At 44.2% G+C, this 71,441-nt stretch overlaps 2 protein-coding genes across 2 annotated transcripts; both read right to left on the minus strand.

Moving 5' to 3' along the window:
- Positions 1–28,253: 28,253 nt before the first annotated feature.
- On the minus strand, positions 28,254–31,158 carry LOC138847070 (protein FRG2-like). Its single transcript, XM_070064705.2, has 4 exons — positions 31,038–31,158; positions 29,809–29,883; positions 28,883–29,238; positions 28,254–28,373 (listed from the first exon to the last, which is right to left on the minus strand). Exons 1-4 carry the CDS (start codon positions 31,156–31,158, stop codon positions 28,254–28,256), a joined length of 672 nt encoding a protein of 223 aa, XP_069920806.2.
- A 125-nt stretch (positions 31,159–31,283) lies between these two features.
- Positions 31,284–55,025, minus strand: LOC149120495 (protein FRG2-like). The gene is made up of 4 exons (XM_089320802.1): positions 54,905–55,025; positions 53,689–53,763; positions 52,850–53,135; positions 31,284–31,392 (listed from the first exon to the last, which is right to left on the minus strand). Exons 1-4 carry the CDS (start codon positions 55,023–55,025, stop codon positions 31,284–31,286), a joined length of 591 nt encoding a protein of 196 aa, XP_089176928.1.
- Between the last annotated feature and the right edge of the window lie 16,416 nt (positions 55,026–71,441).

The following is a 71,441-nucleotide window of genomic DNA, read 5'->3' on the forward strand; positions in this document are numbered from 1 at the left end:
ATGCGGGCTCCCCAGCACAAGATTAGTCTGATGCCCTGTGTGCCTCAGGTTCTTCCTGCTCAGCAGAGGGCTGGCCTTCCCCCTCCTGGGAGGAGCTCTGAGCAGGTGCCCGCGACTGGACAGCAGGCATGTGCTCCGGGGCCGGGGCCGGGGCCGGGGCCGGGACGGAGGAAGGGGCCTGGGCCGGGAGGAGCCAGCCCTGGGCAGGGAAGGCCCAGGCTGCCTGCGAGGCCAGCGCATAGCAGCTCTGCATGGCGCTGCATAGAGGCCCGCGGAGCTGTGCCAGCGCAAACAGCTGCTCCTGGGTCAGCGGGAACTGCGCCTGCTGCGCCTGCACCCGGGCTAAATCTTCATAAATGGCCTCAGACAGAGAGCGCAGGGAGGTCACCAGGCTCTTCCGAAGGGGCGGTGGGTGGTCTGCTGGGGACCTGGACCTGCGCCTCCTCTTGTGCCCAGAGCGGGCCCTGGAGGATCCCCTGCGAGGTTCCGCATGCGCCTCCTGAATTCCTCTGTCATTTCCATCGTCCGAAGGTTTTGCTTTCTTTTGCAAAGTCACGCTGAGCTCTTGCACACAGCTGCCTGCAGAGACACACGGGAGACACTCAGCACAGCTCCTTGGGCCTAAAACCTAAGTCCTGCCCCCTTCACGTGAACCCCACCGAATCCTGCACTTTCTTCCCCACAATGGACTCCAGCAGGAACCCAGGCAGCACCCACCCTCCCCCTCACATGCTCTTGGGATCTCGAAACTGCTCTCAATCTCTGACAACCCCTCCCTTCCCAACCTTGGATAAGCTCCCTGGTCCTGACCCTCTAGGTAGAGAAAGCACGATGCTACCTGTCCCTGTGTGGCTGCTTTCCTCGGAACTGATTGTCCTCTTCCTGGAGCTCACCCCGTCACAGCTGGACTCTGATTCTGCAAAACACAGGGAGTTGGAGTGCCTGCCTCCAAAGGCACAGCCACAGCCCAGGTCTACCCAGGACACAGGGAGCAGCGCCTCCCACCAGCGCTCCCTTCCCCCCTGGTCCCCGTACCCCAGCATCTCTGAGGTGCTGCTGACCCATCTGGTCTCAGGGCCCCTGTCTCCCAGAGAAGACTGTGCCACAGCACCCTATGACCTTCTCGCTCCGGGTGAGTCTGAACTGACCTGCTCTGGAAACGCTGCTTCTGCCTCTGAGCTTCCTTTCCTGGGACTTCTCCTCATGTGGACTGGGCTTGGATCCTACATCAAAAGAGAGTACGTATGCCTGAGTTTCCCCACGAAAGAAAATAAAAATTCCCCACGTGTATAAATTTGTGTCCTCCAAAGGTTGTTTTTGAATCTCTTTGTCTACAAAATCGAACTTAATGCTTCAAGTATTAAGGGGAAGGGGCCAGCTCTGTGGCATAGTAGGAAAACCCATGGTCTGCAGTGCTGCCATCCCATTACAGAACTGGTTTGAGTCCCAGCTGCTCCACGTCCAATCCAGCTCTCTGCCATGGTTCAAAAGCAGTAGAATATAGCTTGAGTTCTTGAGCCCCTGCACCCTTGAAGGAGATTTGGAAGAAGCTCCTGGCTCCTGATTACAGACCAGTCCATCTCTGGCTGTTGCTGCCATTTGGGGAGTGAACCAGCAGATGGAAGATATCTCTCAAACTCTGCTTCTCCTGCTCTTTCTGTGTACCTCTTTCAGATAAATGAATAAATCTCTTTAAGAAAAAGTATTAAGGGGGAAACTAATGAAAATAGAAATGGATCAAGAGTGGGGAATAATCTGAGACATGGACAATGTTTAGACTGGGTGATGTTGGGAAGGAGGAGCCCGGCTGTTGGAATCTTGGTATCTGAATAAGGAGAGGTCACGTGCACAGCAAGCTCCCTGACAGATTGGATTGTCATGTGAGTTTTCCTCCATACTCCTTCTGAATCCTCCCCTACCCTCATAAAATGCCAGAGCATTTGGGTCATGAACTATTAGGGACATGAAGACTTTTCTTGTGAATTTCCAAAATGTGGTTTGAAAGAAACGTTCCTGTTTTAGTGACATGTCTCAGATATTGGTAATGAGAATGAAAAACTAATACCATGTATGCATTTTATCACCCCAGCCCCTGTTCTGTCTCAGATTTCATGTTTCTGGCATCCTGTTGGCTGAGCCAGTTAAGCCAGGATCAAAGGAAAATGAGCACATTAGAGTTCCATAGGTTCATTCCTGCACATTTCTCAATAGGTCCCTGGATCTACCAGCTATTTCCCATTTCCAACTTCAAAATGAAACCCTCCATCACACACACAGACCAGTTGCAAGGTTCCAAACCACCTTCCACACTCACCCTGACATCCCAAGGACCTACCTTGCCTTTGCAGGCAGTTCTCAGGGAAATCAGAAAACAGTGTCTCACCTTGTCCTTGTGGTGGTTGCTTCTCTTCATCTGTGCACCCATCTTTAAAAGACCGTTGTGGGGAAGAGGGCAGCTCAACTGACAGCCCAAGAGCTTCCTGGTCTGCACTTTCCTGTGCCATCCTGAAGTTCAAGGTTCCAGGCTCAAGTGTCCAGAGAGGGAGGATAGCCCTGCTCCATCTGCCTTTTAAAGCCCCTCCGGAGGGCGGGGCTCATGCCTATTGGAGGGAGGAATTCCTTTATCCTGTCAATCACCAGTGCAAGCATCAGTTTTCACCTGTGGTGGTGGTGGTGGTGTGACGCGGATGTAAGGTCCATTTTAGTGTCCAATGCAGAAATACAGTGTGAGAGGACACTGGGACAAAATGCAGGGGACTGGACCCAATTACCACCCAAATGTGTCAATAAGTCCCTGCCTAGATTTCCAGCTGCAGAATCAAACAAGCTGCATGTTGACATTTCTAGAACAGTTTTCCACTTGGATCCGGTGCTGTGGCATAGCCAGTAAAGCTGCCACCTGAAGTGCTGGCATGCCATATGGATGCCGGTTCCTGTCCCAGCTACTCCACTTCCTATCCAGCTCTCCGCTGTGGTCTGGCAGAGAAGTGGAGGATGTCCGAGATTCTTGGGCCCCTGCACCCAAGTGTGAGACCAGGAGGAGGCTCCTGGCTCCTGGCTTCGGATTGGCTCAGCTCCTGCCATTGTAGCCATATGGGGAGTGCACCATCAGATGGAAGAACTTTCTCTCTCTGCCTCTGCCTCCACGTACGTCTGTCTTTCAATTGAGTAAAGAAATCAGTAAAATAGACAAAAGGAAATGTTGACCATATGAAGAGAATAATCAATAGGATTCAATTTTATAGAAACAACCAAGAAGTTCTAGCCATTCAGCAATGACAATATCAAAATAATCAATTGTGTCAGGTTCACAACATAAATGTTAATATTCAAAGGTATGTGAGATGTGAAAAAAGGCATTCCATTGTGCCAAATTAGATTAAGTGAGATCACCTGAGGGTGTCTGTTACATTTTCATCAGTCACTGCCTGAAGGTGTTTGTTTCACACCTTATCAGTCTAGGCCTGGCACTGTGGCTTAGCAGGTTAGCACCCTGGCCTGAAGCACCAGCATCCCATATGCGTGCTGGTTCGAGACTTGGCTGCTCCAATACTTTTCCAGCTCTCTGCTGTGACTGGGAAAGCATTAGTAAATGGCCCAAGCTCTTGGACCCAAGCACCCACATGGGAGCCCCAGAAGAATCTTCTTACTCCTGGAAATATATTATTTCTTGTGGATAGCACATTCACTCATCAGGTTACAATGTCTGGTTACAATCTCATCAGTCACCACCTGAAGGTGTGTTTAAAACCTAATTAGGGCTGGAGCCCTGGCTTACTTGGCTAATCCTCAGCCTGTGGTACCAGCACCCCAGATTCTAGTCCAAGGTGGGCTCTGGATTCTGTCCCAGTTGCTCCTCTTCCAGTCCAGCACTCTGCTGTGGACTGGGAAGGCAGTGGAGGATGGCCTAAGTCTCAGGGCCCTACACCTGCATGGGACCAGGAGGAAGCTCCTTGCTCTGGATCAGCTCAGGGTCTGACCCCAGCACGCTGGCATAGCGGCCATTTGGGGGGTGAACCAATGGAAAAGGAAGAACTTTATGGCTCTCTCTGTCTCTCACTGTCTAACTCTGCCTGTCAAAAAAAAAAAAAAAAAAAACCTAATCAGTGCCGGCCTGGCACTGTGGCTCAGCAGGTTAACACCTGGCCTGAAGGTCCAGCATCCCATTTGGGTGCTGGTTCAAGACCTGGATGCTCCAATTCTTATCCAGCTCTATGCTGTGACCTGGGAAAGCAGCAGAAGATGGTACAAGTCCTTGGTCCCCTGTACCCTCGTGGGAGACCCAGAAGAATCTCTCAACCTATGGATTCCAATAGGCCCAGCTCCAACCCTTAAGGACAATTGAGGCATAAACTATTCGATGGAAGGCCTCTCTCTCTCTCTCTCTCTCTGCCTTTCCTCTCTCTATGTAACTCTGACTTGTAAATATTAAAGAAATCCATGATGAACAAAAATAAAACCTTGTCGGCCGCCGCCGCGGCTCACTAGGCTAATCCTCCGCCTTGCAGCGCCAGCACACTGGGTTCTAGTCCTGGTCAGGGTGCTGGATTCTGTCCCGGTTGACACCTCTTCCAGGCCAGCTCCCTGCTGTGGCCAGGGAGTACAGTGGAGGATGGCCCAAGTGCTTGGGCCCTGCACCCCATGGGAGAACAGGATAAGTACCGGGCTCCTGCCATCAGATCAGCGCGGTGCACCAGCCGCAGCGTGCCGGCCGCGGCGGCCATTGCAGGGTGAACCAATGGCAAAGGAAGACCTTTCTCTCTGTCTCTCTCTCTCTCACTGTCCACTCTGCCTGTCAAAAAAAAAATTAAAAAAAAATAAAAAAAATAAAAAACCTTGTCAGTCATTAATTCCTGGACACCTGGGCAGCAGAATGTCCACCTGGATAAGATGGGTAGATAACCACACACTTGCTCTCCCCAGTCACCCTGGGAGCCCACGATGCTCTGCAGTGGTGTTCAGCACCCACAGTCTGGCTGAGGAGGAAACCTGGGCCATGATCTCACCTTATTGCTCTGTGACTTGCTACTGTGTCCTTCCAGTGTGTGTATCTGTAAAATCAATGGAACTTCAAAGCCTATATGGGGTTTATATCTCACTAAAAAGTTAAACAAGGAGATTAGAAACCTGCAACTCATTTCAGGGTGCCTGGTTTCTAGTCCAATCAGACCCCTGATTATAACTTCCTGCTAATGCATGTCCTGGCATACAAAAGTGTCAACTCCATTTCAGCACTGTGGCATAGCAGGTATAGCCACTGCCTGAGTCCCAGCTGCTCCACTTCTGAACCAGCTCCCTGCTTGTTCACCTGGGAAAGTAGCAGAGGATGGCCCAAGGACTTGGGCCTCTGAACCCTCATGGGAGACCCAGAAGAAGCTCCTGTCTCCCAGCTTTGGATCAGCCAAGCTGTGGCCATTATGGCCATTTGGGAGGTGAACCAGCTGATGGTTGATCTTTCTTTCTCTTTCTCTCTCTCTCTCTCTCTCTCTCTCTGTCTCTGCCTTTGTCTCTCTGTAAATCTGCCTTCCAAATAAAATAAAAAATTCTTCAAAGAAATGAACACTCAGGTAATTGAAACACTGCCACTCTCATGAGAAACCTAGATTGAAATTTCAGCTCCTGGAGTCAGTGTCCTAACTCTAACTAAAGAGGTTTTTGACAATGAACCAGCAGATATGACCTCTCTGTCCCTCTGTCTCTGTGTGCATTCTTGATCTCCCTCTCCTTCTCTCTCTCTCCCCCATCTCTAAATTAGTTAATTAATTTGAGATAAAATGAGTCTGTGGAACACATGCATTATGCAAAATATCTGCATAGATTCAAAAATTGTAACAGGGCAGGCCACATTGCGGCATTGTGATTTAAGCCCCATTTTGGAACAGCATCATTGAGTAAAGGGATGTGCATTCAAGTTCTGGCTGCTTTGCTTCTGATTCAGCTCCCTTCTACTGGGCCTGCCAAAGCATCCGATGATGATTCAAGTTCATGCACCCGTATTAATCATGTAATCACCCTCCATGGAATTCCAGGCTCCTGACTTTTGTCTTGACAAGCTCCAGCCATTCAGCCATTTGGGAGGGAAACCAGCATATGGAAAACTCTCTCTTTCTCTCTCTCTCTCTCTCTCTCTGTCTCTCTCTCTCTCTTTCTCACCATCCTATGTGTCCATAAATTAAATAAATAAATGAAATTCCATATATGAAATTAATTTGTGTAACTTGTTTTTCCATAAACTTATGAGGAAGCCTCATGTACACATAGCAACCTAGAAATATAATACTTCACATGGAGAGCACATACTCACTCATCTGTCTGCCTATGGGTACTTACACTGTTTCCATACATTGGCACTATGAGTCAGCATCGCTGTACAATTATTCATGGGTGCCTTCTCTCTCTACACAGAGATTTCATTCATTTTGATTTATACCCAGGATAGGGATTGCAGGATCTATAGCAGTTTTAATTTAAAATGGCTTTATTCCTTTGATAATTATTTGTTATACTATTCTGAGGAAAGCTAAATTTTTAGTTGGGGTAAAACCTCTCCATTGCTTTCCGTAATGGATGTAGTAACACATATTCCAGCAACACTGGATAAGTGTCCTCCTCTACCCATATTGTAATCTATAAGTCTTATTCTTTTTTTAGAACAACTCAGCAAAATAAAATTCTGGTTTCTTGTTGGATAACATGTTTCACAAGTCCATCAAACACCAAAAGCAAAAAGTAAACAGAAACTTCATAGACAAAAAAAGAAAAATAGAACAATCCTTTGACTTGTGGTGGGGGAATTTTTTTTTATTTGAGAGAGAGAGTTACAGACAGAGGGAGAGACAGAGAGAAAGGTCTTCATTCTGCTGGTTCCTCTGGAAATAGCCTAACCAGCTGTAGCTGAGAGCCAGGAGTTTCTCCCATCTCTCCCATGCAGGTGCAAGGGTCTGAGCTTTGGGGCCTCTTTCTAATGCTTTACCAGGCTATAGCAGAGAACTGGCTTAGAAGAGGAGTATGTGGGACTCGAACCTGGCGTGCAGATGGGATTCTGGCACCACAAGCAGATGCTTAGCCCACTCTACCAAACAAACCAAAAACTTACTGTACTGCTAAGTACAAAAAAAACAAACAAAAAAAAGAGGAACGCTTGATGCAAGATTTGCTGTTGTTGTTGATTTTGCTCTTTTACAGTTTTTTTCTCCTCTGAAATGTAAATGAACATGGTCACAACACAAGTACAGTCAGAAGCATACAGAGAACACCCTGCATGCTGGTTTTCATCCCAAGATCATTAAAAATGGCTCCTCCCTACCAATATGTACACAAATACAAATCGAAAAAAATGTAAAAATACAAAGGAACTTTCCCTCCTGAAGTACTTTTCAGATAAAAGCAGAGCTGAATTTTTATTCCCTCCCCTGTTGCAAACACACTTGATCTTGGTTGGGAGGTGCAGAGAGCGCGTCGTCGGCAGGGGGCGCTGCCGCGGGCGGCGGCGGCCTCTGCTCCAAAGTGATCACGTTGAGATTCTGAGACCAGAAGTGGAAGAGGACTAGGTCACTGCTGCCTTTTATTTACTTATTTTTTTTATGTTTTATTTTTCCTTTTCTGCTGTCAAGTCATCTTTAGGATCTTCAGGTGCCCGTTTCTTTGAGCTGCCTCGGCCTCCTCCCCTTCGTCTCCATCCTCTTCCTTTCCATGGCCCTCTTCCTCCACGCCCTCCTCCTCTCCACCTTCTTCCCCTACCTCTTGTGCGCCTCCTACTCCCCATTGTCCTCATGAACGCTCCCATTTGGTAGGGGGCTCTTTTCGGTTCCCAGCCTCATCCAGGATGCCCTTGTTCTCTGTAAGTCCTTGTGGTGATCCGGAAGCGGGTGTCAGGCCAGGGTGGTCAGTTTGACATGGCGAGAGTGCAGAGACTGGGGCCCAAGCTACTGGATTCCATGTTAGCAGAGGCGGTGGATGAGTGGGGAGCTGGACCCCACAACAATGCAAAGATGGCGATTTATAGCAGTCTTTGACATTTTAAAATAACACCTGGGGTGGGATTCATGATGCAGCAGGTGAGGCTGTGGATTGCAATGCCCCAATCCACTGCAGTGGGCCCCTTGGAGTCCCGGACACTCCCCTTCCAATCAAGCTTCCTGGGAATGCATCTGCAAGGCAGCAGACGCTGGTCAAATCTTGGATCCCTGCCCTGCATGCATCCCTGAAGAATCCCTGGCTCCCACTTCTGCCCAACCCAGCCACAGCTGGGGCAGGAACTTGGAGGAATGAGTGATTATGTGGAAGACCTCCAGCTGTCTCTCTCTGACTTGCTCATTCTGTCTGCTCTATTTCTCTCGCTCGCTCGCTCTCTCTTTCTCTTGCCGACTCTTAAATAAACTAATGTGTCTTTTAATAAAGAGGCATCCATTTTGAGAAGTGTGACAAACTCTGTATATAGTTCTAATTTGCCTCTCCCAGATGATGAGTGATGTTAATCCCTTTTCAGATACTGGTTAGACATTCATAAGTCTTATCAGGAAAAACACATGTGAGGGCACTTCACTGATGCCAAATAGGGAAATTTTTTCTTTTGAATTTTGTCAGTCCTTAAGTCTGGCAGCTATTACTCCTTAACAGTTATGAGGTTTAATATATTTGTACTGAGATACATTTCTCAGCTACGTGAGTGTTTATAAAAATTACTTCACAATTTCATATTTGTCTAGTCAGCTTATTTTGATGATTTTTGATGGAGACTACATTTAAGTCTGTAAAATGTAAAAACGCTTCTGTGTTTTGTTGTTGTTGTTGTTGTTCGTTTGTTTTTGTTTTTAAGGCCACTGCTCTCTATGTTTGTGTTCAGTAAAGGATATTTATTGCCCTCAAGATATGGTTACAGTTGTTTAAATCCATCAGGGCAGGCGCCTTAGCTCACTTGGCCCATCCTCCACCTGCAACACAGGCACCCCGGGTTCTAGTACCAGTTGGGGCTCCAGATCCTTCCCATTGTGCCTCTTCCAGTCCAGCTCTCCTCTGTGGTCTGGTAAGGCAGTGGAGGATGGCCCAAAGGCTTGGGCTCTGCACCTGCATGGGAGTCCAGGAGGAAGAACCAGGCTCCTGGCTTCAGATCAGCGTAGCACGCCGGCCGCATCGTGCCGGTCATAGCGGCCATTTGGGGGGTGAACCAATGTTAAAGGAAGACCTTTTTCTCTGTCTCTCTCTCACTGTCTAACTCTACCTGTTAAAAAAAAAAAAACCTATTCAGTGCAGGCTTGGTGCAGTGGCTCAGCTGGTTCAAACCCTGGCCTGAAGCCCCAGCATCCCATATGGGCACTGTTTGAAGACCTGGCTGCTCCATTTCTTATCCAGCTCTCTGCTGTGACCTGGGAAAGCAGCAGAAGATGGCCAAAGTCCTTGGGCCCCTATACCCACGTGGGAGCCCCAGAAGAAACTCCTGGCTCCTGGCTTCAGATAGTCCCATATCGGCCAAGTGGCCAATTGGGGAGTAAACCATTGGATGGATGACCTCACTTGCTCTCTGCCTCTCCTCTCTCTGTGTAACTCTGACTTGCAAATATTAAAGTAATCTCTAGAGGAAAAAAAACCTTCTCAGCCATTAATTCAAGGTCACCTGGGCAGCAGAATGTCCAGCTGTATGGGATGGGTATCTACCCACAAGCTTACTCTCCCCAGTCACCCTGGGAGCCCACGATGCTCTGCAGTGGTGTTCAGCACCCACAGTATGGCTGAGGAGGAAACCTGGCCATGATCTCACCTTATTGCTCTGTGACTTCCTACTGTGTTTTCCTGTGTGTGTGTTTATCTGTAAACTCAAGGAACTTCAAAGCCATTATGGGGCTGATATCTTACCTAGAAGTTAAACCAGGAGATTAGAAACCTGCAACTCATTTCAGGGTGCCTGGTTTTTAGTCCAATCAGACCCCTGATTATAACTTCCTGCTGATGCATGTCCTGGGATACAAAAGTGTCAACTCCATTTCAGCGCTGTGGCATAGCACGTGTAGCCACTGCCTGAGTCCCAGCTGCTCCACTTCTGAACCAGCTCCCTGCTTGTTCACCTGGGAAAGTAGCAGAGGATGGCCCAAGGACTTGGGCCTCTGAACCCTCATGGGAGACCCAGAAGAAGCTCCTATCTCCTGGCTTTGGATCAGCCTAGCTGTGGCATTTATGGCCATTTGGTGAGTGAGCCAGCTGATAGTTGATCCCCCTCCCTCTCTCTCTCTCTATTTCTGTCTGTCTCTGTCTGTCTCTCTCTCTGTCTCTACTTTTGTCTCCCTGCAACTCTGCATTTCAAAGAAAATAAATAATTCTTCAAAGAAATGAACACTCAGGTAGTTGAAACCCTGCCACAATCAAGAGAAACCTAGATTGAGATTTCAGCTCCTGGAGTCAATGTCCCAACTCTAACTGAAGAGGCTTAAGACAATGAACCAGCAGATATGACCTCTCTGTCCCTCTGTCTCTGTGTGAATCCCTTGCTTTCTCCCACCTCTCTCTCTCCCCTGGTCTCTAAGTTAGTTAATTAGTGAGGGTTAAAACGTGTCTGTTGAACACATGCATTCTGCAAAATATCTGCATAGATTCAAAAATTGTGACAGTGCAGGCCACATTGCGGCACTGTGATTTAAGCCGCCCCCCCCCCTTTTTAACTTTTATTTAATGAATATAGATTTCCAAAGTACAGCTTATGGACTACATTGGCATCCCCCTCCCCCCTGATGACTTCCCTTTCACCCGCAACCCTCCCCTTTCCCGCTCTCTCTCCGCTTCCATTCAATCAAGATTCATTTTCAATTTTCTATATATATATATATATATACAGATCATTTTAGTATGTATAAAGTAAAGATTTCAACAGTTTGCACCCACATGGAAACACAAAGTGAAATATAGTTTGAGTTCTTGTTATAGCATTAAATCTCAATGTACAGCACATTAAGGACAGAGATCCTACATGAGGAGTAAGTGCACAGTGACTCCTGTTGTTGACTTTACAAATTGACACTCCTATTTATGGCATCAGTGATCTCCCTATGCTCCAGTCATGAGTTTCCAAGGCTATGGAAGCCTTTTGAGTTCTCCGACTCTTATCTTGTTTAGACAAGGTCATAGTCAAAGTGGAGGTTCTCTCCTCCCTTCAGAGAAAGGTACCTCCTTCTTTGAAGACCTGTTCTTTCCACTGGGATCTCACTCACAGAGATCTTTCATTTAGGTCTTTTTTTTGCCAGAGTGTCTTGGCTTTCCATGCTTGAAATACTCTCGTGGGCTTTTCAGTCAGATCGGAATACCTTTAGGGCTGATTCTGAGGCCAGAGTGCTGTTTAGGACATCTGCCATTCTATGAGTCTGCTGAGTATCTTGCTTCCCATGTTGGATCACTCTCCCCTTTATTTATTCTATCGGTTAGTATTAGCAGGTACTAGACTTGTTTATGTGATCCCTTTGACTCTTAGTCCTTTCATTATGATCAATTGTGAACTGAAATTGATCACTTGGACTAGTGAGATGGCATTGGCACATGCCACCTTGATGGGATTGAATTGGAATCCCCTGGTATGTTTCTAACTCTACCATTTGGGGCAAGTCAGCTTGAGCATGTCCCAAATTGTACATTTCTTCCCTCTCTTATTCCCACTATATGTTTAACAGGGATCATATTTCAGTTAAATTTCAACACTTAAGAATAACTCTGTATTAATTACAGTAGTATTAAGTAGTATTAAGTAGAACATACCAATAGTATTAAGTGTTAAATTTGAACACTTAAGAATAACTCTTTATTAATTATAGTAGTATTAAGTAGAACAGACAAAAAATACTAAGAGGGATAATGTATTAAGTTGTTCATTAACAGTCAAGACTATGCTGATCAAGTCACCATTTCTTATAGTGTCCATTTCACTTCAACAGGTTTCCTTTTTGGTGTTCAGTCAGTTGTCACCGATCAGGGAGAACATATGATATTTGTCCCTATGGGACTGGATTATTTCATTCAGCATGATGTGTTCCAGATTCCTCCATTTTGTTACAAATTCTGGATTTCATTTTTTTTTAACTGCGGTATAGTATTCTAAAGAGTACATATCCCGCTGGCGCCGCGGTTCACTAGGCTAATCCTCCGCCTTGTGGTGCCGGCACACCGGGTTCTAGTCCCGGTTGTGGCGCTGGATTCTGTCCCGGTTGCCCCTCTTCCAAGCCAGCTCTCTGCTGTGGCCAGGGAGTGCAGTGGAGGATGGACCAGGTTCTTGGGCCCTGCACCCCATGGGAGACCAGGAAAAGCACCTGGCTCCTGGCTCCTGCCATCGGATCAGCGGGGTGCGCCGGCCACAGCGCGCCGGCCGCGGCGGCCATTGGAGGGTGAACCAACGACAAAGGAAGACCTTTCTCTCTGTCTCTCTCTCTCACTGTCCACTCTGCCTGTCAAAAAATAAAAAAATAAAAAAAAATTAAAAGAAGAGTACATATCCCATAATTTCTTTATCCAGTCTACCATTGATGGGCATTTAGGTTGGTTCCAGGTCTTGGCTATTGTGAATTGTGCTGCAATAAACATTAGGGTGCAGACCGCTTTTTTGTTTGCCAATTTAAATTCCTTTGGGTCAATTCCAAGGAGTGGGATGGCTGGGTCGAACGGAAGGGTTATATTCAGGTTTCTGAGGAATCTCCAGACTGACTTCCACAGTGGCTTGACCAGTTTGCATTCCCACCAACAGTGGGTTAGTGTCCCTTTTTCCCCCACATCCTCTCCAGCATCTGTTGTTGGTAGATTTCTGTATGTGAGCCATTCTAACCGGGGTGAGGTGAAACCTCATTGTGATTTTGATTTGTGTTTCCCTGATTACTAATGATCTTGAACATTTTTTCATATGTCTGTTGGCCATTTGGATTTCCTCTTTTGAAAAATGTCTATTGAGGTCCTTGGCCCATCTCTTAAGTGGGTTGTTGGTTTTGTTTTTGTGGAGTTTCTTGATCTCTTTGTAGATTCTGGTTATTAACCCTTTATCTGTTGCATAGTTTGCAAATATTTTTTTCCCATTCTGTCAGTTGTCTCTTCACTCTCCTGACTGTTTCTTGTGCAGTACAGAAACTTTTCAATTTGTTGCAATCCCAATAGTTGATTTTGGCTTTGACTGCCTGTACCTCCCGGGTCTTTTCCAGAAACTCTTTGCCTGTGCCAATATCTTGAAGGGTTTCTCCAATGTTCTCTAATAACTTAATGGTGTCAGGTCATAGATTTAGGTCTTTAATCCATGTTGAGTGGATTTTTGTGTAAGGTGTAATGTAGGGGTCTTGCTTCATGCTTCTGCACGTAGAAATCCAGTTTTCCCAGCACCATTTATTGAATAGACTGTCCTTGATCCAGGAATTGGTTTTAGATCCTTGATCAAATATAAGTTGGCTGTAGATTTTTGGATTGATTTCTGGTGTTTCAATTCTGTTCCATTGGAATATCCATGTGTTTCTGTACCAGTACCATGCTGTTTTGATTACAACTGCCCTGTAGTATGTCCTGAAATCTGGTATTGTGAGGCCTCTGGCTTTGTTTTTGTTGTACAAGATTGGTTTAGCTATTCGAGGTCTCTTGTGCCTCCATATGAATTTCAGCATCATTTTTTCTAGATCTGAAAAGAATGTCTTTGGTATCCTGATTGGAATTGCATTGAATCTATAAATTGCTTTTGGGAGAATGGACATTTTGATGATGTTGATTCTTCCAATCCATGAGCATGGAAGATTTTTCCATTTTTTGGTATCCTCTTCTATTTCTTTCTTTAAGATTTTGTAATTCTCATCGTAGAGATCTTTAACGTCCTTGGTTAAGTTTATTCCAAGGTATTTGATCATTTTTGTAGCTATTATGAATGGGATTGATATTAGCAGTTCTTTCTCCACTGTGGCACTGCTTGTGTATACAAAGGCTGTTGATTTTTGTGCATTGATTTTATATCCTGCCACTTTGCCAAACTCCTCTATGAGTTCCAATAGTCTCTTAGTAGAGTTCTTTGGATCCTCTAAGTAAAGAATCATATCATCTGCAAAGAGGGATAGTTTGAGTTCTTCCATCTCAATTTGTATCCCTTTAATGTCTTTTTCTTGTCTGACGGCTCTGGCTAAAACTTCCAGAACTATGTTAAATAGCAGTGGTGAGAGTGGGCATCCCTGCCTGGTGCCAAATCTCAGTGGAAATGCTTCTAACTTTTCCCCATTCAATAGGATGCTGGCCGTGGGTTTTTCATAAATTTCTTTGATTATATTGAGGAATGTTCCTTCTATACCCAATTTGCTTAGAGTTTTCATCGTGAAAGGGTGTTGAATTTTATCGAATGCTTTCTCTGCATCAATTGAGATAATCATATGGTTTTTCTTCTGCAGTCTGTTAATGTGGTGAATCACATTGATTGATTTGCAAATGTTGAACCATCCCTGCATACCAGGGATGAATCCCACTTGGTCTGGGTGGATGATTTTCCTGATGTGTTGTTGTATTCTATTGGCAAGAATTTTATTGAGGATTTTTGCATTTATGTTTATCAGGGATATTGGTCTGTAATTTTCTTTCAGTGTTGCATCTTTCTCTGGCTTCATAGAAAGAATTTGGGGGGATTCCCTCTTTTTCGATTGTTCTGAATAGTTTGAGAAGAATTGTAGTCAGTTCTTCTTTAAATGTCTGGTAGAATTCAGCAGTGAATCCATCTGGTCCTGGGCTTTTCTTTGTTGGGAGGGCCTTTGTTACTGTTTCAATTTCTGTTTCAGTTATGGGTCTGTTTAGGTTTTTTATGTCTTCATGGTTCAATTTAGATAGATTGCATGTGTCCAGGAATCTATCCATTTCTGATAGGTTTCCCTGTTTGCTGGCATACAAGTCCTTGTAGTAATTTCTGATGATTCTTTTTATTTCTGTGGTGTCTGTTGTTACATTTCCTTTTTTATCTCTGATTTTATTGATTTGGGTCTTTTCTCTTCTTTTTTTAGTTAGTTGGGCCAATGGGGTGTCAGTTTTGTTTGTTTTTTCAAAAAACCAGCTCCTCGCTTGGCTGATTTTTGTAATATTTTTTGGATTCAATCCTGTTAATTTCTCCTCTGATTTTAATAATTTCTCTTCTACTAGATTTGGGTTTGGTGTGCTGCAGTTTTTCTAGGTCCTTGAGATGCGCTGAAGGCTCATTTATTTGGTACCTTTCCAATTTCTTGATATAGGCACTTATTGCTATAAACTTGCCTCTCAATACTGCTTTTGCTGTATCCCATAAGTTTTGATATGTTTGTTGTTATCCTCATTTACTTCCAGAAAGTTTTTGATTTCTCTTTTGATTTCTTGAATGACCCATTGTTCATTCAGGAGCATGTTGTTCAGTCTCCATGTGTTTGCATACTTTCTGGGGTTTCCTGAGTTGCTAATTTCCAGCTTCATTCCGCTGTGGTCTGAGAAGCTGCATGGTATGATTCTAATTCTTTTAAATTTGCTGAGACTTGCTTTATAGCCTAGTATGTGATCAATCCCAGAGAAGGTTCCATGCACTGCTGAGAAGAATGTAAACTCTGTAGATGTAGGATTGAAAGTTCTGTAGATATCTGTTAGATCCATTTGGGCAATAGTGTCGATTAAATCTGCTGTTTCCTTGTTGATCTTCTGTCCGGATGATCTGTCTATTTCTGAGAGTGGAGTATTGAAGTCCCCCAGTACTATTGTATTGGAATCTAAATCTCCCTTTAAGTCCCTTAACATATCTTTTAAATAGACCAATGCCCTGTAATTAGGTGCGTATACATTTATAATAGTTACATCTTCCTGTTGAATTGAACCCTTAATCATTATATAGTGCCCCTCTTTGTCTCTCTTAACAGTTTTTGTATTAAAGTTTATTTTGTCTGATATTAATATGGCTACACCTGTTTCTTTTTTGGTTTCTGTTGGCATGGAATATCTTTTTCCAACCTTTCACTTTCAGTCTGCATGCATCTTTGTTAAAGAGATGTGTTTCTTGTAGGCAACAAATAGTTGGATTTTGACCTTATGACAATCAGCCAGTCTGTGTCTTTTAACTGAAGAGTTAAGTCCATTAGTGTTTAGTGTGACTATTGATACATAGTGACTTTGCCCTGCCATTTTCCCGGAGATATTTTCTAGTATATGCTTTGAGCTTCCCATGCTCTTTTACTGGTAGGTGTTCTTCCATTACCTTCTTTCATATTGATGGCCGTGTTTCTGTGTTTCTGAGTGTAGCACATCTTTAAGTATCTTTTGCAGGGCCGGAAGAGTGGCCACAAAGTCTTTCAATTTCTGTTTGCTATGAAAGGTCTTTATTTCAACTTCATTCACAAATGAGAGTTTGGCAGAATATAATATTCAGGGCTGGCAATTTTTTTCTCTTAGCAACTGTTAAGACCCATTTGGAACAGCATCATTGAATAAAGGGATGTGCATTCAAGTTCTGGCTGCTCTGCTTCTGATTCAGCTCCCTTCTACTATGCCTGCCAAAGCACCAGATGATGATCCAAGTTCATGCGCCTGTATTAATCATGTAATCGCCCTCCATGGAATTCCAGGCTCCTGACTTCTGACTTGACAAGCCCCAGTCATTCAGCCATTTGGAAGGGAACCAGCAGATGAAAGATTTTCTCTCTCTCTCTCTCTTCCTTTCTTCTCATCACTATGTGTCAAAAAATAAATAGATAAATGAAATTCTATATATGAAATTAATTTGTGTAAATCTTGTTTTTCCATAAACTTATGAGGAAGTCTCATGCCCACATAGCAAGCTAGAAATATAATATTTCATATGCATAGCACATACTCACTCATCTGTCTGCCTATGGGTACTTACACTGTTTCCATACATTGGCACTATGAGTCAGCATTGCTGTACAATTATTCATGGGGTGCCTTTTCTCTCTACACAGAGATTGAATTCATTTGGATTTATACCCAGGATATGGATTGCAGGATCTATAGCAGTTTTAATTTAAAATGGCTTTATTCCTTTGATAATTATTTGTTATAATATTCTGAGGAAAGCTAAATTTTAGTTTGGATAAAATCTCTCCATTGTTTTCCATAATGGATGTAGTAACATATATTCCAGCAACACTGGATAAGTGTCCTCTTCTACCCACATCCTTGTCTACATGTCTTATCTTTTTTTAGAACAACTCAGCAAAATAAAATTCTGGTTTCTTATTGGATAACATGTTTCACAAGTCCATCAAACACCAAGAGCAAAAAGTAAACAGAAACTTCATGGACAAAAAAAGAACAATCCTTTGGCTTATGGTGGGGGAATTTTTTTTTTATTTGAGAGAGAGAGTTACAGATAGAGGGAGAGACAGAGATAAAGGTCTTCATTCTGCTGGTTCTTCTGGAAATGGCCTAAACAGCTGTAGCTGAGAGCCAGGAGTTTCTCCCATCTCTCCCATGCAGGTGCAAGGGTCTGAGTTTTGGGGCCCCTGTAGCAGAGAGCTGGCCTAGAAGAGGGGTATGTGGGATTCAAACCTGGCATGCAGATGGGATTCTGGCACCACAAGCAGATGCTTAGCCCACTCTACCAATCAAACCAAAAGCTAACTGTACAGTTAACTACAAACAAAAAAAAAAGTTAGAGGAACCCTTGATGCAAGATTTTCTGTTGTTGTTGATTTTGCTCTTTTACAGTTTTTTTCTCCTCTGAGATGTAAATGAACATGGTCACAACACAAGTACAGTCAGAAGCATACAGAGAACACCCTGCATGCTGGTTTTCATCCAAGATCATTAAAAATGACTCCTCCCTACCAATATGTACACAAATACAAATCGTGAAAAAGGGAAAATACATACAAACTTTACCTCATAAAGTACTTTTCAGATAAAAGCATAGCTAATTTTTTTTTTCCCTACCCTGTTGCAAACACACTTGATCTTGTTTGCGAGGTGCAGAGAGCGCATCGTCGGCAGGGGGCGCTGCCGCGGGCAGAGGCGGCCTCTGCTCCAAAGTGATCACGTTGAGATTCTGAGACCAGAAGTGGAAGAGGACTAGGTCACTGCTGCCTTTTATTTACTTATTTTTTATGTTTTATTTTTCCTTTTCTGCTGTCGAGTCATCTTTAGGATCTTCAGGTGCCCGTTTCCTGGAGCTGCCTCGGCCTCCTCCCCACGTCTCCATCCTCTTCCTCTCCATGGCCCTCTTCCTCCATGCCCTCCTCCTCTCCACCTTCTTCCTCTACCACCTTGTGCGCCTCCTACTCCCCATTGTCCTCATGAGCGCTCCTATTTGGCAGGGGCGTCTCTTCGGTTCCCAGCTTCATCCATTTCTGCCTTGACAAGCTCCATCCATTCAGCCATTTGGGAAGGGAACCAGCAGATGAAAAATTTTCTCTTTCTCTCCTTCACTCTCTTCCTCTCTCTCTCTCTCTTTCTCCCTTTCTCCCCATCACTGTGTCAATAAATAAAGAAATAAAGAAGTGAAATTCTACATACGAAATTAATTTGTGTGAATCTGTTTTTCCATAAACCTATGAAGTAGCCTCATGCATACAATGTCACATAGAAATATACTATTTCAAATGGATAACACATCCAGACTCATCCATCTGTCAATGGGTACTTACACTCTTTCCATACACTGGGACTACTAGTGAGCATTGCTGTACTATGCATGTGGTTCCATCTCTCTCTACAAAGAGATTTGGTTTCTTTGGATTTATACCCAGGAGAGGGTTTGTAGGATCTGTACCAGTTTTAATTTAAAATTGCTCTATACTCTGAGAATTGTTTGCTATCATATTCTGAGGAAAGCTAAATTTTTATTTTGGGTAAAACCTCTCCATCGTTTTCTGCAATGGCTGTAGTAACAAACATTCCAGCAAAGTACTTGGGCCTCTGAGCTTTTATAGCTATTTGGGGAGTGAGCCAGCTGATGGTTGATCTCTCTCTCTCTCTCTCTCTCCATCTCCTCTGCCTTTGTCTCTCTCTAACTCTGCCTTTCAAATAAAATCAATAAATCTTAAAAGAAGGTAGTTGAAACCCTGCCACTCTCACGAGCAATCTAGTTTGATATTTCAGCTACTGGAATCTATATGTCCCATCTCTTTCTAAAAGGCTTTTTTTTTTTATCTTTTATTTAATGAATATAAATTTCCAAAGTACGTCTCATGGGTTACAATGGCTTTCCCCCCCATACGGTCCCTCCCACCCACCACCCTCCCCTTTCCCACTCCCTCTCCCCTTCCATTCACATCAAGATTCATTTTCGATTATCTTAGTATACAGAAGATCAGCTTATTATACCTTAAGTAAGGATTTCAACAGTTTGTTCCCACACAGAAACATAAAGTGAAAAATAATAGATGATTTTTTTTAAATGATGATGAAATCAGATCAGACCTATTGTCATGTTTAATCCCAGTGAGAGTCAAGTTGGGAATTGATAGTTTCTTTCTTTTTTTTTTTTTTAACAGAAGATCAGTTTAGTGTACATTAAGTAAAGATTTCAACTGTTTGCACCCCCATAGAAACACAAAGTGAAATATACTGTTTGAGTACTCGTTATAGCATTAAGCCTCAGTGTACAGCACATTAAGGACAGAGATCCTACATGAGGAGTAAGTGCACAGTGACTCCTGTTGTTGACTTTACAAATTGACACTCCTGTTTATGGCATCAGTAATCTCCCTATGCACCAGTCATGAGTTTCCAAGGCTATGGAAGCCCCTTGAGTTCTCCGACTCTTATCTTGTTTAGACAAGGTCATAGTCAAAGTGGAGGTTCTCTCCTCCCTTCAGAGAAAGGCACCTCCCTCTTTGAAGACCTGTTCTTTCCACTGGGATCTCACTCACAGAGATCTTTTTGCCAGAGTGTCTTGGCTTTCCATGCCTGAAATACTCTCATGGGCTTTTCAGCCAGATCCGAGTGCCTTTAGGGCTGATTCTGAGGCCAGAGTGCTATTTAGGACATCCGCCATTCTATGAGTCTGCTGAGTATCTCACTTCCCATGTTGGATCACTCTCCCCTTTATTTATTCTATCGGTTAGTGTTAGCAGATACTAGACTTGTTTATGTGCTCCCTTTGACTCTTAGTCCTTTCATTATGATCAATTGTGAACTGAAATTGATCACTTGGACTAGTGAGATGGCATTGGCACATGCCACCTTGATGGGATTGAATTGGAATCCCCTAGTATGTTTCCAACTCTACCAATTGGGGCAAGTCAGCCCGAGCATGCCCCAAATTATACATCTCTTCCCTCTCTTATTCCCACTTTTATGTTTAACAGGGATCACATTTCAGTTAATTTTCAACACTTAAGAATAACTGTGTGATAATTACAGAATTAAACCAGTCATATTAAGTAGAACAGACAAAAAAAAATACTATGAGGGATAATGTATTAAGTTGTCCATTAGCAGTCAGGGCTATGCTGATCAAGTCACCATTTCTCATAGTGTCCATTTCACTTCAGGAGGTTTCCTTTTTGGTGTTCAGTCAGTTGTCACCGATCAGGGAGAACATATGGTATTTGTCCCTTTGGGACTGGCTTATTTCACTCAGCATGATGTGTTCCAGATTCCTCCATTTTGTTGCAAATGACTGGATTTCGTTGTTTCTTACTGCGGTATAGTATTCTAAAGAATACATATCCCATAATTTCTTTATCCAGTCTACCATTGATGGGCATTTAGGTTGGTTCCAGGTCTTGGCTATTGTGAATTGTGCTGCAATAAACATTAGGGTGCAGACCGCTTTTTTCTTTATCAATTTAAACTCCTTTGGGTAAATTCCAAGGAGTGGGATGGCTGGGTCGAACGGTAGGGTTATATTCAGGTTTCTGAGGAATCTCCAGACTGATTTCCATAGTGGCTTCACCAGTTTGCATTCCCACCAACAGTGGGTTAGTGTCCCTTTTTCCCCACATCCTCGCCAGCATCTGTTGTTGGTAGATTTCTGAATGTGAGCCATTCTAACCGGGGTGAGGTGAAACCTCATTGTGCTTTTGATTTGCATTTCCCTGATTGCTAGTGACCTTGAACATTTTTTCATGTGCCTGTTGGCCATTTGGATTTCCTCTTTTGAAAAATGTCTATTGAAGTCCTTGGCCCATCTCTTAAGTGGGTTGTTGGTTTTGTTTTTGTGGAGTTTCTTGATCTCTTTGTAGATTCTGGTTATTAACCCTTTATCTGTTGCATAGTTTGCAAATATTTTTTCCCATTCTGTCGGTTGTCTCTTCACTCTCCTGACTGTTTCTTTTGCAGTACAGAAACTTCTCAATTTGATGCAATCCCAATAGTTGATTTTGGCTTTGACTGTCTGTGCCTCCCGGGTCTTTTCCAGAAATTCTTTGCCTGTGCCAATATCTTGAAGGGTTTCTCCAATGTTCTCTAATAACTTAATGGTGTCAGGACGTAGATTTAGGTCTTTAATCCACGTTGAGTGGATTTTTGTGTAAGGTGTAAGGTAGGGGTCTTGCTTCATGCTTCTGCACGTGGAAATCCAGTTTTCCCAGCACCATTTATTGAATAGACTGTCCTTGCTCCAGGAATTAGTTTTAGATCCTTGATCAAATATAAGTTGGCTGTAGATGTTTGGATTGATTTCTGGTGTTTCAATTCTGTTCCATTGGTCTATCCATCTGTTTCTGTACCAGTACCATGCTGTTTTGATTACAACTGCCCTGTAGTATGTCCTGAAATCTGGTATTGTGATGCCTCCGGCTTTGTTTTTGTTGTACAAGATTGCTTTAGCTATTCGAGGTCTCTTGTGCCTCCATGTGAATTTCAGCATCATTTTTTCTAGATCTGCGAAGAATGTCTTTGGTATCTTGATTGGGATTGCATTGAATCTATAAATTGCTTTTGGGAGAATGGACATTTTGATGATGTTGATTCTTCCAATCCATGAGCATGGAAGATTTTTCCATTTTTTGGTATCCTCTTCTATTTCTTTCTTTAAGGTTTTGTAATTTTCATCGTAGAGATCTTTAACGTCCTTGGTTAAGTTTATTCCAAGGTATTTGATTGTTTTTGTAGCTATTGTGAATGGGATTGATCTTACAAGTTCTTCCTCAGCCATGGCATTGTCTGTGTATACAAAGGCTGTTGATTTTTGTGCATTGATTTTATATCCTGCCACTTTGCCAAACTCCTCTATAAGTTCCAATAGTCTCTTAGTAGAGTTCTTTGGATCCTCTAAGTACAGAATCATATCGTCTGCAAAGAGGGATAGTTTGACTTCTTCCTTCTTGATTTGTATTCCTTTGATTTCTTTTTCTTGTCTGATGGCTCTGGCTAAAACTTCCAGAACTATGTTAAATAGCAGTGGTGAGAGTGGGCATCCCTGCCTGGTGCCAGATTTCAGTGGAAATGCTTCCAACTTTTCCCCATTCAATAGGATGCTGGCTGTGGGTTTTTCATAAATTGCTTTGATTATATTGAGGAATGTTCCTTCTATACCCAATTTGCTTAGAGTTTTCATCATGAAAGGGTGTTGAATTTTATCAAATGCTTTCTCTGCATCAATTGAGATAATCATATGGTTTTTCTTCTGCAGTCTGTTAATGTGGTGAATCACATTGATTGATTTGCGAATGTTGAACCATCCCTGCATACCAGGGATGAATCCCACTTGGTCTGGGTGGATGATTTTCCTGATGTGTTGTTGTATTCTATTGGCCAGAATTTTATTGAGGATTTTTGCATCTATGTTCATCAGGGATATTGGTCTGTAATTTTCTTTCAGTGCTGCATCTTTCTCTGGCTTAGGGATTAAGGTGATGCTGGCTTCATAGAAAGAATTTGGGAGGATTCCCTCTTCTTCGATTGTTCTGAATAGTTTGAGAAGAAATGGGATTAGTTCTTCTTTAAATGTCTGGTAGAATTCAGCAGTGAATCCATCTGGTCCTGGGCTTTTCTTTGTTGGGAGGGCCTTTATTACTGTTTCAATTTCTGTTTCAGTTATGGGTCTATTTAGGTTTTCGATGTCTTCATGGTTCAATTTTGGTAGATTGCATGTGTCCAGGAATCTATCCATTTCTGATAGGTTTTCCTGTTTGCTGGCATACAGGTCCTTGTAGTAATTTCTGATGATTCTTTTTATTTCTGTGGTGTCTGTTGTTACGTTTCCTTTTTCATCTCTGATTTTATTGATTTGGGTCTTTTCTCTTCTTTTTTTAGTTAGTTGGGCCAATGGGGTGTCAATTTTGTTTATTTTTTCAAAAAACCAGCTTCTCGCTTGGCTGATTTTTTGTAATGTTTTTTTGGATTCAATCCTGTTAATTTCTTCTCTGGTTTTAATTATTTCTCTTCTCCTACTAGATTTGGGTTTGGTTTGCTGCAGTTTTTCTAGGTCCTTGAGGTGCGCTGAAAGCTCATTTATTTGGTACCTTTCCAATTTCTTGATATAGGCACCTATTGCTATAAATTTGCCTCTCAATACTGCTTTTGCTGTATCCCATAAGTTTGGATATGTTGTGTTGTTGTCTTCATTTACTTCCAGAAAGTTTTTGATTTCTCTTTTGATTTCTTGAATGACCCAGTGTTCATTCAGGAGCATGTTGTTCAGTCTCCATGTGTTTGCATACTTTCTGGGGTTTCCTGAGTTGCTAATTTCCAGCTTCATTCCGCTGTGGTCTGAGAAGCTGCATGGTATGATTCTAATTCTTTTAAATTTGCTGAGATTTTTTATGTCCTAGTATGTGATCAATCCTAGAGAAGGTTCCATGCGCTGCTGAGAAGAATGTGAAGTCTGTAGATGTAGGGTTGAAAGTTCTGTAGATATCTGTTAGATCCATTTGGGCAATAGTGTCAATTAAATCTGCTGTTTCCTTGTTGATCTTCTGTCTGGATGATCTGTCTATTTCTGAGAGTGGAGTATTGAAGTCCCCCAGTACTATTGTATTGGAGTCTAAATCTCCCTTTAAGTCCCTTAACATATCTTTTAAATAGACCGGTGCCCTGTAATTAGGTGCATATACATTTATAATAGTTACATCTTCCTGTTGAATTGAACCCTTAATCATTATATAGTGTCCCTCTTTGTCTCTCTTAACAGTTTTTGTATTAAAGTTTATTTTGTCTGATATTAATATGGCTACACCTGCTTTTTTTTGGTTTCTGTTGGCATGGAATATCTTTTTCCAACCTTTCACTTTCAGTCTGCATGCCTCTTTGTTAGAGAGATGTGTTTCTTGTAGGCAACAAATAGTTGGGTTGTGTTCTGTGAGCCAGTCAGCTAAACGGTGTCTTTTAACTGAAGAATTCAGACCATTAATGTTCAATGTGACTATTGATACGTAGTGACTTTGCCCTGCCATTTTCCCGGAAATATTTTCTAGTATATGCTTTGAGCTTCCCATGCTCTTTTACTGGTAGGTGTTCTTCCTTTCCCTTCTTTCATATTGATGGCCGTGTTTCTGTGTTTCTGAGTGTAGCACATCTTTAAGTATCTTTTGCAGGGCCGGACGAGTGGCCACAAAGTCTTTCAATTTCTGTTTGCTATGAAAGGTCTTTATTTCACCTTCATTCACAAATGAGAGCTTGGCAGGATATAATATTCTGGGCTGGCAATTTTTCTCTCTTAGCACCTGTGCTATGTCTCGCCATTCCCTCCTAGCTTGTAGGGTTTCTGATGAGAAGTCAGCTGTGAGTCTGATTGGAGATCCTCTGAGAGTAATCTGACGTTTCTCTCTTGCACATTTTAGGATCTTTTCTTTATGTTTCACTGTGGTAAGTTTAATTACCACGTGTCGTGGTGAGGATCTCTTTTGGTCATGTTTATTGGGGGTTCTATGAGCTTCCTGTACTAGGATATCTCTGTCCTTCTCCAAACCTGGAAAGTTCTCTGCTAGTATCTCACTAAAAAGGCCTTCCAATCCTTTCTCTCTCTCCATGCCTTCAGGAACTCCTAGAACTCGAATGTTGTTTTTTTTAATAGTATCCTGTAGATTCCCAACAATATTTTTCAGGTTTCTAATTTCCTCTTCTTTTCTTTGGTTTGACTGTATGTTTTCCTGTGCTCTATCTTCTAAGTCCGATATTCTCTCTTCTGCTTCACCCATTCTGTTTTTAAGGCTTTCTAATGTGTTTGTCATTTGATCTATTGAGCTCTTCATTTCATTTTGATTTCTCTTCACTATTACACTTTCCTGTTCTACTAGTTTCTGAGTTTCATTTTGACTCTTCCTTAAAATTTCATTTTCACGAGAAAGATTTTCAATCTTGTCCATTAAGGATTTCTGTAGTTCAAGGATTTGCTTTTGAAAACTTCTAAATGTTATCATAAGTTTTTTGAAATCCGTATCTTGCATTTCTTCTATCTCATCATCTTCATACTCTTGGCTTGGGGTGTTTTGCTTATTTGGAGGCATCATAGTGTCATCGTTGATCTTGCTCCCTCTATTTCTGTGTTTGTTACTCGGCATAGTTAATTCTTCTTGCGTCACTGTGCGCTTTTTTTTTTCTTTTTTTTTTTTTTTTATACTGTGTCCGTGTTAAGTGGACTGCCTGCTGTTGGAGGAGCCTTGGAGGCTTGAGATGGGTGCAGCCTGAGAGCTCTGCCTGGTTCTTCCAGGTTAAGGGTGTGCAAAGGTGACACCCTCAGGTTATGCGTGGTAAATCTCTCTCTTTTTATTTATTTATTTATTTTATTTATTCAGGGGGTAAGTAACACTGCAGGGCAGGGCTGTGCAGAATTGATGGTATTTAGCTTCCAGTCTTTGGCTCCTCTGGACTCCCACTGGGTTGCCTAGGCTACTGAATTGTAGTGACTCAGTTCCTTAACTCTCCCCCACTGATATGTAAATCCAAAGAGGAGGCCTGCTCTTTGTCTCTTGGAAATTCTTCAAGTCTTGCAGCCTTGTAACCTTTGCAAGGTTAGGGGGAAGAGAAACCCTGAAGCTTTTTTTTTCCTTCTTTCCGGTAGTGAGTTTGCTGCACTTTCCGGCCCCCCTCTAGATTCTGACCCCCGTTTCCCCACCAATGTCTCGAGTTATTGAGCTCACCTCCCCTTCCAGCGCCGATGTGTGGACTCGGAGCCCTGAGCGTCTCAAGTCTCCCCGCTGTTTTCTGTGTGGCGTGCACTCTCCTTGGAGCTCTGTCGCGCAGACCCTGGGGCTTCTGCGGCTGGGTCCCGCGACTTTGCTTCCATGCGGTGGGCGACCTTGTTCTCCCAGTAGGTCGTCCGATTCACGCCTGCTCCATTCAGAAGGGTTTCCCCTGCAATTTTTGTTTGGTTCTATTTTCTGCGGCTACCGTAACTCCCCTTTTATTAAACTAAATTTTCCCGGACTCTCGGTGCGCGCCCTCACTATTCCGCCATCTTGGCTCCGCCCCCTTCTCTAAAAGGCTTTTGACCATGAACCAGCAGATGTGTCCTCTCTGTCCCTCTGGATGGAATTTCAGGCTCCTGATTTCTGCCTTGACAGACCCCAGCAATTCGACCATTTTGGAAGGGAAGCAGCAGATGAAATTTTCTCTCTCTCTCTCTTTTCTTTCATTCTCCCCATCACTATGTGACAATAAATAAATATATTTAAATAAAGAAATGAAAATCTATATATGAAATTCATTTGTGTGAATCTTACTTTTCCATAAAGCTTATGAAGTGTCCTCATGCACATATTTAATATAGAAATATAATATTTCATATGGATAGCACATACTCATCTGTCTGCCGATAGGTACTTAAACTGTTTCCATACATTGGCACTACTAGTGAGCATTGCTGTACTAAACATGGGGTGACATCTCTCTCTACACAGGGATTTCATTTCCTTTGCATTTGTACCCAGAATAGGGATTGTAGCACTTATAATAGTTGTTATTTCAAATTGTTTTATCTATTTGATAATTATTTGTATAATATTCTGAGGAAAGCTCAATTTTTATTTTTGGTAAAACCTCTCCATCATTTTCTGCAATGGCTCTAGTAACATATATTCCAGCAACACTGGATAAGTGTCCACTTCTACCCACATCCTTATCTACACATCTGATCTTTTATTTTAGAACAACTCAGCAAAATAAAATTCCAGTTATTTTAAGATAAAATGTTTCACACATATGTCAAGAATTTGAAAAATAAAAAACAATGGCAACTACATAGACAAAACAAGGCAAACCTTTGGCTTTTGTGTGGAGGGGATTTTATTTATTTATTTGATGATAGAATTATAGACAGACAGAGGGAGAAACAGAAAGATTCCCCCTGCTGGTCCCTCAGGAAATGGTCTAAATGGCAGTAGCTGAGAACCAGAAGTTTCTTGCAGGTCTCCCATGCAGGTGAAGAGGCCCAAGCATCTGGGCTATGTTCTACTGCTTTTCCAGGCCATAGCAGAGAGCTGGTTTAGAAGAGGGGCATCTGGGACTCCAACCTACTACCAATATGGTATTCTGGCACAACAGGCAGACACTTAGCCCACTCTACCACATTGCTGGCCCCTATATTTGGCCTTTTTAACTATCTCATACTAAACAACTACTTACAGTACAGCTAAGTACATACAAAAAAAAGGAATGCTTTACACAAGGTTTTCTGTTGTTGCTTTAGATATTTTACAAAGATTTTTTTCTCTTTTGATATGTTAATGAATAATTCACACCACAAGTACAGAAAAAGCATACAGAAAACAAATTGAAGGCTAGTTTGGTCATCCCAAGATCATTAAAATTGGCTAACCCCTACCATTGTGCACAAAAATAGAAAATGTATAAATAAAACAAAGGGACATTTATTAAACGCAGGCCCACCCTGTCATCTCCCCTCAGAGTCCTCCTGAGCATTGCTCCTCCCACCTCCCCAGAACATCTCCAGGTACAAAACTTTAAATTGACAAAAATGCACAAGTGTAAATGATTACCTCTTAATATGTGCTTCATTTAAAGTTTTTGCCTTGAACAGCCCCAGCCACTCAGCCATTTGCAAAGAGAACCAGCAGATGAAATTTATCACTCTCTTTTTGCCTCTCCCTCTGTCACCATTACTAAGTCACAATAAATATAGAATTCATTCATTTAAAGAAATAAAACTTCAATTAAATAAAATTGGTCTTCAATTCTTTTTTATTAAGATTTGGAAGAACATTCATGTACTCATGTTCATATGAATGCACGAAACTAATTTTATGAAGATAACACATCCTTATTCATCTCTAGCATCTGAAACTTATGTTATAAATTGAAAGTGGTTTAAGCAGAATAAAATCACACAGTCACAGCGACAAATTCCGGTGGGGCAAGAAACTGTCCACGCTTGATCAACACTGGTTTCAGACGTCTGGGTACCATCACTGTCCACCCTCAGACACCCACTGCTTCTGAGGCCCTGTCTCACACAGACCCACCCTGTCATCTCCCCTCAGAGTCCTCCTGAGCACTGCACCTTCCCAGAACTTCTCCAGGGGAAACTTTAAATTGACAAAAATGCATAAGTGTCAATAATGACCTCTTAATATGTGCTTCATTTAAAAATTCAAGTCAGTTACAAGGATTCAGATTGGTAATGTGAAAACCGACATTCTTCTGTCATGGCGTCCTCAAGGACACAACAGGTTCCTGATTCCGAGGAAGTCGCTCCAGTTCCTTTCCTATGGCCACCCAGATTCCCTCAGGCATCAGCTCATCCCCACTACAGGGTCTCTGCTGGGCTTGCGGAGAAGTAGCAGCAGCAAGTCTTTCTGCGTGTCAGAGATGCGCCCTCTAGTGTCCAGCATGCGGGCTACCCAGCACAAGATTAGTCTGATGCCCTGTGTGCCTCAGGTTCTTCCTGCTCAGCAGAGGGCTGGCCTTGCCCCTCCTGGGAGGAGCTCTGAGCAGGTGCCAGCGACTGGACAGCAGGAATGTGCTCCGGGGCCGGGGCCAGGGCCGGGGCCGGGGCCGGGAGGAGCCAGCCCTGGGCAGGGAAGGCCCAGGCCACCTGCGAGGCCAGCGCATAGCAGCTCTGCATGGCGCTGCATAGAGGCCCGCGGAGCTGTGCCAGCGCAAACAGCTGCTCCTGGGTCAGCGGGAACTGCGCCTGCTGCGCCTGCACCCGGGCTAAATCTTCATAAATGGCCTCAGACAGAGAGCGCAGGGAGGTCACCAGGCTCTTCCGAAGGGGCGGTGGGTGGTCTGCTGGGGACCTGGACCTGCGCCTCCTCTTGTGCCCAGAGCGGGCCCTGGAGGATCCCCTGCGAGGTTCCGCATGCGCCTCCTGAATTCCTCTGTCATTTCCATCGTCCGAAGGTTTTGCTTTCTTTTGCAAAGTCACGCTGAGCTCTTGCACACAGCTGCCTGCAGAGACACACGGGAGACACTCAGCACAGCTCCTTGGGCCCTAAAACCTAAGTCCTGCCCCCTTCACGTGAACCCCACCGAATCCTGCACTTCCTTCCCCACAATGGACTCCAGCAGGAACCCAGGCAGCACCCATCCTCCTCCTCACACGCTCTCGGGATCTTTAAACTGCTCTCAATCTCTGACAACCCCTCCCTTCCCAACCTTGGATAAGCTCCCTGGTCCTGACCCTCTAGGTAGAGAAAGCACGATGCTACCTGTCCCCGTGTGGCTGCTGTCCTCAGAACTGATTGTCCTCTTCCTGGAGCTCACCCCGTCACAGCTGGACTCTGATTCTGCAAAACACAGGGAGTTGGAGTGCCTGCCTCCAAAGGCACAGCCACAGCCCAGGTCTACCCAGGACACAGGGAGCAGCGCCTCCCACCAGTGCTCCCTTCCCCCCTGGTCCCCGTACCCCAGCATCTCTGAGGTGCTGCTGACCCATCTGGTCTCAGGGCCCCTGTCTCCCAGAGAAGACTGTGCCACAGCACCCTGTGACCTTCTCGCTCCAGGTGAGTCTGAACTGACCTGCTCTGGCAATGCTGCTTCTGCCTCTGAGCTTCCTTTCCTGGGACTTCTCCTCATGTGGACTGGGCTTTGATCCTACAACAAAAGAGAGTACATATGACTGAGTTTCCCCACGAAATAAAATAAAAATTCCCCACGTGTATAAAATTTGTGTCCTCCAAAGGTTGTGAATCTCTTTGTCTACAAAATTGAAACTTAATGCTGCAAGTATTAAGGGGAAGGGGCCAGCTCTGTGGCATAGTAGGAAAACCCACGGTCTGCAGTGCTGCCATCCCATTACAGAACTGGTTTGAATCCCAGCTGCTCCACTTCCAATCCAGCTCTCTGCTATGGCCTGGGAAAGCAGTGGAAGATAGCTCAAGTTCTTGAGCCCCTGTACCCGTGAAGGAGCTGTTGAAGAGGTCCTGGCTCCTGGTTAAGACCAGCACAGCTTTGGCTGTTGCTGCCAATTGGGGAGTGAACCAGCAGGTGGAAAATCTCTCTCAAACTCTGCTTCTCCTTCTTCTGTGTACCTCTTTCAGATAAATGAATAAATCTCTTTAAGAAAAAGTATTAAGGTGGAAGCTAATGAAAATAGAAATGGATCAAGGGTGGGGAATAACCTGAGACGTGGACAATGTTTAGACTGGGTGATGTTGGGAAGGAGGAGTCCGGCTGTTGGAATCTTGGTATCTGAATAAGGAGAGATCACTTGCACAGCAAGCTCCCTGACAGATTGGATTGTCATGTGAGTTTTCCTCCATACTCTTCTGTATCCTTCCCTACCCTCATAAAATGCCAGAGCATTTGGGTCATGAACTATTAGGGACATGAAGACTTTTCTTGTGAATTTCCAAAATGTGGTTTGAAAGAAACGTTCCTTCTTTAGTAACATGTCTCAGATATGTGTCATGATAATGAAAAACTAATAACATGTATGTATTTTATCCCACCGGCCCGGTTTTGTCTCAGATTTCAAGTTTCTGGCATCCTGTTGGCTGAGCCAGTTAAGCCAGGATCAAAGAGAAATGAGCACATTAGAGTTCCATAGGTTCATTGCTGCCACATTTCTCAATAGGCCCCTGGAGCTACCAGCTACTTCCCATTTCCCACTTCGAAATGAAACCCTCCGTTACACACACAGACCAGTTGCAAGGTTCCAAACCACCTTCCACACTCACCCTGACATCCCAAGGACCTACCTTGCCTTTGCAGGCAGCTCTCAGGGAAATCAGAAAACAGTGTCTCACCTTGTCCTTGTGGTGGTTGCTCCTCTTCATCTGTGCCCCCATCTTGAAAAGACCTTTGTGGGGAAGAGGGCAGCTCAACTGAGAGCCCAAGAGCTTCCTGGTCTGCACTTTCCTGTGCCATCCTGAAGTTCAAGGTTCCAGGCTCAAGTGTGCAGAGAGGGAGGATAGCCCTGCTCCATCTGCCTTTTAAAGCCCCTCCAGAGGGCGGGGCTCATGCCTATTGGAGGGAGGAATTCCTTTATCCTGTCAATCACCAGTGCACACATCAGTTTTCACCTGTGGTGGTGGTGGTAGTGTGACACGGATGTAAGGTCCGTTTTTGGTGTCCAATTCAGAAATACAGTGTGAGAGGACACTGGGACAAAAGGCAGGGGACTGGACCCCATCTCTTCCAGCCCAATTACCACCCAAATGTGTCAATAAGACCCTGCCTAGATTTCCAGCTGCAGAATCAAACAAGCTGCATGTTGACATTTCTAGAACAGTTTTCCACTTGGATCCGGTGCTGTGGCATAGCCAGTAAAGCTGCCACCTGAAGTGCTGGCATGCCATATGGATGCCGGTTCCTGTCCCAGCTACTCCACTTCCTATCCAGCTCTCTGCTGTGGTCTGGCAGAGAAGTGGAGCATGGCCCAGGTCCTTGGGCCCCTGCACCCAAGTGGGAGACCAGGAGGAGGCTCCTGGCTCCTGGCTTCGGATTGGCTCAGCTTCTGCCATTGTAGCCATATGGGGAGTAGACCATCAGATGGAAGAACTTTCTCTCTCTGCCTCTGCCTCCATGTAGGTTTGCCTTTCAAATGAGTAAAGAAATCAGTAAAAGAAAGAGATAAAATGAAATGTTTTCTATATGAAGAGAATAATCAATAGGATTCAATTTTATAGACACAAGCTAAGAAATCCTAGTGCTTCAGCAATCACAATATCAAAATAATCAATTGTATCACAACATAAATGTTAATATTCAAAAGTATGTGAAAAGTGATAAAAGGCATTCCATTGTGCCAAATTAGATTAAGTGAGATCACCTGAGGGTGTAGGGTACAATCTCATCAGTCACCACCTGAAGGCCTGAAGGTCTTTGTTTCACACCTTATCAATCTAGGCCTGGCACTGTGGCTCAGCAGGTTAACACCCTGGCCTGAAGCACCAGCATCCCATATGGGTGCTGGTTCAAGACTTGGCTGCTCCAATACTTTTCCAGCTCTCTGTTGTGACCTGGGAAAGCATTAGAAAATGGCCCAAGTCCTTGGGCCCCTGCACCCACATGGGAGCACTGGAAGAATCTCCTTACTCCTGGAAATATAATATTTCTTATGGATAGCACATTCACTCATCAGGTTACAATGTCTGGTTACAATCTCATCAGTCACCACCTGACGGTGTTTTTTAAAACCTAATTAGGGCTGGAGCCCTGGCTTACTTGGCTAATCCTCAGCCTGTAGTGCTAGCACCCCAGGTTCTAGTCCCAGTTGGGGCTCTGGATTCTGTCCCAGTTGCTCCTCTTCCAGTCCAGCACTCTGCTGTGGACTAGGAAGGCAGTGGAGGATGGCCCAAGCCCTGGGTCCCTGCAGCTGCATGGGAGACCAGGAGGAAGCTCCTTGCTCTGGATCAGCTCAGGGTCCGACCCCAGCATGCTGGCATAGCGGCCATTTTGGGGGGTGAACCAATGGAAAAGGAAGAACTTTCTCTCTGGCTCACTCTCTCTCACTGCACTGTGATTTAAGCCCCATTTTGGAACAGCATCATTGAATAAAGGGATGTGCATTCAAGTTCTGGCTGCTCTGCTTCTGATTCAGCTCCCTTCTACTATGCGTACCAAAGCAGCAGATGATGATCCAAGTTTATGTGCCCGTATTAATCATGTAATTGCTCTCCATGGAATTGCAGGCTCCTGACTTCTGCCTTAACAAGCCCCAGCCATTCAGCCATTTGGAAGGGATCCAGCAGATGAAAGATTTTCTCTCTCTCCCTCCCTCTCTCTCTTCCTTTCTTCTCATCACTATGTGTCAAAAACTAAATAGACAAATGAAATTCTATATATGGAATTAATTTGTGTAAATCTTGTTTTTCCATAAACTTATGAGGAAGCCTCATGCCCACATAGCAACCTAGAAATATAATATTTCATATGCATAGCACATACTCACTCATCTCTCTGCCTATGGGTACTTACACTGTTTCCAACATTGGCACTACGAGTCAGCATTGCTGTACAATAATTCATGCGGTGCCTTCTCTCTCTACACAGAGATTGAATTCATTTGGATTTATACCCAGGATAGGGATTGCAGGATCTATAGCAGTTTTAATTTAAAATTGCCTTATTCCTTTGATAATTATTTGTTATACTATTCTGAGGAAAGCTAAATTTTTAGTTTGGATAAAATCGCTCCATTGTTTTCCATAACGGATGTAGTAACATATATTCCAGCAACACTGGATAAGTGTCCTCTTCTACCCACATCCTTGTCTACATGTCTTATCTTTCTTTTTTTTTAGAACAACTCAGCAAAATAACATTCTGGTTTATTGTTGGATAACTTGTTTCACAAGTCCATCAAAGACCAAAAGCAAAAAGTACACAGAAACTTCATAGACAAAAAAAGATAAAAAGAACAATCTTTGGCTTATGGTGGGAGAATTTTTTTATTTGTGAGAGAGAGTTACAGACAGAGGGAGAGACAGAGAGAAAGGTCTTCATTCTGCTGGTTCCTCTGGAAATGGCCTAAAGAGCTGTAGCTGAGAGCCAGGAGTTTCTCCCATCTCTCCCATGCAGGTGCAAGGGTCTGAGCTTTGGGGCCACATTCTAATGCTTTCCCAGGCCGTAGAAGAGAGCTGGCTTAGAAGAGGGGTATGTGGGACTCGAACCTGGCATGCAGATGGGATTCTGGCACCACAAGCAGATGCTTAGCCCACTCTACCAAACAAACAGAAAATTTACGGTACAGCTAAGTACAAACAAACAATAAAAAAAGGAACGCTTGATGGAAAATTTGCTGCTGTTGTTGATTTTGCTCTTTTACAGTTTTTTTTCTCCTCTGAAATGTAAATGAACCTGGTCACAACACAAGTACAGTCAGAAGCAAAGAGAGAACACCCTGTAGGCTGGTTTTTCATCCCAAGATCATTAAAAATGGATGCTCCCTAACAATATGAACAAAAATACAAATCATAAAAAAGTAAAAATACAAAGGAACTTTCCCTCCTGAAGTACTTTTCAGATAAAAGCAGAGCTGAATTTTTTTTCCCTACCCTGTTGCAAACACACTTGATCTTGGTTGGGAGGTGCAGAGAGCGCGTCGTCGGCAGGGGGCGCTGCCGCGGGCAGAGGCGGCCTCTGTGCCAAAGTGATCACGTTGAGATTCTGAGACCAGAAGTGGAAGAGGAATATATTGGTCACTGCTGCCTTTTATTTACTTATTTTTTATGTTTTATTTTTCCTTTTCTGCTGTCGAGTCTTCAAAATCTTCAGGTGCCCATTTCCTGGAGCTGCCTCGGCCTCCTTCCCTTTATCTCCATCCTCTTCCTCTCCATGGCCCTCTTCCTCCACGCTCTCCTCCTCTCCACCTTCTTCCTCTACCTCCTTGTGCGCCTCCTACTCCCCATTGTCCTCATGAGCGCTCCCATTTGGCAGGGGCGCCTCTTCAGTTTCCAGCCTCGTCCAGGACATCCTTGTTCTCTGTAAGTCCTTGGTGGTGACCTGGGAGCGGGTGTCAGGCCAGGGTGGTCAGTTTGACATGGCGAGAGTGCAGAGACTGGGGCCCAAGCTACGGGATTCCACGGCAGCAGAGGTGGTGGATGAGTGGGGAGCTGGACGCCACAACAATGCAAAGATGGCGATTTATAGCAGTCTTTGACATTTTAAAATAACACCTGGGGTGGGATTCATGATGCAGCAGGTGAGGCTGTGGCTTGCGATGCCCCAATCCACTGCAGTGGGCCCCTTGGAGTCCCGGACACTCCCCTTCCAATCAAGCTTCCTGGGAATGCATCTGCAAGGCAGCTGACGCTGGTCAAATCTTGGATCCCTGCCATGCATGCATCCCTGAAGAATCCCTGGCTCCCACTTCTGCCCAACCGAGCCACAGCTGGGGAAGGAACTTGGAGGAATGAGTGATTATGTGGAAGAACTCCAGCTGTCTCTTTGACTTGCTCATTCTGCCTGCTCTATTTCTCTTGCTCATTTGCTCTCTCTCTCTCCGAATCTTAAATAAACAAGATTGAAAATCTTTCTCGTGAAAATGAAATTTTAAGGAAGAGTCAAAATGAAACTCAGAAACTAGTAGAACAGGAAAGTGTAATAGTGAAGAGAAATCAAAATGAAATGAAGAGCTCAATAGATCAAATGACAAACACATTAGAAAGCCTTAAAAACAGAATGGGTGAAGCAGAAGAGAGAATATCGGACTTAGAAGATAGAGCACAGGAAAACATACAGTCAAACCAAAGAAAAGAAGAGGAAATTAGAAACCTAAAAAATATTGTTGGGAATCTACAGGATACTATTAAAAAAACCAACATTCGAGTTCTAGGAGTTCCTGAAGGCATGGAGAGAGAGAAAGGATTGGAAGGCCTTTTTAGTGAGATACTAGCAGAGAACTTTCCAGGTTTGGAGAAGGACAGAGATATCCTAGTACAGGAAGCTCATAGAACTCCCAATAAACATGACCAAAAGAGATCCTCACCACGACATGTGGTAATTAAACTTACCACAGTGAAACATAAAGAAAAGATCCTAAAATGTGCAAGAGAGAAACGTCAGATTACTCTCAGAGGATCTCCAATCAGACTCACAGCTGACTTCTCATCAGAAACCCTACAAGCTAGGAGGGAATGGCGAGACATAGCACAGGTGCTAAGAGAGAAAAATTGCCAGCCCAGAATATTATATCCTGCCAAGCTCTCATTTGTGAATGAAGGTGAAATAAAGACCTTTCATAGCAAACAGAAATTGAAAGACTTTGTGGCCACTCGTCCGGCCCTGCAAAAGATACTTAAAGATGTGCTACACTCAGAAACACAGAAACACGGCCATCAATATGAAAGAAGGGAAAGGAAGAACACCTACCAGTAAAAGAGCATGGGAAGCTCAAAGCATATACTAGAAAATATCTCCGGGATAATGGCAGGGCAAAGTCACTACGTATCAATAGTCACATTGAACATTAATGGTCTGAATTCTTCAGTTAAAAGACACCGTTTGGGTGAACCAATCTTAACGGAAGACCTTTTTCTCTTTCTCTCTCTCACTGTCTAATTCTACCTGTAAAAAAAACCACCTATTCAGTGCAGGCTTGGTGCTGTGGCTCAGCTGGTTCAAACCCTGGCCTGTAGTGCCAGCATCTCATATGGGCACTGTTTCAAGACCTGGCTGCTTCAATTCTTATCCAGCTCTCTGCTGTGACCTGAGAAAGCAGCAGAAGATGGCCAAAGTCCTTGGGCCCCTATACCCATGTGGGAGCCCCAGAAGAAACTCCTGGCTCCTGGCTTCAGATAGTCCCATATCTCGGCCATGTGGCCAATTGGGGAGTAAACCATTGGATGGAAGACCTCTCTCTCTCTCTCTCTTCTCTCTCTCTCTCTCTCTCTCTCTCTGACTCTCCTCTCTGTGTAACTCTGACTTGCAAATATTAAAGAAATCCCTAAAGGAAAAAAAAAACCTTGAAGGGAATTAATTCCTGGACACCTGGGCAGCAGAATGTCCAGCTGTATGGGATGGGTATCTAAGCCTAAACTTACGCTCCCCATTCACCCTGGGAGCCCCCGATGCTCTGCAGTGGGGCTCAACACCCACAGTGTGGCTGAGGAGGAAACCTGGCCATGATCTCACCTTATTTCAGTGACTTCCTACTGTGTTTTCCTCTGTGAGTGTGTGTGTATCAGTAAACTCAAGGAACTTCAAAGCCTTTATGGGGCTGATCTCACCTAGAAGTTAAACCAAGAGATTAGAAACCTGCAGCTCACTTCAGGGTCCCTGGTTTCTAGTCCACTCAGACCCCTGATTATAACTTCCTGCTCATGCCTGTCCTGGGATACAAAAGTGTCAACTCCATTTCAGTGCTGTGGCATAGCAGGTATAGCCACTGCCTGAGTCCCAGCTGCTCCACTTCTGAACCAGCTCCCTGCTTGTTCACCTGGGAAAGTAGCAGAGGATGGCCCAAGGACTTGGGCCTCTGAACCCTCATGGGAGACCCAGAAGAAGCTCCTATCTCCTAGCTTCGGATCAGCCAAGCTGTGGCCATTATGGCCATTTGGGGAGTGAGACAGCTGATGGTTGATCTCTCTCTCGCTCGCTCTCTGTGTTTCTCTGTTTCTGCCTTTGTCTCTCTGCAACTCTGCCTTTCAAATAAAATAAATAATTCTTCAAAGAAATGACCACTCGGGTAGTTGAAACCCTGCCACACTCAAGAGAAACCTAGATTGAGATTTCAGCTCCTGGAGTCAATGTCCCAACTCTAACTGAAGAGGCTTAAGACAATGAACCAGCAGATGTGACCTCTCTATCCCTCTGTCTTTGTGTGAATCCCTTGCTTTCTCCCAACTCTCTCTCTGCCCTGGTCTCTAAATTACTTAATTAGTGAGAGTTTAAAATGAGTCTGTGGAACACATGCATTCTGCAAAATATCTGCATAGATTCAAAAATTGTACCAGGGCAGGCCACATTGCGGCACTGTGATTTAAGCCCCATTTTGGAACAGCATCATTGAATAAAGGGATGTGCATTCAAGTTCTGGCTGCTCTGCTTCTGATTCAGCTCCCTTCTACTATGCCTGCCAAGCATCAGATGATGATCCAAGTTCATGTGCCCGTATTAATCATGTAATCGCCCACCATGGAATTCCAGACTCCTGACTTCTGCCTTGAAAAGCCCCAGCCTTTCAGCCATTTGGAAGGGAACCAGCAGATGAAAGATTTTCTCTCTCTCCCTCTCTCTCTGTCTTCCGTTCATCTCATCACTATGTGTCAAAAAATAAATAGACAAATGAAATTCTATATATGAAATTAATTTGTGTAAATCTTGTTTTTCCATAAACTTATGAGGAAGCCCCATGGCCACATAGCAACCTAGAAATATAATATTTCATATGGATAGCACATACTCATTCATCTGTCTGCCGATGGGTACTTACACTGTTTCCAACATTGGCACTACGAGTCAGCATTGCTGTACAATTATTCATGGGGCACCTGGCACTTTCTCTCTCTACACAGAGATTGAATTCATTTGGATTTATACCCAGGATAGGGATTGCAGGATATATAGCAGTTTTAATTTAAAATTGCCTTATTCCTTTCATAATTATTTGTTATACTATTCTGAGGAAAGCTAAAATTTAGTTTGGATAAAATCGCTCCATTGTTTTCCATAATGGATGTAGTAACATATATTCCAGCAATACTGGATAAGTGTCCTCTTCTACCCACATCCTTGTCTACATGTCTTATCTTTATTTAGAACAACAGCAAAATAAAATTCTAGCTTATTGTTGGATACCATGGTTCACAAGTCCATCAAAGACCAAAAGAAAAAAGCAAACAGAAACTTCATAGACAAAAAAAGAAAAAAAGAACAATCCTTTGGCTTATGGAGGGGGCATTTTTTTTACTTGAGAGATAGTTACAGACAGAGGAAGAAACAGAGAGAAAGGTCTTCATTCTTCTGGTTCCTCTGGAAATGGCCTAAAGAGCTGTAGCTGAGAGCCAGGAGTTTCTCCCATCTCTCCCATGCAGGTGCAAGGGTCTGAGCTTTGGGGCCCCTTTCTAATGCTTTCCCAGGCCGTAGCAGAGAGCTGGCCTAGAAGAGGGGTATGTGGGACTCAAACCTGGCATGCAGATGGGATTCTGGCACCACAAGCAGATGCTTAGCCCACTCTACCAATCAAACCAAAAACTTAATGTACAGCTAAGTACAGACAAAAAAAAAGTTAGAGGAATGCTTGATACAAGATTTTCTGTTGTTGTTGATTTCACTCTTTTACAGTTTTTTTTCTCCTCTGAGATGTAAATGAACATGGTCACAACACAAGTACAGTCAGAAGCATACAGAGAACACCCTGTAGGCTGGTTTTTCATCCCAAGATCATTAAAAATGGCTGCTCCATACCAATATGAACAAAAATACAAATCGTAAAAAAAGTAGAAATACAAAGGAACTTTCCCTCCTTAAGTACTTTTCAGATAAAAGCAGAGCTAAATTTTTATTCCCTACCCTGTTGCAAACACACTTGATCTTGGTTGCGAGGTGCAGAGAGCGCGTCGTCGGCAGGGGGCGCTGCCGCAGGCGGCGGTGGCCTTTGCTCCAAAGTGATCACCTTGAGATTCTGAGACCAGAAGTGGAAGAGGACTAGGTCACTGCTGCCTCTTATTTACTTATTTTTTTTTTTTATGTTTTAGTTTTCCTTTTCTGCTGTCGAGTCTTCAAAATCTTCAGGTGCCCGTTTCCTGGAGCTGCCTCGGCCTCCTCACCCTCGTCTCCATGCTCTTCCTCTCTATGGCCCTCTTCCTCCACGCCCTCCTCCTCTCCACCTTCTTCCTCTACCACCTTGTGCGCCTCCTACTCCCCATTGTCCTCATGAGCGCTCCTATTTGGCAGGGGCGTCTCTTCAGTTTCCAGCCTGGTCCAGGACATCCTTGTTCTCTGTAAGTCCTTGGTGGTGACCTGGGAGCGGGTGTCAGGCCAGGGTGGTCAGTTTGACATGGCGAGAGTGCAGAGACTGGGGCCCAAGCTACGGGATTCCACGGCAGCAGAGGCGGTGGATGAGTGGGGAGCTGGATGCCACAACAATGCAAAGATGGCGATTTATAGCAGTCTTTGACATTTTAAAATAACACCTGGGGTGGGATTCATGATGCAGCAGGTGAGGCTGTGGCTTGCGATGCCCCAATCCACTGCAGTGGGCCCCTTGGAGTCCCGGACACTCCCCTTCCAATCAAGCTTCCTGGGAATGCATCTGCAAGGCAGCTGACGCTGGTCAAATCTTGGATCCCTGCCATGCATGCATCCCTGAAGAATCCCTGGCTCCCACTTCTGCCCAACCGAGCCACAGCTGGGGAAGGAACTTGGAGGAATGAGTGATTATGTGGAAGACCTCCAGCTGTCTCTCTTTGACTTGCTCATTCTGCCTGCTCTCTCTCTCTCTCTCTCTCTCTCTCTCTCTCTCTCTCTCTCTCTTCGAAAATAAATAAACTAATGTGTCTTTTTAAAAATAAATAAAGAGGCATCCATTTTAAGAAGTGTGACAAACTCTGTCTATAGTTCTAATTTGCCTCTCCCAGATGATGAGTGATGTTCATCCCTTTTGAGATACCGGTTAGACATTCATAAGTCTTATCAGGAAAATACCATGTGAGGGCACTTCACTGATGCCAAATAGGGAAATTTTTTCTTTTGAATTTTGTCAGTCCTTAAGTCTCGCAGCTATTACTCCTTAACAGTGATGTGGTTTAATATATTTGTGCTGAGATACATTTCTGAGCTCCCTGAGTGTTTAAAAAAATTACTTCACAGTTTCATGTATGTCTAGTCAGCTTATTTTGATGATTTTTGATGGAGACTACATTTAAGTCTGTAAAATGTAAAAACGCTTCTGCGGTTTTTTGTTGTTGTTCATTTGTTTTTGTTGGTAAGGCCACTGCTCTCTATGCTTGTGTTCTTTAAAGGATATTTATTGGCCTCAAGATATGCTTACAGTTGTTTAAATCCATCAGGGCAGGCGCCTTAGCTCACTTGGCTAATCCTCCACCTGCAGGGCTGGCAGCCCGGGTTCTAGTACCAGTTGGGGCTCCAGATCCTTCCCATTGCTCCTCTTCCAGTCCAGCTCTCCTCTGTGGTCTGGTAAGGCAGTGGAGGATGGCCCAAAGGCTTGGGCTCTGCACCTTCATGGGAGACCAGGAGGAAGAACCAGACTCCTGGCTTCAGATCAGCGTAGCACACCGGTCCCAGCGTGATGGCCATAACGGCAATTTGGGGGGTGAACCAATCTTAAAGGAAGACCTTTTCCTCTGTCTCTCTGTCACTTTCTAATTCTACCTGTGGAAAAAAAAAACTTATACAGTGCAGGCTTGGTGCTGTGGCTCAGCTGGTTCAAACCCCGGCCTGAGGCACCAGCATCCCACATGAGCACCGTTTCAAGACCTGGCTTCTCCAATTCTTATCCAGCTCTCTGCTGTGACCTGGGAAAGCAGCGGAAGATGGCCAAAGTCCTTGGGCCCCTATACCCTCGTGGGAGACCCAGTAGAAACTCCTGGCTTCAGATAGTCCCATATCTGGGCCATGTGGCCAATTGGGGAGTAAACCATTGGATGGAAGGCCTCTCTCTCTCTCTCTCTTCTCTCTCTCTCTCTCTCTCTGTCTCTCCTCTCTCTGTGTAACTCTGACTTGCAAATATTAAAGAAATCCCTAAAGGAAAAAAAAAAAACAAACCTTGTCGGGCATTAATTCCTGAGCACCTGGGCAGCAGAATATCCAGCTGTATGGGATGGGTATCTAAGCCTAAACTTACTCTCCCCATTCACCCTGGGAGCCCCCGATGCTCTGCAGTGGAGCTCAGCACCCACAGTGTGGCTGAGGAGGAAACCTGGCCATGATCTCACTTTATTGCTCTGTGACTTCCTACTGTGTTTTCCTGTGTGTGTGTGTGTGTGTTTGTGTATCTGTAAACTCAAGCTATTTCAAAGCCTTTATGGGGCTGATATCTTACCTAGAAGTTAAACCAGGAGATTAGAAACCCCCAGCTCATATCAGGGTGCCTGGTTTATAGTCCATCAGACCCCTGATTATAACTTCCTGCTCATGCCTGTCCTGGGATACAAAAGTGTCAACTCCATTTCAGCGCTGTGGCATAGCAGGTATAGCCACTGCCTGAGTCCCAGCTGCTCCACTTCTGAACCAGCTCCCTGCTTGTTCACCTGGGAAAGTAGCAGAGGATGGCCCAAGGACTTGGGCCTCTGAACCCTCATGGGACACCCAGAAGAAGCTCCTATCTCCTGGCTTCGGATCAGCCAAGCTGTGGCCATTATGACCACTTAGGGAGTAAGCCAGCTGATGTTTGATCTCTCTCCCCCCCCTCCCTCCTTCTCTCTCTGTTTTTGCCTTTTTCTCTCTGTAACTCTGCCTTTGAAATAAAATATATAATTCTTCAAAGAAATGAACATTCAGGTAGTGGAAACCCTGCCACTCTTACGAGAAACCTAGATTGAGATTTCAGCTCCTGGATTCAATGTCCCAACTCTAACTGAAGAGGCTTAAGACAATGAACCAGCAGATATGACCTCTCTGTCCCTCTGTCTCTGTGTGAATCCCTTGCTTTCTCCCACCTCTCTCTCTCCCCTGGTCTCTAAATTAGTTAATTAGAGAGGGTTAAAACATGTCTGTTGAACACATGCATTCTGCAAAATATCTGCATAGATTCAAAAATTGTGACAGTGTAGGTCACATTGCGGCACTGTGATTTAAGCCCCCCCCCTTTTTAACTTTTATTTAATGAATATAGATTTCCAAAGTACAGCTTATGGACTACATTGGCTGCCCCGCCCCGATGACTTCCTTCCCACTCACAACCCTCCACTTTCTCACTCTCTCTCCACTTCCATTCATATCAAGATTCATTTTCACTTTTCTATATATACAGATCAGTTTAGTATACATTAAGTAAAGATTTCAACAGTTTGCACCCCCATAGAAACACAAAGTGAAATATACTGTTTAAGTACTCGTTATAGCATTAAATCTCAATATACAGCATGTTAAGGACAGAGATCCTACATGAGGAGTAAGTGCACAGTGACTCCTGTTGTTGACTTTACAAATTGACGCTCCTGTTTATGGCATCAGCAATCTCCCTCTGCTCCAGTCATGAGTTTCCAAGGCTATGGAAGCCTTTTGAGTTCTCTGACACTTATCTAATTTAGACAAAGTCGTAGTCAAAGTGGAGGTTCTCTCCTCCCTTCAGAGAAAGGTACCTCCTTCTTTGAAGACCCATTCTTTCCACTTGGATCTCACTCACAGAGATCTTTCATTTAGGGTTTTTTTCTTTTTCCCAGAGTGTCTTGGCTTTCCATGCCTGAAATACTCTCGTGGGCTTTTCAGCCTGATCGGAATACCTTTAGGGCTGATTCTGAGGCCAGAGTGCTGTTTAGGACATCTGCCATTCTATGACTCTGCTGATATCTTGCTTCCCATGTGGGATCACTCTCCCCTTTATTTATTCTATCGGTTAGTATTAGCGGGTACTAGACTTGTTTATGTGATCCCTTTGACTCTTAGTCCTTTCATTATGATCAATTGTGAACTGAAATTGATCACTTGGACTACTGAGATGGCATTGGTACATGCCACCTTGATGGGATTGAATTGGAATCCCCTGGTATGTTTCTAACTCTACCATTTGGGGCAAGTCAGCTTGAGCATGTCCCAAATTGTACATCTCTTCCCTCTCTTATTCCCACTCTTATGTTTAACAGGGATCACATTTCAGTTAAATTTCAACACTTAAGAATAACTCTGTATTAATTACAGTAATATTAAGTAGTATTAAGTAGAACAGACCAGTAGTATTAAGTGTTAAATTTCAACACTTAAGAATAACTCTGTATTAATTATAGTAGTATTAAGTAGAACAGACAAAAAATACTAAGAGGGATAATGTATTAAGTTGTTCATTAACAGTCAAGGCTATGCTGATCAAGTCACCATTTCTCATAGTGTCCATTTCACTTCAACAGGTTTCCTTTTTGGTGTTCAGTCAGTTGTCACCGATCAGGGAGAACATATGATATTTGTCCCTTTGGGACTGGCTTATTTCACTCAGCATGATGTGTTCCAGATTCCTCCATTTTGTTGCAAATGACTGGATTTCATTTTTTTTTTAACTGCGGTATAGTATTCTAAAGAGTACATATCCCATAATTTCTTTATCCAGTCTACCATTGATGGGCATTTAGGTTGGTTCCAGGTCTTGGCTATTGTGAATTGAGCTGCAATAAACATTAGGGTGCAGACCGCTTTTTTTGTTTGCTAATTTAATTTCCTTTGGGTAAATTCCAAGGAGTGGGATGGATAGGTTGAATGGTAGGGTTATCTTCAGGTTTCTGAGGAATCTCCAGACTGACATCCATAGTGGCTTGACCAGTTTGCATTCCCACCAACAGTGGGTTAGTGTCCCTTTTTCCCCACATCCTCGCCAGCATCTGTTGTTGGTAGATTTCTGTATGTGAGCCATGCTAACCAGGGTGAGGTGAAACCTCATTGTGGTTTTGATTTGCATTTCCCTGATTACTAGTGATCTTGAACATTTTTTCATGTGGCTGTTGGCCATTTGGATTAGCAGTTTTAATTTAAAATTGCCTTATTCCTTTCATAATTATTTGTTATAGTATTCTGAGGAAAGCTAAATTTTTAGTTTGGATAAAACCTCTCCATTGTTTTCCATAATGGATTTAGTAACATATATTCCAGCAACACTGGATAAGTGTCCTCCTCTACCCACATCCTTGTCTACATGTCTTATCTTTTTTTTTAGAACAACTCAGCAAAATAAAATTCTGGTTTCTTGTTGGATAACATGTTTCACAAGTCCATGAAACACCAAAAGCAAAAAGTAAACAGAAACTTCATAGACAAAAAAAGAAAAAAAGAACAATCCTTTGGCTTGTGGTGGGGGAATTCTCTTTATTTGAGAGATAGAGTTACAGACAGAGGGAGAGACAGAGAGAAAGGTCTTCATTCTGCTGGTTCCTCTGGAAATGGCCTAAACAGCTGTAGCTGAGAGCCAGGAGTTTCTCCCATCTCTCCCATGCAGGTGCAAGGGTCTGAGCTTTGGGGCCCCTTTCTAATGCTTTCCCAGGCCGTAGCAGAGAGCTGGCTTAGAAGAGGGGTATGTGGGACTCGAACCTGGCATGCAGATGGGATTCTGGCACCACAAGCAGATGCTTAGCCCACTCTACCAAACAAACAGAAAACTTACTGTACAGCTAAGTACAAACAAAAAAAACAAAAAAGGAGGAACGCTAGATGCAAGATTTGCTGTTGTTGTTGATTTTGCTCTTTTACAGTTTTTTTTCTACTTTGAGATATAAATGAACCTGGTCACACCACAAGTACAGACAGAAGCATACAGAGAACACCCTGCAGGCTGGTTTTTCATCCCAAGATCATTAAAAATGTACGCAAATACAAATCGTAAAAAAGGGAAAATACGTACAAACTTTCCTTCCTGAAGTACTTTTTAGATAAAAGCAGAGCTGAATTTTTATTTTTCCCTCCCCTGTTGCAAACACACTTGATCTTGGTTGGGAGGTGCAGAGAGCGCGTCGTCGGCAGGGGGTGCTGCCGCGGGAGGCCGTGGCCTCTGCTCCAAAGTGATCACGTTGAGATTCTGAGACCAGAAGTGGAAGAGGACTAGCTCACTGCTGCCTTTAATTTACTTATTTTTTTATGTTTTATTTTTCCTTTTGTGCTGCCAAGTCATCTTCATCATATTCAGGTTCACGTTTCCTGGAGCTGCCTCGGCCTCCTTCCCTTCATCTCCATCCTCTTCCTCTCCGTGGCCCTCTTCCTCCATGCCCTCCTCCTCTCCACCTTCTTCCTCTACCTCCTTGTGCACCTCCTACTCCCCATTGTCCTCATGACCGCTCCCATTTGGCAGGGGTATCTCTTCAGTTTCCAGCCTCATCCAGGACGTCCTTGTTCTCTGTAAGTCCTTGGTGGTGACCTGGGAGCGGGTGTCAGGCCAGGGTGGTCTGGTTTGACATGGCGAGAGTGCAGAGACGGGGCCCCAAGCTGCCTGATTCCATGGCAGCAGAGGGGGTGGATGCTTGGGGAGCTGGATGCCACAACAATGCAAAGATGGCTATTTATAGCAGTCTTTGACATTTTAAAATAACACCTGGGGTGGGATTCATGATGCAGCAGGTGAGGCTGTGGATTGCGATGCCCCAATCCACTGCAGTGGGCCTGATGGGGTCCCGGACACTCCCCTTCCAATCAAGCTTCCTGGGAATGCATCTGCAAGGCAGCTGACACTGGTCCCTGGCTCCCACTTCTGCTCAACCCAGCCACAGCTGGGGCAGGAACTTGGAAGAATGAGTGATTATGTGGAAGACCTCCATCTGTCTCTCTCTAACTTGCTCATTCTGCCTGCTCTCTCTCTCTCTCCGAATCTTAAATAAACTAATGTGTCTTTTTAAAAATAAACAAAGAGGCATCCATTTTAAGAAGTGTGACAAATTCTGTCTATAGTTCTAATTTGCCTCTCCTGGATGATGAGTGATGTTAATCCCTTTTCAGATACTGGTTAGACATTCATAAGTCTTATCAGGAAAAACACACGTGAAGGCACTTTGCTGATACCAAATAGGGAAATTTTTGCTTTTGAATTTTGTCAGTCCTTAAGTCTGGCAGCTATTACCCCTTAACAGTTATGTGGTTTAAAATATTTGTGCTGAGATACATTTCTGAGCTCCCTGAGTGTTTAGTAAAATTACTTAACACTTTCATATATGTCTAGGCAGCTTATTTTGATGATTTTTGATGGAGAATACATTTAAGTCTGTAAATATGTGAAAATGCTTGTGTTCCTTAAAGGAAATTTGTTGTTCTCAAGATTTGGTTAAAACACACATTCAGGACTTGAGAGTCCCACAGTAGGCTGATATTTAATTTCCACTCTAACACAATCACCCTCCATGCAGGCTCAGAACTTTCTTTTTTGTTGTTGTGGCAGCCTTCTCTCTCATAAATTACCTTTCTCTCTCTCTCTTTCTTTTTTTACAGAAAGAGTTTATTCAGGGAAACCTGACAGACTGGAGGGAAGGGGCAATGAAGGAAAAGAGACAGTATGAAAGCATAAGGGAGAGATACAGACAGAGACAGACACAGAGGTCAGGAGATGGAGATGTTGATAGGGATGGATATGGTCCTGGTGACAGCAAAGGAGAGAGAAAGAGAGAGACATTTTCAGGAACAGGTCCTTTTAAAACTTTGCCCAGGGGCAGGGAGGGAAGTAGGAACAGGAATCCCATTAGGAAGGGGGTGGAGCTTGACACTGGTGGTTGGGCCATGTGGCCACCCACACCTTTCTCCTTGTAAAGTTAATTGGAGACAAAATTTCATTTGCTGCATGGAGAATTTTATGCCTGGAGAGCTTTCTCAGTATTTTCAGTTCTTACACACTGAACCATCACAATGCATTAACTCTGACCTTCTGCAATGAAGAGTGAATGAAAAAAAAAGCTTCTTTATGAAATAATGCATTTCATACCTGCCATTTCTTTATTTTGAAATATTTATTTTTGTTTATTTGAAAAAGAGTTACAGATAGAGAGTGGGAGAGTTGGCGAGATGTCTTCATTCTGCTGGTTCACTCCCAAATGGCTGCCACTACCTGTGATGGTTCAGGCAGAAGTCAGGAGCCAGGAGAGTTATCTGAGTTTCCCATGTGGGTGCAGAGGTCCAAGTACATGTGCCATCCTTCACTGCTTACCCTGGCTCATTAGTAGGGTTCTGGATCAGAAGTGGAACAGACAGGATGTGAACCAGTGCCCTAATGGGATGGTGGCATCCCATTACACCAAAATGCCGGCCCCATGTTTTTAGAAAGATTTATTTTCTAGCCTGCCTTGTCTAAATTGTAAGTTCCATGAGGTGAGAAGGGCAGCCTCATGTGGAAAATTCTGTGTGTGCAGCTCAAAATGTTGCCTAAAACTGCAAACCTGGGCAGAGATCAGCCATGGTGTTAGGGAATGGCCAACCATGACACACCCATGCTCCAATGCTAAATGATGAAAATCACACAGCCAGGCCCAGCACAGTGGTGCAGTAGGTTAATCCTCTGCCTGCAGCACAGGCTTCACATATGGGCGCTGATTCTAGCCCAGGCTGCTCCACTTCCAATCCAGCTCTCTGCTATGGCCTGGGAAAGCAGTGGAGGATGGCCTGGATACTTGGGCCTCTGCCCTCATTTGGAAGACCAGAAAGAGGTGCCTGTCTCCTGGCTTCAGATTGGTGCAGCTCTAGCTATTGCAGCCATTTGTGAAGTGAACCAACGTAGGGAAGACATTTCTCTCTGTCTCTCCCTCTTACTGTCTCAAACTCTACCTCCCAAGTAAAATAAAGAAAATCCTAAAAAAAAAGAAAATCACACAACCACATGTAGAAACAAGGTATTCAAAGATGTGCTGCATCTGCCTTTTAAAGCCCCTCCTCAGGGTGGTGCTCATGCCTATTGGAGAGAGGAATTCCATTCTCCTGTGGATCACCAGTGCATGCTTAAGTTTTCATTTGTGGTGTTGATGTGACCCTGATGTAAGGTCCTATCATTGTGTCCAATGGAGGGACACAGTGCTAGAGGGCACACAGACTGAAAGGTAGGCACTGGTCCCCATTTCATTTCCAGCCCAATCACCACTCAAAAGTGTTATTAAGGCCCTGCCTAGATCTCATGCTGCAGAATCAAACAAACAGCCTGTACACATGTTTAGAAAAGTCTTCCAAATGAAGAGAATCAAATAATCAAAAGATTAAATTTTATCTACACGTGCTGTGAAATCCTAGCTGCTCAGTAATGACCATATCAAAATAATCAATTGTGACAAGTTGCAATGTAAGTCCTAATATTCAAAGGTATATAGAAAGTGAAAAAGGCATTTCAATGTGCCAAATTAGAATAAGTGAGATATCATCTGAGGGTGTGTGGGTACAACTTCATTGGTCACCACCTGAGGGTGTTTAAATCTCATCAGTCACTGATTTCTCTGCAGAAAAATTCCAGCTGCATGGGGAGCTGACCCAACCTCAATCTCCCTAGTCACCCTGGAAGCTCAGGACATTCTGTAGAAGGTGCTCAGCACCCACAGTTTAGCTGAGGACATCTGGCCCATGATCATACCTTAGTGGTGTTGGCCTTGCTACTGTGTCACTCCTGTGTGTGTGTTTGGTGAACTCAAGGGAACTTCAAAGACTTTATGTGTCCCAAATCTCACCTAGCAGTTAAACCAGGAGATTAGACACATATAGATCATTTCAGGGTGCCTGGCTTCTAGTCCCACCTGACCCCTGATTACAACTTTATGCTGGTGAACATCCTGGGGTACAAAAGTGTCAACTCCATTTCAGCACTGTGGCATAGCAGGTGTAGCCACTGCCTGAGTCCCAGCTGCTCCACTTCTGAACCAGCTCCCTGCTTGTTCACCTGGGAAAGTAGCAGAGGATGGCCCAAGGACTTGGGCCTCTGAACCCTCATGGGAGACCCAGAAGAAGCTCCTGTCTCCCGGCTTTGGATCAGCCAAACTGTGGCCATTATGGCCATTTGGGGAGTGAGCCAGCTGATGGTTGGTTTCCCTCCCTCCCTCTCTCTCTCTGTCTCTCTCTGTTTCTGCCTTTGTCTCTCTGTAGCTCTGCCTTTCCAATAAAATAAATAATTCTTCAAAGAAATGACCACTCAGGTAGTTGAAACCCTGCCACTCTTATGAGAAACCTAGATTGAGATTTCAGCTCCTGGAGTCAATGTCCCAACTCTAACTGAAGAGGCTTAAGATAATGAACCAGCAGATATGACCTCTCCATCCCTCTGTTTCTTTGTGCATCTTTTGATCTCCCTCTCCTTCTCTCTCAGTCTCTCACCCCTGGTCTCTAAATTAGTTAATTAATTTGAGTTAAAATGAGCCTGAGGAACACATGCATTATGCAAAATATCTGCTTAGATTCAAAAATTGTAACTGGGCAGGCCACATGGCAACTGTGAGTTAAGCCACAATTTGGAACAGCATCATTGAATAAAGGGATTCACATTCAAGTTCTGGCTGCTCTGCTTGTTTCAGCTCCCTTCTACTGTGCCCGCCAAAGCATCAGATGATGATCCAAGATTTTGAGCTTGTATTAATCTTGAAAGAGCCCTGAATGGAATTACCATCTCCTGATTTCTGCCTTGAAAAGCTCCATCCATTCAGCCATTTGGGAAGGGAATCAGTAGTTGAAAAATTTTCTCTCTCTCTCCTTCACTCTCTCTCCCTCTCTCTTGCTCTCTTTCTCCCTTTCTCCCCATCACTGTGTCAATAAATAAAGAAATAAAGAAGTGAAATTCTACATACGAAATTAATTTGTGTGAATCTGTTTTTCCATAAACCTATGAAGTAGCCTCATGCATACAATGTCACATAGATATATACTATTTCAAATGGATAACACATCCAGACTCATCCATCTGTCAATGGGTACTTACACTCTTTCCATACACTGGGACTACTAGTGAGCATTGCTGTACTATGCATGTGGTTCCATCTCTCTCTACAAAGAGATTTGGTTTCTTTGGATTTATACCCAGGAGAGGGATTGTAGGATCTGTACCAGTTTTAATTTAAAATTGCTCTATACTCTGAGAATTGTTTGCTATCATATTCTGAGGAAAGCTAAATTTTTATTTTGGGTAAAACCTCTCCATCGTTTTCTGCAATGGCTGTAGTAACAAACATTCCAGCAAAGTACTTGGGCCTCTGAGCATTTATAGCTATTTGGGGAGTGAGCCAGCTGATGGTTGATCTCTCTCTCTCTCTCTCTCTCTCTCTCTCTCTCCATCTCCTCTGCCTTTGTCTCTCTGTAACTCTGCCTTTCAAATAAAATCAATAAATCTTAAAAAAAGGTAGTTGAAACCCTGCCACTCTCATGAGCAATCTAGTTTGATATTTCAACTACTGGAATCTATATGTCCCATCTCTTTCTAAAAGGCTTTTGACCATGAACCAGCAGATATGACCTCTCTGTCCCTCTGGATGGAATTTCAGTCTCCTGATTTCTGCCTTGACAGACCCCAGCAATTCGACCATTTTGGAAGGGAAGCAGCAGATGAAATTTTCTCTTTCTCTCTCTCTCTCTTTTCTTTCTTTTTCCCCATGACTATGTGACAATAAATAAATATATTTAAATAAAGAAATGAAAATCTATATATGAAATTCTTTTGTGTGAATCTTACTTTTCCATAAAGCTTATGAAGTATCCTCATGCTTATCAAGTATCCATCATTTAATATAGAAATATAATATTTCATATGGATAGCACATACTCATCTGTCTGCTGATAGGTACTTAAACTGTTTCCATACATTGGCACTACTAGTGAGCATTGCTGTACTAAACATGGGGTGACATCTCTCTCTACACAGGGATTTCATTTCCTTTGCATTTGTACCCATAATAGGGATTGTAGCACTTATAATAGTTGTTATTTCAAATTGTTTTATCTATTTGATAATTATTTGCATAATATTCTGAGGAAAGCTCAATTTTTATTTTTGGTAAAACCCCTCCATCACTTTCTGCAATGGCTGTAGTAACATACATTCCAGCAACACTGGATAAGTGTCCACTTCTACCCACATCCTTATCTACACATCTGATCTTTTATTTTAGAACAACTCAGCAAAATAAAATTCCAGTTATTTTAAGATAAAATGTTTCACACATATGTCAAGAATGTGAAAAATAAAAAACAATGGCAACTACATAGACAAAAAAGGGAAACCTTTGGCTTTTGTGTGTAGGGGATTTTATTTATTTATTTGATGGTAGAATTATGGACAGAGAGAAACAGAAAGGTTCCGCCTGCTGTTCCCTCAGGAAATGGTCTAAATGGCAGTAGCTAAGAGCCAGAAGTTTCTTGCAGGTCTCCCATGCAGGTGAAGAGGCCCAAGCATCTGGGCTATATTCTACTGCTTTTCCAGGCCATAGCAGAGAGCTGGTTTAGAAGAGGGGCATCTGGGACTCGAACCTGGTACCCATATGGGATTCTGGCACAACAGGCAGACACTTAGCCCACTATACCACATTACTGGCCCCTATCTTTGGCCTTTTTAACTATCTCATACTAAACAACTACTTACAGTACAGCTAAGTACATATAAAAAAAAGGAATGCTTCACACAAGGTTTTCTGATGTTGCTTTAGATATTTTACAAAGATTTTTTTCCTTTGATATGTTAATGAAGAATTCACACCACAAGTACAGAAAAAGCATACAGAAAACAAGTTGAAGGCTAGTTTGGTCATTCCAAAATCATTAAAACTAGATAACCCCTACCAATATGAACAAAAAAAGAAAACATAAAAATAAAAAAAAGGAACATACTTTCTAATGCACTTTTAAACGTAGGCCCACCCTGTCATCTCCCCACAGAGTCCTCCTGAGCACTGCTGCTCCCACCTCCCCAGAACTTCTCCAGGTAGAAAACTTTACATTGACAAAAATGCACAAGTGTCAATGATGACCTCTTAATATGTGCTTCATTTAAAACTTCAAGTCAGTTAGAAGGATCCACATTGGTAATGTGAAAACCGACATTCTTCTGTCATGGCGTCCTCAAGGACACAACAGGTTCCTGATTCCGAGGAAGTCGCTCCAGTTCCTTTCCGATGGCCACCCAGATTCCCTCAGGCATCAGCTCATCCCGACTACAGGGTCTCTGCTGGGCTTGCGGAGAAGTAGCAGCAGCAAGTCTTTCTGTGTGTCAGAGATGCGCCCTCTAGTGTCCACCATGCGGGCTCCCCAGCACAAGATTAGTCTGATGCCCTGTGTGCCTCAGGTTCTTCCTGCTCAGCAGAGGGCTGGCCTTGCCCCTCCTGGGAGGAGCTCTGAGCAGGTGCCCACGACTGGACAGCAGGAATGTGCTCCGGCCGGGGCCAGGGCCGGGGCCAGGGCCGGGGCCAGGGCTTGGGCCGGGAGGAGCCAGCCCTGGGCAGGGAAGGCCCAGGCTGCCTGCGAGGCCAGCGCATAGCAGCTCTGCATGGCGCTGCATAGAGGCCCGCGGAGCTGTGCCAGCGCAAACAGCTGCTCCTGGGTCAGCGGGAACTGCACCTGCTGCGCCTGCACCCGGGCTAAATCTTCATAAATGGCCTCAGACAGAGAGCGCAGGGAGGTCACCAGGCTCTTCCGAAGGGGCGGTGGGTGGTCTGCTGGGGACCTGGACCTGCGCCTCCTCTTGTGCCCAGAGCGGGCCCTGGAGTTTGCCCTGCGAGGTTCCGCATGCGCCTCCTGAATTCCTCTGTCATTTCCATCGTCCGAAGGTTTTACTTTCTTTTGCAAAGTCACGCTGAGCTCTTGCACACAGCTGCCTGCAGAGACACACGGGAGACACTCAGCACAGCTCCTTGGGCCCTAAAACCTAAGTCCTGCCCCCTTCACGTGAACCCCACCGAATCCTGCACTTCCTTCCCCACAATGGACTCCAGCAGGAACCCAGGCAGCACCCACCCTCCCCCTCACATGCTCTTGGGATCTCGAAACTGCTCTCAATCTCTGACAACCCCTCCCTTCCCAACCTTGGATAAGCTCCCTGGTCCTGACCCTCTAGGGAGAGAAAGCACGATGCTACCTGTCCCCAGAACTGATTGTCCTCTTCCTGGAGCTCACCCCGTCACAGCTGGACTCTGATTCTGCAAAACACAGGGAGTTGGAGTGCCTGCCTCCAAAGGCACAGCCACAGCCCAGGTCTACCCAGGACACAGGGAGCAGCGCCTCCCACCAGCGCTCCCTTCCCCTCTGGTCCCCGTACCCCAGCATCTCTGAGGTGCTGCTGACCCATCTGCTCTCAGGGCCCCTGTCTCCCAGAGAAGACTGTGCCACAGCACCCTATGACCTTCTCGCTCCGGGTGAGTCTGAACTTACCTGCTCTGGCAATGCTGCTTCTGCCTCTGAGCTTCCTTTCCTGGGACTTCTCCTCATGTGGACTGGGCTTGGATCCTACATCAAAAGAGAGTACGTATGACTGAGTTTCCCCACGAAATAAAATAACAATTCCCCACGTGTATAAAATTTGTGTCCTCCAAAGGTTGTTTGTGAATCTCTTTGCCTACAAAATCGAACTTAATATTTCAAGTATTAAGGGGAAGGGGCCAGCTCTGTGGCACAGTAGGAAAACCCACGGTCTGCAGTGCTGCCATCCCATTACAGAACTGGTTCGAGTCCCAGCTGCTCCACTTCCAATCCAGCTCTCTGCTATGGCCTGGGAAAGCAGTGGAAGATAGCTCAAGTTCTTGAGCCCCTGCACCGTTGAAGGAGATGTGGAAGAAGCTCCTGGCTCCTGGTTATAGACCAGCGCAGTTTTGGCTGTTGCTGCCAATTGGGAGTGAAGCAGCAGATGGAAGATCTCTCTCAAACTCTGCTTCTCCTTCTGTGTACCTCTTTCAGATAAATGAATAAATCTCTTTAAGAAAAAGTATTAAGGGGAAACTAATGAAAATAGAAATGGATCAAGGGTGGGGAATAACCTGAGATGTGGACAATGTTTAGACTGGGTGATGTTGGGAAGGGGGAGCCCGGCTGTTGAAATCTTGGTATCTGAATAAGGAGAGATCACGTGCACAGCAAGCTCCCTGACAGATTGGGTTGTCATGTGAGTTCTCCTCCATACTCCTTCTGAATCCTCCCCTACCCTCATAAAATGCCAGAGCATTCGGGCCATGAACTATTAGGGACATGAAGACTTTTCTTGTGGTTTGAAAGAAATGTTCCTTCTTTAGTGACATGTCTCAGATATTTGTCATGAGAATGAAAAACTAATAGCATGTATGCATTTTATCCCACCGGCCCCCATTTTGTCTCAGATTTCAAGTTTCTGGCATCCTGTTGGCTGAGCCAGTTAAGCCAGGATCAAAGGAAAATGAGCACATTAGAGTTCCATAGGTTCATTGCTGCCACATTTCTCAATAGGCCCCTGGAGCTACCAGCTACTTCCCATTTCCCACTTCGAAATGAAACCCTCCATCACACACACAGACCAGCTGCCAGGTTCCAAACCACTTTCCGCACTCACCCTGACATCCCAAGGACCTACCTTGCCTTTGCAGGCAGCTCTCAGGGAAATCAGAAAACAGTGTCTCACCTTGTCCTTGTGGTGGTTTCTCCTCTTCATCTGTGCCCCCATCTTGAAAAAACCTTTGTGGGGAAGAGGGCAGCTCAACTGACAGCCCAAGAGCTTCCTGGTCTGCACTTTCCTGTGCCATCCTGAAGTTCAAGGTTCCAGGCTCAAGTGTGCAGAGAGGGAGGATAGCCCTGCTCCATCTGCCTTTTAAAGCCCCTCCGAAGGGCGGGGCTCATGCCTATTGGAGGGAGGAATTCCTTTCTCCTGTCAATCACCAGTGCAAGCATCAGTTTTCACCTGTGGTGGTGGTGGTGGTGTGACACGGACGTAAGGTTCGTTTTTAGTGTCCAATGCAGAAATACAGTGTGAGAGGACACTGGGACAAAAGGCAGGGGACTGGACCCCATCTCTTCCAGCCCAATTACCACCCAAATATGTCAATAAGACCCTGCCTAGATTTCCAGCTGCAGAATCAAACAAGCTGCATGTTGACATTTCTAGAACAGTTTTCCACTTGGATCCGGTGCTGTGGCATAGCCAGTAAAGCTGCCACCTGAAGTGCTGGCATGCCATATGGATGCCAGTTCCTGTCCCAGCTACTCCACTTCCTATGCAGCTCTCTGCTGTGGTCTGGCAGAGAAGTGGAGGATGGCCCAGGTCCTTGGGCCCCTGCACCCAAGTGGGAGACCAGGAGGAGGCTCCTGGCTCCTGGCTTCGGATTGGCTCAGCTCCTGCCATTGTAGCCATATGGGGAGTGCACCATCAGATGGAAGAACTTTCTCTCTCTGCCTCTGCCTCCATGTAGGTTTGCCTTTCAAATGAGTAAAGAAATCAGTAAAAGAAAGAAAGAGATAAAAGGAAATGTTTTCCATATGAAGAGAGTAATCAATAGGATTAAATTTTATAGACACAAGCTAAGAAATCCTAGCCATTCAGCAATGACAATATCAAAATTAAAAATTGTGTCAGGTTCACAACATGAATGTTAATATTCAAAGGTATGTGAAAAGTGAAAAAAGGCATTCCATTGTGCCAAATAGATGAAGTGAGATCACCTGAGGGTGTCTGGGTACAATCCCATCAGTGCCTGCCTGAAGTTGTTTAAAACCTAATCAGGACTGGTGCCTTAGCTCACTTGGCTAATCCTATGCCTGTGGCACTGTAACCCCGGGTTCTAGTCCTGATTGTGGCTCCATATTCTGTCCCAGTTGCTCCTCTTCCAGTTCAACTCTCCTCTGTGTCCCGGTAAGGCAGTGGAGAATGGCCCAAGTCTTGTGTCCTGCACCCACATGGGAGACCAGGAGGAAGAACTCGGCTTCTGGCTTCAGAGCAGTGCAGCATGCCAGCCCCAGTGTGCTGGACATAGCGGTCATTTAGGGGGTGAACCAATGTTAAAGGAAGACCTTTCTCTCTGTCTCTCTCTCCCACTGTCTAACTCTGTCAAAAAAAAAAAACCTAATCAGTGCAGGCCTGGTGCTGTTGCTCAGAAGATTAACAGCATGGCCTGAGAAGTACCAGCATCCCATATGGGCGCTGGTTCGAGACCTGGCTGCTCCAATTCTTCTTCAACTCTCTGCTGTGACCAGGGAAAACAGCCAAAGATGGACCAAGTCCTTGGGCCCCTGCTTCCGTGTGGGAGACCTGGAAGAAGCTCCTCACACCTAGCCTCTGACAGGTGCGGCTCAGGCCATTGAGGCCAACTGGGGAGTGAACCAGTGGATGGAAGACCTCTCTCTATCTGTCTCGACTTCTCTCTGTAAATAATAAATACTCTGTGCTATTTACTGATCTCAGCATGGGTTCAAAAATTGACACAGAACTAGCCCAATTGTAGCTATGTAGGTTAAGCCACTATTTGGCACGGCACCATAGTCTATAGAGCTGTGGGTTCACATCCTGGCTGCTCTGCTTCTGATCTAGATCCCTGCTAATGTGCCTGCCAAAGCCATGGGTGAAGATCCAAGTCCTGGTACACTGACACACGTGTGAGAAATCTGTTGGAGGTCCAGGCTGCTAGTTTTTGCCTTGAACAGCCCCAGCCACTCAGCCATTTGCAAAGAGAACCAGCAGATGAAATTTCTCACTCTCTTTTTGCCTCTCCCTCTGTCACCATTACTAAGTCACAATAAGGAAAGAATTCATTCATTTAAATCAATAAAACTTCTATTAAATTCAATTGGTCTTCAATTCGTTTTTATTAAGATTTAGAAGAAAATTCATGTACTCATGTTCATATAAATACACGAAACTAATTTTATGAAGATAACACATCCTTATTCATCTCGAACATCTGAAACTTATGTTATCAATTGAAAGTGGTTTCAGCAGAATAAAATCACACAGTCACAGCGTCAAATTCCGGTGGGGCAAGAAACTGTCCACGCTTGATTAACACTGGTTTCAGACGTCTGGGTACCGTCTCTGCCCACCCTCAGACACCCACTCGTTCTGAGGCCCTGTCTCACACAGACCCACCCTGTCATCTCCCCTCAGAGTCCTCCTGGGCACTGCTCCTCCCACCTCCCCAGAACTTCTCCAGGTAGAAAGCTTTATATTGACAAAAATGCACAAGTGTCAATGATGACCTGTCTTTTTTTTAACTTTTATTTAATGTATATAAATTTCCAAAGTACGACTTATGGATTACAATGGCTTCCCCCACATACCGTCCCTCCCACCAACAACCCTCCCCTTTCCCACTCCTTCTCCCCTTCTATTCACATCAAGATTCATTTTTGATTATCTTAATATACAAAAATCAGCTTAGTATACATTAAGTAAGTATTTAAACAGTTTGCTCCCACACAGAAATATAAAGTGAAAAATAATAGATGATTTTTTTAAATGATGATGAAATCAGATCAGAGCTATTGTCATGTTTAATCCCAGAGAGAGTCAAGTTGGGAATTGATAATTTCTTTTTTTTTTTTGTTACAGAAGATCAGTTTAGTATGCATTAAGTAAAGATTTCAACAGTTTGCACCCCCAGAGACAGAAAGTGAAATATATTGTTTGAGTACTCGTTATAGCATTAAATCTCAATGTACAGCACATTAAGGACAGAGATCCTACATGAGGAGTAAGTGCACAGTGACTCCTGTTGTTGACTTTACCAATTGACACTCCTGTCTATGGCATCAGTAATCTCCCTATGCTCCAGTCATGAGTTTCCAAGGCTATGGAAGCCCTCTGAGTTCTCCGACTCTTATCTTGTTTGGACAAGGTCATAGTCAAGTGGAGGTTCTCTCCTCCCTTCAGAGAAAGGTACCTCCTTCTTTAAAGACCTGTTCTTTCCACTGGGATCTCACTCACAGAGATCTTTTTGCCAGAGTGTCTTGGCTTTCCATGCCTGAAATACTCAATGATGACCTCTTAATATGTGCTTCATTTAAAAATTCAAGTCAGTTACAAGGATTCAGATTGGTAATGTGAAAACCGACATTCTTCTGTCATGGCGTCCTCAAGGACACAACAGGTTCCTGATTCCGAGGAAGTCGCTCCAGTTCCTGTCCTATGACCACCCAGATTCCCTCAGGCATCAGCTCATCCCAACCACAGGGTCTCTGCTGGGCTTGCGGAGAAGTAGCAGCAGCAAGTCTTTCTGTGTGTCAGAGATGCGCCCTCTAGTGTCCTCCATGCGGGCTCCCCAGCACAAGATTAGTCTGATGCCCTGTGTGCCTCAGGTTCTTCCTGCTCAGCAGAGGGCTGGCCTTCCCCCTCCTGGGAGGAGCTCTGAGCAGGTGCCCGCGACTGGACAGCGGGCATGTGCTCCGGGTCCGGGGCCGGGGAGGGGCCGGGGCCGGGAGGAGCCAGCCCTGGGCAGGGAAGGCCCAGGCCGCCTGCGAGGCCAGCACATAGCAGCTCTGCACGGCGCTGCATAGAGGCCCGAGGAGCTGTCTCCCGGCTTTGGAACAGCCAAGCTGTGGCCATTACGGCCATTTCGGGGGTCAGCCAGCTGATGGTTGCTATTTCTGTTTCTCGCTCACTCTCTCTTTCTTGCCCACTCTGTTTCTGCCTTTGTCTCTCTGTGACTCTGCCTTTCAAATAAAATAAATAATTCTTCAAAGAAATGACCACTCGGGTATTTGAAATCCTTCCACTCTCATGAGAAACCTAGATTGAGATTTCAGCTCCTGGAGTCAATGTCCCAACTCTAACTGAAGAGGCTTAAGACAATGAACCAGCAGATATGACCTCTCTGTCCCTCTGTCTCTGTGTGAATCTCTTGATCTCCCTCTCCTTTTCTCTCTCTCCCCCATCTCTAAATTAGTTAATTAATTTGAGTTAAAATGAGTCTGTGGAACACATGCATTATGCAAAATATCTGCATAGATTCAAAAATTGTAACAGGGCAGGCCACATTGCGGCATTGTGATTTAAGCCCCATTTTGGAACAGCATCATTGAATAAAGGGATGTGCATTCGAGTTATGGCTGCTCTGCTTCTGATTCAGCTCCCTTCTACTGGGCCTGCCAAAGCTTCAGATGATGATCCACGTTCGTGTGCCTGTATTAATCATACAACAGCCCTCCATGGAATTCCAGGTCCCTGAATTTTGCCTTGACACAATCCAGCACATGAAAGATTCTTTCTCTCTCTCTCTCCATCTCTGTCTCTCTCTCTTTCTCCCCAGCTTGTGTGTCTGTAAATTAAATAAATAAATGAAATCCATATATGAAATTATTTTGTGTAAATCTTGTTTTTCCATAAACTTATGAGGAAGCCTCATGGCCACATAGCAACCTAGAAATATAATATTTCATATGGATAGCACATACTCACTCCTCTGTCTGCTGATGGGTACTTACATTGGCACTTCTCGTGAGCATTTTTGTATGGTTCACGGAGTGCCATCTCTCTCTACACAGAGATTTCATTTATTTGGATTTATACCCAGGATAGGGATTGCAGGATCTATAGCAGTTTTAATTTAAATTTTTTTTATTCCTTTGATAATTATTTGTTTTTTGTTTTTGTTTTTGTTTTTTTTTTTTACAGGCAAAGTGAAAAGTGAGAGAGATAGAGACAGAGAGAAGGTCTTCCTTTTGCCATTGGTTCATCCTCCAATGGCCGCCGCTGCCATTGCGCTGCAGCCGGTGCATTGGGCTGAACCGAAGCCAGGATTCAGGTGCTTTTCCTGGTCTCCCATGCAGGTGCAGGTCCCAAGGACTTGGGCCATCCTCCACTACACTCCCAGGCCATAGCAGAGCGCTGTCCTGGAAGAGGGGTAACCGGGACAGCATCCGGCGCCCAGACCGGGACTAGAACCCAGTGTGCTGGCGCAAAAAGGTAGACGATTAGCCTATTGAGCCATGCCGCCAGCTTTGAAAATTATTTGTTATAATATTCTGAGGAAAGCTAAATTTTTAGTTTGGATAAAACCTCTCCATTGTTTTCCATAATGGATGTAATAACATCAAGCAACACTGCATAAGCGTCCTCTTCTACCCACATCCTTGTCTACATGTCTTATCTTTTTTTTTTTTTTTAGAACTCAGCAAAATAAAATTCTGGTTTCTTGTTGGATAACATGTTTCATTAAAACCAAAAGCAAAAAGTAAACAGAAACATCATAGACAAAAAAAGAAAAAAAGAACAATCCTTTGGCTTATGGTGGGGGCATTTTTTTATTTGAGAGATAGAGTTACAGACAGAGGGAGAGAAAGAGAGAAAGGTCTTCATTCTGCTGGTTCCTCTGGAAATGGCCTAAAGAGCTGTAGCTGAGAGCCAGGAGTTTCTCCCTTCTCTCCCATGCAGGTGCAAGGGTCTGAGCTTTCGGGCCCCTTTCTAATGCTTTCCCAGGCCATTGCAGAGAGCTGGCTTAGAAGAGGGGTATGTGGGACTCGAACCTGGCATGCAGATGGGATTCTGGCACCACAAGCAGATGCTTAGCCCACTCTACCAAACAAACCAAAAACTTACTGTACAGCTAAGTACAAACAAACAAACAAACAAAAAGGAACGCTTGATGCAAGATTTTCTGTTGTTGTTGATTTTGCTCTTTTACAATTTTGTTTTTCTCCTCTGAAATGTAAATGAACATGGTCACAACACAAGTACAGTCAGAAGCATACAGAGAACAACCTACAGGCTGGTTTTTCATCCCAAGATCATTAAAAATGGCTGCTCCCTACCAATATGAACAAAAATAGAAATGGTAAAGAAAGTAAAAATACAAAGGAACTTTCCTTCCTGAAGTACTTTTCAGATAAAAGCAGAGCTGAATTTTTTTCCCCTCCCCTGTTGCAAACACACTTGATCTTGGTTGGGAGGTGCAGAGAGCGCATCGCTGGCAGGGGGTGCTGCCGCGGGCGGCGGCGGCCTCTGCTCCAAAGTGATCACGTTGAGATTCTGAGACCAGAAGTGGAAGAGGAATATATTGGTCACTGCTGCCTTTTATTTACTTTTTTTTTATGTTTTATTTTTCCTTTTCTGCTGTCGAGTCATCTTCATCATCTTCAGGTGACCGTTTCCTGGAGCTGCCTCGGCCTCCTCCTCTTCGTCTCCATCCTCTTCCTCTCCATGGCTCTCTTCCTCCACGCCCTCCTCCTCTCCACCTTCTTCCTCTACCTCCTTGTGTGCCTCCTAATCCCCATTGTCCTCATGAGCACTCCCATTTGGCAGGGGTGCCTCTTCGGTTCCCAGCCTCCTCCAGGACGTCCTTGTTCTCTGTAAGTCCTTGGTGGTGATCTGGGAGTGGGTGTCAGGCCAGGGTGGTCTGGTTTGACATGGTGAGAGTGCAGAGACTGGGGCCCAAGCTGCAGGATTCCACAGCAGCAGAGGCGGTGGGTACGTGGGGAGCTGGACGCCACAACAATGCAAAGACATTTTAAAATTACACCTGGGGTGGGATTCATGATGCAGCAGGTGAGGCTGTGGATTGCGATGCCCCAATCCACCTCAGTGGGCCTCTTGGAGTCCCAGACACTCCCCTTCCAATCAAGCTTCCTGGGAATGCATCTGCAAGGCAGTTGATGCTGGTCAAATCTTTTATCCCTGCCATGCATGCATCCCTGAAGAATCCCTGGCTCCCACTTCTGCCCAACCCAACCACAGCTGGGGCAGGAACTTGGAGGAATGAGTGATTATGTGGAAGACCTCCAGCTGCCTCTCTCTAATTTGCTCATTCTGCCTGCTCTATTTCTCTATTTCTCTCTCTCTCTCCTCTCTCCGACTCTTAAATACTGTGTCTTTTTAAAAATAAATAAAGAGGCATCCATTTTAAGAAGTGTGACAAACTCTGTCTATAGTTCTAATTTGCCTCTCCCAGATGATGAGTGATGTTAATCCCTTTTCAGATACCGGTTAGACATTCATAAGTCTTCTCAGGAAAAAACCACGTGAGGGCACTTCACTGATGCCAAATAGGGAAATTTTTGCTTTTGAATTTTGTCAGTCCTTAAGTCTGGCAGCTATTACTCCTTAACAGTTATGTGGTTTAATATATTTGTACTGAGATACATGTCTCAGCTACGTGAGTGTTTAAAAAAATTACTTCACGGCCGGTGCCGCGGCTCACTAGGCTAATCCTCCGCCTAGTGGCGCCAGCACACCGGGTTCTAGTCCCGGTTGGGGCGCCGGATTCTGTCCCGGTTGCCCCTCTTCCAGGCCAGCTCTCTGCTGTGGCCAGGGAGTGCAGTGGAGGATGGCTCAGGTGCTTGGTCCCTGCACCCCATGGGAGACCAGGAAAAGCACCTGGCACCTGGCTCCTGCCATCGGATCAGCGCGGTGCGCCGGCCGCGGCGTGCCGGAGGTGGTGGCCATTGGAGGGTGAATCAACGGCAAAGGAAGACCTTTCTCTCTGTCTCTCTCTCTCACTGTCCTCTCTGCCTGTCAAAAAATAAAATTACTTCACACTTTCATGTATGTCTAGCCAGCTTATTTTGATGATTTTTGATGGAGACTACATTTAAGTCTGTAAAATGTAAAAACGCTTCTGTGGTTTTTTGTTGTTGTTGTTCATTTGTTTTTGTTTTTAAGGCCACTTCTCTCTATGCTTGTGTTCTTTAAAGGATATTTATTGGCCTCAAGATATGGTTACAGTTGTTTAAATCCATCAGGGCAGGCACCTTAGCTCACTTGGCTAATCCTCCACCTGCAGCACTGGCACCCCAGGTTCTAGTACCAGTTGAGGCTCCAGATCCTTCCCATTGCTCCTCTTCCAGTCCAGCTCTCCTCTGTGGTCTGGTAAGGCAGTGGAGGATGGCCCAAAGGCTTGGGCTCTGCACCTGCATAGGAGCCCAGGAGGAAGAACCAGGCTCCTGGCTACAGATCAGCGTAGCACGCCGGCCCAGGCGTGCCGGCCATAGCGGCCATTTGGGGGGTAAACCAAGGTTGAAGGAAGACCTTTTTCTCTGTCTCTCACTGGCTAACTCTACTTGTAAAAAACAAACTAAGAAAACAACCTATTCAGTGCAGGCTTGGTGCTGTGGCTCAGCTTGTTCAAACCCTGGCCTGAAGCACCAGCATCCCATATGGGCACTGTTTCAAGACCTGGCTGCCCCAATTCTTTTCCAGCTCTCTGCTGTGACCTGGGAAAGCAGTAGAAGATGGGCCAAAGTCCTTGGGCCGCTATACCCATGTGGGAGACCCAGAAGAAACTCCTGGCTCCTGGCTTCAGATAGTCCCATATCTGGGCCATGTGGCCAACTGGGGAGTAAACCATTGGATGGAAGACCTCTCTCTCTCTCTCTCTCTCTCTCTCTCTCTCTCTCTCTTTGTCTCTCCTCTCTCTGTGTTATTCTGACTTGCAAATATTAAAGAAATCCCTAAAGGAAAAAAAAATAAACCTTGTCGGCCATTAATTCCTGGCCACCTGGGCAGCAGAATGTCCAGCTGTATGGGATGGGTATCTAAGCCCAAACTTACTCTCCCCATTCACCCTGGGAGCCCCCGATGCTCTGCAGTGGGGCTCAGCACCCACAGTCTGGCTGCGGAGGAAACCTGGCCATGATCTCACCTTATTGCTCTGTGACTTCCTACTGTGTTTTCCTGTGTGTGTGTATCTGTAAACTCAAGGAACGTCAAAGCCTTTATGGGGCTGATGTCTCACCTAGAAGTTAAACCAGGAGATTAGAAACCTGCAGCTCATATCAGGGTGCCTGGTTTCTAGTCTAATCAGACCCCTGATTATAACTTCCTGCTGATGCCTGTCCTGGGATACAAAAGTGTCAACTCCATTTCAGCGCTGTAGCATAGCAGGTATAGTCACTGCCTGAGTCCCAGCTGCTCCACTTCTGAACCAGCTCCCTGCTTGTTCACCTGGGAAAGTAGCAGAGGATGGCCCAAGGACTTGGGCCTCTGAACACTCATGGGAAACCCAGAAGAAGCTCCTGTCTCCTGGCTTCGGATCGGCCAAGCTGTGGCCTTTATGACCACTTGGGGAGTGAGCCAGCTGATGGTTGATCTCTCTCTCTCCCCCCCTCTCTCCCTCTCTCTCTCTCTATTTCTGCCTTTGTCTCTCTGTAACTCTGCCTTTGAAATAAAATAGATAATTCTTCAAAGAAATGAACACTCAGGTAGTTGAAACCCTGCCACTGTTATGAGAAACCTAGATTGAGATTTCAGCTCCTGGAGTCAATGTCCCAACTCTAACTGAAGAGGCTTAAGACAATGAACCAGCAGATATGACCTCTCTGTCCCTCTGTCTCTGTGTGAATCCCTTGCTTTCTCCCAACTCTCTCTCTCCCCTGGTCTCTAAACACATGCATTCTGCAAAATATCTGCATAGATTCAAAAATTGTAACAGAGCAGGCCACATTTCGGCACTGTGATTTAAGCCCCATTTTGGAACAGCATCATTGAATAAAGGGATGTGCATTCAAGTTCTGGCTGCTCTGCTTCTGATTCAGCGCCCTTCTACTATGCCTGCCAAAGCATCAGATGATGATCCAAATTCATGCGCCCGTATTAATCATGTAATCACCCTCCATGGAATTCCAGGCTCCTGACTTCTGCCTTGGCAAGCCCCAGCCTTTCAGCCATTTGGAAGGGAACCAGCAGATGAAAGATTTTCTCTCTCTCCCTCTCTCTCTCTCTTCCTTTCATCTCATCACTGTGTATCAAAAACTAAATAGATAAATGAAATTCTATATATGAAATTAATTTGTGTGTAAATCTTGTTTTTCCATAAACTTATGAGGAAGCCTCATGCCCACATAGCAACCTAGAAATATATTTCATATGGATAGCACATACTCACTCATCTGTCTGTCGATGGGTACTTACACTGTTTCCATACATTGGCACTACTAGTGAGCATTGCTGTACAATTATTCATGGGGTGCCTTCTCTCTCTACACAGAGATTTCATTCATTTGGATTTATACCCAGGATAGGGATTGCAGGATCTATAGCAGTTTTAATTTTATTTTAAAAAAAGGATTTATTTATTTGAAAGGCAGAATTAGAGAGAGAGAGAATCTTTAATCTACTAGTTCACTCTCCAAATTCGCACAATAGCTGAAGCCAGGAGCCCAGAACTCAAAATGGGGCTTCCTCATGGATGGCGAAGATCTGAGTACTTGAACCATCATCTGCTGTTTCCAGAGTGTGTGTTTGTGGGAGCTAGAATAGGGAGCAGAGCTGAGACTAAAGCAGAGGCACTCCTATAGGGATGTAGGCATCCCAAGTGGTGTCTTAACCATTGTGCCAAACACCTGTCTGACTTTCCTGTTCTTATACTTTCAATTTCTCAATGTATTGTAGAGAGAAGTGTGTTTTGTGTAACTATTCACCACAGTAGAGATGTACTGAAAATACTGATGTTGCTTATGTGATATCAAATGAAATGCAGTGTGCTCTTTCATTCAGTAATCCATCCCTACTAAATCTTATACTCTGAGTTCTCCCTATGTAACATTTACATAAATATATATTACACATATATTTATATATATATGAAGTGGGAAGAGGAACTGTTACTGCAGTTTCCACATGTCATAGGAAGTGTTGTTATCCTTGTTACATAATTGTAAAAATTAAAGTGATATTACCTTGCCAAACAGCTCTCAGTGTACTCAAATACTTCTATTTGCATAGAAAATACTGCAGTTAAATGTACCATGCCAATTCTTTACCCTGGTTTTTCCTCTTTTCAGGCTATGGGCTTAAATTGAATTTTTGAGAAAATTTTTTTAAAAATTATTGGTTTGCTTAGTTCTATTCTTACCAAGCCCTAAGATTAACAATGGTTTATAAGAAACTGACTTTCCTTTAGCTACTAAATTGTAATTCCAGTAGTGTTCAGTGGTGCTTCTTTTCTTCATTCATAACAATCATGTATGTATGCTAAGAAATGTATGTATGTATGCTAAGAAATCCTGATAATAAGTGCAAAGCAGCTGAGTTTTAGTCTGGGTGTTTTTTTTTTTAACTTTTATTTAATGAATATAGATTTCCAAAGTACAGCTTATGGACTACATTGGCTCCCCCCCCCATGACTTCCCTCCCACCCACAACCCTCCACTTTCCCACTCTCTATCCACTTCCATTCATATCTAGATTCATTTTCAATTTTCTATATATACAGAAGATCAGTTTAGTATACATTAAGTAAACATTTCAACAGTTTCCACCCCCATAGAAACACAAAGTGAAATATACTGTTTGAGTACTCATTATAGCATTAAGCCTCAATGTACAGCACATTAAGGACAGAGATCCTACATGAGGAGTAAGTGCACAGTGACTCCTGTTGTTGACTTTACAAATTGATGCTCCTGTTTATGGCATCAGTAATCTCCCTATGCTCCAGTCATGAGTTTCCAAGGCTATGGAAGCCCTCTGAGTTCTCCGATTCTTATCTAATTTAGACAAGGTCATAGTCAAAGTGGAAGTTCTCTCCTCCTTTCAGAGAAAGGTACCTCCTTCTTTGAAGACCTGTTCTTTCCACTGGGATCTCACTCACAGAGATCTTTCATTTAGGTCCTTTTTTTGCCAGAGTGTCTTGGCTTCCCATGCCTGAAATACTCTAATGGGCTTTTCAGCCAGATCGAATGCCTTCAGGGCTGGTTCTGAGGCCAGAGTGCTGTTTAGGACATCTGCCATTCTATGAGTCTACTGTGTATCTTGCTTCCCATGTTGGATCTCTCTCCCCTTTATTTATTCTATCGGTTAGTGTTAGCAGGTACTAGACTTGTTTATGGGATCCCTTTGACTCTTAGTCCTTTCATTATGATCAATTGTGAACTGAAATTGATCACTTGGACTACTGAGATGGCATTGGTACATGCCACCTTGACGGGATTGAATTGGAATCCCCTAGTATGTTTCTAACTCTACCATTTGGGGCAAGTCAGCTTGAGCATATCCCAAATTGTACATCTCTTCCCTCTCTTATTCCCACTCTTATATTTAACAGGGATCAAATTTCAACACTTAAGAATAACTGTGTATTAATTACAGAATTAAACCAGTAGTACTGAGTAGAACAGACAAAAAAATACTAAGAGGGATAATGTATTAAGTTGTTCATTAACAGTCAGGGCTATGCTGATCAAGTCACCTTTCTCATAGTGTCGATTTCACTTCAACAGGTTTCCTTTTTGGTGTTCAGTCAGTTGTCACCGACCAGGGAGAACATATGATATTTGTCCTTTTGGGACTGGCTTATTTCATTCAGCATGATGTGTTCCAGATTCCTCCATTTTGTTGCAAATGACTGGATTTCATTGTTTTTTTTTTTTTTCCTGCGGTATAGTATTCTAAAGAGTACATATCCCATAATTTCTTTATCCAGGCTACCGTTGATGGGCATTTAGGTTGGTTCCAGGTCTTGGCTATTGTGAATGGAGCTGCAATAAACATTAGGGTGCAGACCACTTTTTTGTTTGCCAATTTCATTTCCTTTGGGTAAATTCCAAGGAGTGGGATGGCTGGGTCGAACGGTAGGGTTATCTTCAGGTTTCTGAAGAATCTCCAGACTGACATCCATAGTGGCTTGACCAGTTTGCATTCCCACCAACAGTGGGTTAGTGTCCCTTTTTCCCCACATCCTCGCCAGCATCTGTTGTTGGTAGATTTCTGTATGTGAGCCATTCTAACCGGGGTGAGGTGAAACCTCATTGTGGTTTTGATTTGCATTTCCCTGATTGCTAGTGATCTTGAACATTTTTTCATGGGGCTCTTGGCCATTTGGATTAGCAGTTTTAATTTTAAAATGGCTTTATTCCTTTGATAATTATTTGTTATAATATTCTGAGGAAAGCTAAATTTTTATTTTTGATAAAACCTCTCCATTGTTTTCCATAAAGGATATAGTAACATATATTCCAGCAACACTGGATAAGTGTCCTCTTCTACCCACATCCTTGTCTACATCTCTTATCTTTTTTTTTACAACAACAGCAAAATAAAATTCTGGTTTCTTGTTGGATAACATGTTTCACAAGTCCATCAAACACCAAAAGCAAAAAGTAAACAGAAACTTCATAGACAAAAAAAGAAAAAAAGAAGAATCCTTTGCCTTGTGGTGGGGGAATTTTCTTTATTTGAGAGAGAGAGTTACAGACAGAGACAGAAAGGTCTTGGTTCTGCTAGTTCCTCTGCAAACAGCCTAAACAGCTGTAGCTGAGAGCCAGGAGTTTCTCCCATCTCTCCCATGCAGGTGCAAGGGTCTGAGCTTTGGGACCCCTTTCTAATGCTTTCCCAGGCTGTAGCAGAGAGCTGGCTTAGAAGAGGGGTATGTGGTGGAGCCAAGATGGCGGAATAGTGAGGGCGCGCACCGATAGTCCGGGAAAATTTAGTTTAATAAAAGGGGAGTTACGGTAGCCTCAGAAAAAAGAACCAGGAAAATATTGCAGAGGAAACTCTTCTGGATCCAGTGGTCATGAATCGGAGGACCTACTGGGAGAACAAGGTCGCCCACCGTGCGAAAGCCGAGCCACGGGACGGAGCCGCGGGACCGAGCCGCGGAAGCCGAGCTGCAGGACCGAGCTGCGCAAGCTGCAGGGTCTGCGTGCAAGTGCTCGAAGGGGAGTGCAACAGTGGGGAGACTTGGGACGGCCAGGGCTCCGAGTCCACACATCAGCGCTGGAAGGGGAGCGGACCTGCGTGGAGAGCGTGGGAGCCCACAGTTCGGGACACCAGCGGCAGACTCAACACACCAGCGCTGGAACGCGAGGTGAGCTGAACCTCAATAACCCAAGACACTGGCAGGCAAGCGGAGAGAGGAGACTAGAGCGAACGACGCCCAGAGGGGGACTTCACCAAGCTAACTGGAAGAGAGAGAGAGGAAGAAAAAAAGGTGACTGGTACGGACACGGGTTTCTCTCTCTCCGCTCACCTCTCACGGGCGAGCAAGACAAAGAGCAGGCGCCATCTTGGACATACGTCATAAACAGAGTGACCTCAGGTCTGCACCGGCCCTGAGCCTAGCAGAAAAACCTGACTCTGGGTGGGGCGAATTAACAGGAGATTAGGACCTAGTAAATTTGTGGTGCTACTGAACTGAGACTGTGAAAAAAGAGACGGTGGGGGAGAGAACTCACAGAATTCACGTGAGCACTCTCCAGAGACGCTACAATTCCGTAACTTTGGCAACCCAGTGGGAGACTGAAGGAGAATTTGAGCCCACTCCGAGGGCCGAACAGATTCCCTGTGTGGTCCTTGGGAAAGAGCTTCTGATCTCTGGCTCCTGCGGGTATATCATTTGCCTGCTAACTACCTCCAACTTCATTCAGCTGTGCGGAATTACTTCCCTTTTGAATCAAAAAAAGAAAGAGAGAGAGAGAGATCTATCACGCCTAACCTGGGAGTGTCACCTTTGGCACACCAAACAGAGCTCTCAGGCCACACCCATCTCAAGCCCTAAGGCTCCATCAAAAACAGATAGTCCACTTAATCTAGAGTCATAGTATAACAAGAAAAAGCACCACAGTGAAGAAACCAAATATCTCCAATATGCCAAATAACAAACGCAAAAACCAAGGTAATAAAAACAAGGAAGTCACCATGAAGCCCTCAAATGAAAAAGACACCCCAATTCAAGATTATGAGGATGATGACATAGAAGAAATGCAAGAAGCAGATCTCAAAAAATTGATAAGAACATTAAGAAGTTCTCAAAAACAAATTCTTGAACTACAGAAATCCTTAATGGACAAGATAGAAAATCTCTCTCGTGAAAATGAAATATTAAGGAGGAATCAAAATGAAACGAAACAACTAGTACAACAGGAAACTGGGATAGTGACTGAAGTGAAGAATTCAATAGATCAAATGAAAAACACAATAGAGAGCCTTACAAACAGAATGGGAGAAGCAGAAGAGAGAATATCGGACTTAGAAGACAGAGAACAGGAAAGGATACAGTCAAACCAAAGAAAAGACGAGGAAATTGGAAATCTAAAACATATTGTCGGGAATCTTCAGGATACTATTAAAAAACCCAACATTCGGGTTCTAGGAGTTCCTGAAGGCATGGAGAGGGAGAAAGGATTAGAAGGCCTTTTTAGTGAGATATTAGCAGAAAATTTCCCAGGTTTGGAGAAGGACAGAGAAATCCTAGTACAGGAAGTTCACAGAACCCCTAATAAACACGACCAAAAGAGATCCTCACCACGACATGTTGTAATTAAACTCTCCACAGTGAAACATAAAGAAAAGATCCTAAAATGTGCAAGAGAGAAATGTCAGATTACTCTCAGAGGATCTCCAATCAGACTCACAGCTGACTTCTCATCAGAAACTCTACAAGCTAGGAGGGAATGGCGAGATATAGCTCAGGTACTAAGAGAGAACAACTGCCAGCCCAGAATATTATATCCTGCAAAGCTATCATTTGTGAATGAAGGTGAAATAAAGACTTTTCATAACAAACAGAAATTGAAAGAATTTGTTGCCACTCGTCCAGCCCTGCAAAAGATGCTTAAAGATGTGTTACACACAGAAACAAAGAAACACGGTCATCAATATGAAAGAAGGTAAAGGAAGGAAACCAAGGAAGGAAAGCTCACAGCAAAAGATCACAGGGAATTCAAAGCATATATTAGAACTTATCTTTGGCAAATGGCAGGGCAAAGTTACCACTTATCATTAGTCACATTGAACGTGAATGGCCTGAACTGTCCAGTTAAAAGACACCGTTTGGCTGATTGGGTTAAGGAACAAAACCCATCTATTTGCTGCTTACAAGAAACACATCTTTCCAACAAAGATCCATACAGACTGAAAGTGAAAGGCTGGAAAAAGATATACCATGCCAACAGAAATGAAAAAAGAGCAGGCGTAGCCATCTTAATATCAGACACCATAAACTTTACCACAAAAACCGTTAAGAGAGACAAAGAGGGACACTACATAATGATTAAGGGATCAATTCAACAGGAAGATATAACAATTATCAATGTATATGCACCTAACTACAGGGCACCGGTTTATCTAAAAGATTTGTTAATGGACTTAAAGGGAGACTTAGACCCCAATACAATAGTACTGGGGGACTTCAATACTCCACTCTCAGAAATAGACAGATCAATAGGACAGAAGATCAACAAGGATACAGTAGATTTAAACGACACTATAGCCCAAATGGATCTAACAGATATATACAGAACTT

The sequence above is a fragment of the Oryctolagus cuniculus genome, chromosome 19, assembly GCF_051225735.1.
Source record: "Oryctolagus cuniculus isolate XC-2025 breed Fujian yellow rabbit chromosome 19, ASM5122573v1, whole genome shotgun sequence".
NCBI lineage: Eukaryota > Metazoa > Chordata > Mammalia > Lagomorpha > Leporidae > Oryctolagus > Oryctolagus cuniculus.

Bases quoted from the DNA above. Each gene is read 5' to 3' on its own strand.
- LOC149120495 (XM_089320802.1), bottom strand. From the start codon at position 55,025: ATGGCACAGGAAAGTGCAGACCAGGAAGCTCTTGGGCTGTCAGTTGAG. The intron at 53,764-54,904 runs GTGAGACACTGT...CTTTTGATGTAG, and splicing joins GAAACCACCACAAGGACAAG to GATCCAAGCCCAGTCCACAT. The intron at 31,393-52,849 runs GTTTGCGCTGGC...CTTTTGTCCCAG, and splicing joins CCGCTGACCCAGGAGCAGCT to TGTCCTCTCACACTGTATTT.
- LOC138847070 (XM_070064705.2), bottom strand. From the start codon at position 31,158: ATGGCACAGGAAAGTGCAGACCAGGAAGCTCTTGGGCTCTCAGTTGAG. The intron at 29,239-29,808 runs GTCAGTTCAGAC...GTGTCTCTGCAG, and splicing joins AAGCAGCATTGCCAGAGCAG to GCAGCTGTGTGCAAGAGCTC. The intron at 28,374-28,882 runs GTGGCCTGGGCC...GTCAATTTAAAG, and splicing joins GCTATGCGCTGGCCTCGCAG to TTTCCCCTGGAGAAGTTCTG.